This window comes from Xenopus tropicalis, chromosome 8, assembly GCF_000004195.4.
Source record: "Xenopus tropicalis strain Nigerian chromosome 8, UCB_Xtro_10.0, whole genome shotgun sequence".
Classification (NCBI taxonomy): Eukaryota; Metazoa; Chordata; class Amphibia; order Anura; family Pipidae; genus Xenopus; species Xenopus tropicalis.
The window spans coordinates 146073070-146144991 of record NC_030684.2 but is presented as its reverse complement, the minus strand read 5'-3'; the positions used below and the strand labels follow the sequence as shown (position 1 = coordinate 146144991).

Below are 71922 nucleotides of genomic sequence, written 5' to 3'. Positions count from 1 at the left end.
ACGGGCAGGGGTTAGATACCCGCAGGGATATATAGTTACTTGCAGAGGGTTATACCCAAGGGATTATATAGTTACTGGCAGGGGGTTATAGCGCCCAGGGGTATATAGTTACTGGGCAGGGGCTGTACCCAGGGAATATAATAGTTACTGGCAGGGGTTAATACCCCAGGGGTATATAGGTTACTGGGCAGGGGGTTTATAACCCCAGGGTATAAGTTACTGGGCAGGGGTTCATACCCCAGGGGTATATAGTTACTGGCAGGTGGTTTATACCCCAGGGATATATTTAGTTACTTGGGCAGGGGTTATACCCCAGGGGATAATATAGTTACTGGGCAGGGTTAAATACCCAGGGATATATAGTTTACTGGGCAGAAGGGGTTATACCCCTTAGGGGTATATAGTTTACTGGGCAGGGGGTTATATATCCCCAAGGGATATATAGGTTACTGGGCAGGGGGTTATACCCCAGGGATAGTATAGTTTACTGCAGGGGTTATACCCCAGGGCTATAATAGTTACTGGGCAGGGGGCTGGTACCCCAAGGGATAGTATAGTTACTGGGCAATTGGGGTAATACCCAGGGGGTAATATAGTTATTGGGCAGGGAACTGTACCCCCAAGGGATATTATAGTTACTGGGCAGGGGGCCTGTCCCCCAGGGTATATATAGTTACTGGGCAGGGGGTCTGTACCCCAGGGGTATCATAGTTACTGGGCAGCAGGGGTTATACCCCAGGGGTATATGTTACTGGGCAGAGGGGTTATACCCCAGGGGTATATAGTTTACTGGGCAGGGGGCTGTACCCAGGGTATATAGTTACTGGGCAGGTGGGGTTATAACCCCGGGGTATATAGTTTTACTGGGCAGGGGGTTATACCCCAGGGGTATATAGTTACTGGGCAGGGGGCTGTACTCCAGGGAATATATAGTATAAATGGGCAGGGGGTTATACCCCAGGGGATTATAATAGTTCTGGGCAGGGGGTTATAACCCCAGGGTATATAGTTACTGGGCAGGGGGTTATACCCCACGGAATATATAGTTACTGGGCAGGGGGGTTATACCCAGGAATAATATAGTTAACTGGGCAGGGGGTTATACCCCAGGGATAATATAGTTACTGGCAGGGGGTTATAAACCCCAGGGATTATATAGTTACTGGGCAGGGGGTTATAAACCCCAGGGATATATAGTTACTGGGCAGGGGGTTATACCCCAGGGATAGTATAGTTACTGGGCAGGGGGTTAACCCCAGGATATAATAGTTACTGCTGGCAGGGGTTTATACGCCAGGGATATAAGTTACTGGTGTCAGGGGGTTATACCCAGGTGATTATATAGTTACTGGGCAGGGGTTATACCCCAGGGGTATATAGTTACTGGTCCAGGGGGTTATACCCCAGGAATATATAGTTTATACTGGGCCAGGGGGTTATATACCCCAGGAATAATATATGTTACTTTGACTGGCAGGGGGTTATACCCAGGGATATATAGTTTACTGGGGATCAGGGGGCTGTACCCCAGGGATATATAGTTACTGGGCCAGGGGGTTATACCCCAGGGATATATGTTACTGGGCAGGGGGTTATACCCGCAGGGTATATAGTTACTGGGCGGCGGGTTAATACGCCCAGGGGTTATATAGTTCGGGAGGGGGCTGTACCCCAGGGATATATAGTTACTGGGCAGGGGGTTATAACCCAGGGGTATATAGTTACTGCAGGGGGTTTATACCCCAGGGATATATAGTTACTGGGCAGGGGGTTTATAACCCAGGGGTATATAGTTACTGGCAGGGGGGTTATATCCCCAGGGGTATATACGTTACTGGGCAGGGGGTTATCCCCAGGATATTATAGTTACTGGGGCAGGGGGTTTTTATACCCCAGGGGTAATATAGTTAAACTGGCAGGGGGTTTTATCCCACAGGGGTATATCAGTTTAACTACTGGGCAGGGTTATACCCGCAAGGTGGGTATATAGTTACTGGCAGGGGGCTTGTACCCCAAGGGATATATAGTTAATACTGGGCAGGGTTTATACCCCAGGGATATATAGTTACTGGGCAGGGCACATACCGGGGGTACCTTATGTTGATCGCTCAGTTTCCCCCTGCCATACATTTTTATGATTCTTACGTACACATAGCAGCTTGCAGGGGGGGGGGGGGCGGTAACAGTGGGTGGGGGCCAGGACACTGATTGCAGCTTACAGGGGCGGGGCTATAAATGCTATCATAAAGAGGTGTGGTTTTAGTGTATGAATTCCTGATTGATGACTTTTTCCCGGTACCTTAAGTTTAATTGGTTTGATCAGGGCACATGGTTATACATTGGGGGGTAACTGTAAACTGGGGGTTGGGGTAAATTGTTCTGTTGGGGGGGCTGTTACTCTTTATTGATTTGTAAGTGTCAGGGGGGGGGAGTTTGCTGCAGATAAAGTGGCGGCTCTGCCCAGGGCTCCACCCCCCTCCTGTTACTCACAAGCCCAGGTCTCTCTGATCTCACCTGGCAGGTATGTAGCTCCTTTTAGGGGGGGCATTCCCACCCATCTGCACCCATAGTTGTAACCACTCCCACTGGGGCATGTGCTGCATTAGTGACTCCGCCCCTTGCATCATTCCAATAACTGGAGGAGGGTTTATGGTCTCTCATTTTGTGCAGGTTGTATGTGTATTTATATAGTGTACTTGTGCCTGCAGAACTATTACTGATACTGTACTAAAGTACGTACATAGTAGGGCAAGATGGAGACAGTAGGGCAAGATGGAGACAGTAGGGCCAGATGGAGACAGTAGGGCAAGGATGGGGACCAGTAAGGGCACAGATGGAGCAGTAGGGCGCAAGATGGGGACAGTAAGGGCAAGATGGGACAGTAGGGGCAAGATTGGGGACAGTAGGCGCAAGATGGGACAGTAGGTGCAAGATGGGGACAGTAAGGGCAAGATGGGGACAGTAGGGCAAGAGGGGACAGTAAGGACAAGATGGAGACAGTAGGGCAAGATGGGGGACAGTAGGGCTAAGATGGGGACAGTAGGGCAAGATGGGGACAGTAGGACAAGATGGAGACAGTAGGGCAAGATGGAAACAGTAGGGCTAGATGGGGGACAGTAGGAGCACAATGGGGACGTAAGGGCAAAGATGGAGACAGTAGGGCAAAGATGGGGACGTAGACAAGATGAGACAGTAGGGCAAGATGGGGACAGTAGGGCAAGATGGAAGACAGTGAGGGCAAGATGGGACAGTAGGGAAGATGGGTGTCACAGTAGGGCAAGAATGGGGACAGTAGGGCTAAAGATTGGAAGACAGTAGGGGCAAGATGGGGACACGTGACAAGATGGAGACGTAAGGGCAAGTGGGGACAGTAGGGCAAGATGGGGACAGTAGGGCAGCAGATGGGACAAGTAGGGCAAAGATGGAGACAGTAAGGGCAAAGTATGGAGACAGTAGGGCATAGATGGAGACAGTAGGGCAAGAAATGGACAGTAGGACAAGATGAGACAGTAGGGCAAGATGGCAGACAGTAGGGCAAGATGGGGACAGTAGGGCAAGATGGGGAACAGTAGGACAAGATGGGAGACAGTAGGGGCAAGAATGGGGACAGTAGGGCAAAGATGGGGACAGTAGGTGCAAGATGGGGACAAGTAGGGCAAGAATGGAGACAGTAGGGCAAGATGGGGACAGTAGGTACAAGATGGAGACAGTAGGGCAAGATGGGGACAGTAGGGCAAGATGGGGACGAGTAGGGCAGAAATGGGGACAGTAGGGCAAGAAATGGAGACAGTAGGGCAAGATGAAAGACAGTAAGGCAAGATTGGGGACAGTAGGGCAAGAATGGGGAACAGTAGGGGCAAGATGGGGAAAGTTAGGAACAAGATGGGGACAAGTAGGGGCAAAGATGGAGACAGTAGGGCAAGATGAAGACAGTAAGGCAAGATGGGGACAGGTAGGGCAAGATTGGGAGAAGTAAGGGGCAAGATGGGGACAGTAGGGCAAGAATGGAGACAGTAGGGGCAAGATGGGGAACAGTACAGGGCAAGATGGAGACAGTAGGACAAGATGGGGACAGTAGGACAAGATGGGGACAGGTAGGGCGGATGGGGACAGTAGGGCGAGATGGAGACGTAGGGCGAGATGGGGACAGTAGGGCGAGATGGGGACAGTAAGGTGCGAGGATGGGACAGTAAGGACAAGATGGGGACAGTGGACAAGATGGAGACAGTAGGGCAGAATGGAGAAAGTAGGACAAGATGGGGACGACAGTAGGGCAAGATGGGGACGACAGTAGGGCACAGAATGGAGACAGTAGGACAAGATGGGGACGACAGTAGGGCAAGATGGGGACGACAGTAGGGCAAGATGGGGACAGTAGGGCAAGATGGGGACGACAGTAGGGCAAGATGGGGACGACAGTAGGGCAAGAATAGGGACAGTAGGACAAGATGGGGAGAACAGTAGGGAAAGATGGGGACGACAGTAGGGCAGGATGGAGACAGTAGGACAAGATGGGGACAGTACGAGCAAGATTGGGGTTGACAGTAAGGGCAAGATGGGGACGACAGTAGGGCAAGATGGGGACAGTACGGCAAGATGGGGACAGTAGAGCAAGATGGGGACGACAGTAGGGCAAGATGGGGAACGACAGTAGGGCAAGATAGGGACGACAGTAGGCAAGATGGGACGGACATAGGGCAAGATGGGGACGACAGTAGGGACAAGATGGGGACGACAGTAAGGGCAAGTATGGACGACAGTAGGGCAAGATGGGGACAGTAGGACAAGATGGGGAGCGACAGTAAGGGAAAGATGGGACGACAAGTAGGGCGGAAAGGGGACAGTAGGACAAGATGGGGAACGACAGTAGGGCAAGATGGGGACGACAGTAGGGCAAGATGGGGACGACAGTAGGGCAAGATGAGGACAGTAGGGCAAGATGGGGACGAAAGTAGGGCAAGATGGGGACAGTACGGCAAGATGGGGACAGTAGGGCAAGATGGAGACGTAGGCAAGATGGGGACGACAGTAAGGGCAAGATGGGGACGACAAGTAGGGCAAGATGGGGACAGTAAGGGCAAGATGGGGACGACAGTAGGGCCAAGATGGGGACAGTAGGGCCAAGATGGGGACAGTAAGGAGCCAAGAAGGGACAGTAGGGCAAGAATGGAGACAGTAGGGCAAGATGGAGACAGTAGGACAAGATGGGGACAGTAGGGCAAGATGGGGATGACAGTAGGGCAAGATGGGGACAGTAGGGCAAGATGGGGACAGTAGGGCAGATGGGGACAGTAGGGAGAAGATGGAGACAGTAAGGGCAAAGAATTGGGGACAGTAGGAACAAGATGGGGACAGTAGGGCAAGATGGGGATGACAGTAGGGCAAAGATGGGGACAGTAGGGGCAGAATGGGGACGACAGTAGGGCAAGATGGGGACAAAGTAGGGCAAGATGGGGACAGTAGGGCAAGATGGGGACAAGTGGGCAAGATGGGGAGACAGTAGGGCAAGATGGAGATCGTGGGGAAGATGGCGGACGACAATAGGGCAAAGATGGGGACGACAGTAAGGGCAGACGGGGACAGTAGGGCAAGATGGGGACGACAGTAGGGCAAGATGGGGACGACAATAGGGCAAGATGGGGACGACAGTAGGGCAAGATGGGGACAGTAGGGCAAGATGGGGACGACAGAGGGCAAGATGGGGACAGTTAGGGCAAGCTAGAATTGGGGACAGTAGGGCCAAGATGGGGAACAGTAGGGCAAGATGGAGACAGTAGGGGGCAAAAGATGGGGACAGTAGGGCAAGATGGAGACAGTAAGGGCAGATGGGGACAGAGGACAAGAATGGGGACAGTAGGGCAAGATGGGGATGACAGTAGGGCAAAGAATGGAGACAGTAGGGCAATGGGGACAGTAGGGCAAGATGGAGACAGTAGGCCAAGATGGGACAGTAGGGCAAGATGGGACAGTAGGCAAGATGGGGACAGTGAGGGCAAGATGGGCGACAGTAGGACAAGATGGGGACAGTAGGATCAAGATTGGAGACAGTAGGGCAAGAATGGAGAAGTAGACAAGTGGGGAGACAGTAGGGCAAGATCGGGGACGACAGTAGGCAAAGATGGAGAACAGTAGGGACAAGATGGGGACGACAGTAAGGGGCAAAGATGGGGCACGACAGTAGGCAAGATGGGGACAGTAGGGCAAGATGGGGATCCGACAGTAGGGCAAGAATGGGACGACAGTAGGGCAGATAGGGACAGTAGGACAAGATGGGGAACGACAGTAGGGAAAAGAATGGGGACGTACGGCAAGATGGGGGACAGTAGAGCAGTGGGGAAGACAGTAGGGCAAGATGGGACAGTACGGGCAAAGATGGGAACAGTAGAGCAGATGGGGACGGACAGTAGGGCAAGATGGGGACAGTAAACGGCAGATGGGTGACCAGTAGAGCAAGATGGGGAACGAACAGTAGGGCAAGTGGGGACAGTAACGGCAAGAGGGGACAGTAGAGCAAGATGGGGGACGACAGTAGGGCAAGATGGGGACGACAGTAGGGCAAGATGGGGACGACAGTAGGGCAAGATGGGGCGACAGTAGGGCAAGATGGGGAACGACAGTAGGGCAAAGATGGGGACGACAGTAGGCGACAAGATGGGGACGACAGTAGGCAAGAATGGGGACAGTAGGACAAGATGGGGACGACAGTAGGGAAAGATGGGGACTCATAGGGCAGGAATGGGGACAGTAGGACAAGATGGGGACGACAGTAGGCAGATGGGGACGACAGAAAGGGCAAGATGGGGCACGACAGTAGGGCAAGATGAGGGACAGTAGGGCAAGATGGGGACAGAAATAGGGCAAGATGGGGACAGAGGCATAGATGGGGACAGTAGGGCAAGAATGGAGACAGTAAGGGCAAGATGACGACAGTAGGGCAAGATGGGGACGACAAGTAGGGCAAGAATGGGGACAGTAGGGCAAGATGGGGACGGATCAGTAGGCAAGATGGGGACACGTAGGGCAAGATGGGGCAGTAGGGCAAGATGGGGACAGTAGGGCAAAGATGGAGACAGTAGGGCAGATGGAGACAGTAGGACAAGATGGGGACAGTAGGGCAAGATGGGGATGAATGACAGTAGGGCAAGATGGGGACAGTAGGGCAAGAATGGGGACAGTAGGGCAAAGATGGGGACAGCTAGGGCAAAGATGGAGAACAGGTAGGGCAAGATGGGGACAAGTAGGACAAGATGGGGAAACAGTAAGGGCAAGAATGGGGATGAACAAAGTAGGGCAAGATGGGGACAGTAGGGCCAAGATGGGGACGACAGTAGGGGCAAGATGGGGACAGTAGGGCAAAGATGGGGACAGTAGGGCAAGATGGGGACAGTAGGGCAAGATGGGATGACAGTAGGGCAGGATGGAGATAGTGGGCAAGAATGGGGACGACAATAGGCAAGCAATGGGGACGACAGATAGGGCAAGATGGGACAGTAGGGCAAGGGGGAGACAGTAGGGCAAGATGGGGACGACAATAGGGCAAAGATGGGGACGACAGTAAGGGCAAGATGGGGACAGTAAGGGCAAGATGGGGACGACAGTAGGGCAAAGAATGGGGACAGTAGGGCAAGATGGGGACAGTAGGGCAAAGATGGGGACAGTAGGGCAAGATGGGACAGTAGGGCAAGATGGGGACAGTAAGGGCAAGATGGCGAGACATAGGGCAAGCATGGTAGGGGGGACAGTAGAACAAGATGGGGACAGTAGGGCAAGATGGGATGACAGTAGGGCAAGATGGAGACAGTAAGGGCAAGATGGGACCAGTAAGGGCAAGATGGAGACAGTAGGGCAGAATGGGGACAGTAGGGCTAAGATGGGGACAAGTAGGGCAAGATGGGGACAGTAGGGCAAGATGGGGAGACAGTAGGGCAAGATGGAGACAGTAGGGCAAGATGGGGATGACAGTCAGGGCAAGATGGAGACAGTAGGGTCAAGATGGGGACAGTGGTAGGCAAGAATGGGGACAGTAGGGCAAGTGGAGAAGTAGGGCAAGTGGGAACAGTAGGGCAAACGATGGGGCAGTAGGACAAGATGGGGACAGTAGGGGCCCAAAAAAGGAAAAATGGGGGGGATTGAACAGTAGGGTACCAAGATGGAGACAGTAGGGCAAGATGGGACAGTAGGGGGCAAGAATGGAGACAAGGTAGGGCCAAGGATGGGGAACGGTGGCAAGGATGGGGACAGTAGGCAAGATGGGCGACAAGTAGGGCAAAAAGGGGATGACAGTAGGGCAAGAATGGGGACAGTTAAGGGCAGATGGGGACAGTAGGGCAAGAATGGGGACAGTAGGGCAAGATGGGGATGACAGTAGGCAAGATGGGGATGAACAGTAGGGCAAGATGGGGATGACAGTGGGCAAGATGGAGAGCAGTAGGGCAAATGGGACGTAGGGCAAGATGGGGAACAGTAGGGCAAGATGGGGACAGTAGGGCAAGATGGAGCAGTAGGGCAAGATGGAGACAGTAGGGCAAGAGGGGACGACAGTAGGGCAAGATGGGACAGTAAGGGCAAGATGGGGCAGTAGGGCAAGATGGGGACAGTAGGGCCAAAGATTGAGACAGTAGGGCAGAGAATGGGGACCCAGTAAGGGCAAGATGGAGACAGTAAGGGCAAGATGGGGACAGTGACAAGATGGGGATGACAGTAGGGCAAGATGGAGACAGTAGGGCAAGATGGGGACAGTAGGGCAAGATGGGACATAGGCAAGATGGGGAACGACAGTAGGGCAAGATGGGGACAGTAGGGCAAGATGGGGACAGTAGGGGCAAGATGGGGACAGTAGGGCAAGAATGGAGACAGTAGGGCAAGATGGGGACAGTAAGGGCAAGATGGAGACAGTATGGCAAAGATGGGGACAGTAGGGCAAGATGGGGACAGTAGGGCAAGATGGGGATGAACACAGTGGGCATAGATGGAGACAGTAGGGCAAGAATGGGGACAATAGGGCAAGAATGGGGACACGTGGGAAGATGGGGACAGTAGGGAAGATGGGGACGACAGTAGGGCAAGATGGGGACAGTAGGGCAAAGATGTGGACAGTAGGGCAGGATGGGGACGACAGTAGGGCAAGTGGGACAGTAGGGCAAGATGGGGACAGTAGGACAAGATGGGGAGCAGTAGGGCAAGATGGGGACAGTAAGGACCAAGATGGGGACGAACAGTAGGACAAGATGGGGATGACTAGTAGGGCACGATGGAGACAGTTGGCAAAGATGGGGCAGTAGGCAAGATGGGGACAGTAGGACAAGATGGGGAACGACAGTAGACAGATGGGGATGACAAGTAGGGCAGATGAGAAGTAGGGCAAAATTGGAGAACAAGTAGGGCAAGATGGGGACAGTAGGGCAGATGGGGATGACAGTAGGCAAGATGGGGACAGTAGGGCAAGATGGGGACAGTGGACAAGAGGGGACGACAGTAGGACAAGAATGGGGATGACAGTAGGCAGATGGGAGCAGTAGGGCAAAGAATGGAGACAGTAGGGCAAGATGGGACAGTGGGCAAGATGGGGATGACGTAGGCAAGATGGGGACAGTAGGGCAATGGGGAACCGACAGTAGGGCAAGGATGGGGACGACAGTAGGGCAAAAGATGGGGACGACAGTAGGGCAAAGATTGGGGATGACAGTAGGGCAAGATGGGGACAGTAAGGGCAAGATGGGGAACAGTAGGGCAAGATGGGGATGACAGTAGGGCAAAGAATGAAGACAGTAGGGCAAGATGGGGACAGTAGGGCCAGAATGGGGACAGTAGGGCAAGATGGGGAGCAGTAGGGCCAAGATGGGAGACAGTAGGGCAAGAATGGGGACAGTAGGGCAAGAATGGGGACAGTAAGGACAAGATGGGGACAGTAGGGCAAGAATGGGGAACGACAGTAGGGCAAGAATGGGGACAGTAGGGCAAGATGGGGACAGTAGGGCAAGATGGGGACAGTAGGGCAAGAATGGAGACAGTAGGGCAAAGATGGGGACAGTAGGGCAAGAGGAGACAGTAGGGCAAGATGGGGACGACAGTAGGGCAAGATGGGACAGTAAGGGGCAAATGGAGACAGTAGGGCACAGATGGGGCAGTAGGGCAAGATGGGGACGTAGGGCAAAGATGGGGACAGTAAGGGCAGATGGGGATGACAGTAAGGGCAAGAATGGAGACAGTTACAGGCAAAGATGGGGAACAGTAGGGCAAGATGGGGACAGTAGGGCAAGATGGGGATACAGTAGGGCAAGAATGGAGACCAGTAGGGCAAGATTGGGGTGACAGTAGGGGGCAAGTGGAGAACAGTAGGGCTAAGAATGGGGACAGTAGGGCAAGATGGGGACAGTAGGGCAAGATGGAGACAGTAGGGCAAGATGGGAAACAGTAAGGAGGCAAGATGGGGACACGAGTAGGACCAGATGGGGAAGTAGGGGCAAGAATTGGGACTGACAGTAGGGCAAGATGGAGACAGTAGGGCAAGATGGAGACAGTAGGGCAAGATGGGGACAGTAGGCGCAAAGATGGGGACAGGTAGGGGCAAGAATTGGGGACAGTAGGGCAAGATGGGATGACAGTAGCGGCAAGATGGGGACAGTAGGGCCAAGATGGGGACAATAGGGCAAGATGGGGAACAGTAGGGCAAGATGGGGATGACCAGTAGGGCAAGAATGGAGACAGTAGGGCAAGATGGGGATGACAAGTAGGGCAAGATGGAGAACAGTAGGGCAAGATGGGGACAGTAGGGCAAGATGGGACAGTAGGGCAAGATGGGTACAGTGGCAAGATGGAGACAGTAGGGCAAGAGGGGACAGTAGGGCAAAGATGGGACAGTAAGGACAAGATGGGGAATGCAGTAGGGCAAGATGGAGACAGTAAGGGCAAAGATGGGGACAGTAGGGCAAGATGGGACAGTAGGGCAGATGGGGAACGACAGTGGGCAAGATGGGGACAGTAGGGCAAGAGGCGACAGTAGGGCAAGATGGGGAACAGTAGGGGCAAGATGGAGACAGTAGGGCTTTAAGAATGGGGGACAGTAAGGGCAAGATGGAGACAGTAGGGCAAGATGGGACAGTAGGGCAAGATGGGGACAGTAGGGCAAGATTGGGGATGACAGTAGGGCAAGATGGAGACAGTAGGGCCAAAGATGGGACAGTTAGGGCAAGATGGGGACAGTAGGGCAAGATGGGGAACAGTAGGGCAAGATGGGGAACGACAGTAGGGCAAGATGGGGACAGTAGGGCAAAGATGTGGACAGTAGGGCGGATGGGACGACAGTAGGGCAGATGGGACAGTAGGGCAAGTGGGACAGTAGGGGCAAGATGGGGACAGTAGGGCAAGATGGGGACAGTAAGGAAACAAGATGGGGAACACAGTAGGACAAGATGGGGAATGAACAGTAGGGCAAGAATGGGACAGTTGGGCAAGATGGGGACAGTAGGGCCAGATGAGGGACCAGTAGGACAAAGATGGGGACGACCGTGGAGCAAGAGGGATGACAGTAGGGCAAGATTGGAGACAGTAAGGGCAAGAATGGAGAGCAGTAGGGCAAGAAATGGGGACAAGTAGGGCAAGATGGGGATGACAGTAGGGCAAGATGGGGACAGTAGGGCAAGATGGGGACAAGTAAGGACAAGATAGGGGACCGACAGTAGGACAAGAATGGGGATGACAGTAGGGCAAGATGAGAACAGTAGGGCAAGAATGGAGACAGTAGGGCAAGATGAGTGACAGTAAGGCAAGATGGGGATGAAGTAGGGCAGATGGGGACAGTAGGGCAAGATGGGACGACAGTAGGGCAATGATGGGATGACAGTAGGGCAAGAGGGGAGACAGTAGGCAAGATGGGGACAGTAGGGCAAGATGTGGACAGTAGGGCAAGATGGGGACATGTAAGGGCAAGATGGGGACAGAGGGCAAAGAAGGAGGAACAGTAGGGCAAGATGGGACAGTAGGGCAAGATGGGGGACAGTAGGGCAAGATGGAGAACAGTAGGGCAAAGATGGGAAACAGTAGTGGCAAGATGGAGACAGTAGGGCAAGATGGGGACAGTAGGCAGAATTGGGGATACAGTAGGGAAGATGGGGATACAGTATGGGGGCCAAGATGGAGACAGTAGGGCAAGATGGGGGACAGTAGGGCAAGATGGAGACCAGTAAGGGCAAGAATGGGGACAGTAGGCAAGATGGGGACAGTAGGGCAAGATGGAGACAGTAGGGCAAGATGGAGAACAGTAGGACAAGATGGAGACAGTAGGACAAGATGGAGTCAGTAAGGCAAGATGGAGAGAGTAGGGCAAGATGGGGACAGTAGGGCAAGATGGAGTCAGTAAGGCAAGATGGAGAGAGTAGGGCAAGATGGAGACAGTAGGACAAGATTGGAGTCAGTAAGGCAAGATGGAGAGAGTAGGGCAGAATGGAGTCAGTTAAGGCAAGATGGAGAGAGTAGGGCAAGATGGAGACAGTAGGACAAGATGGAGTCAGTAAGGCAAGATGGAAGAGAGTAGGGCAAGATGGGGACAGTAGGGCAAGATGGGGGACAGTAGGAGAAGAATGGAGACAGTAGGGCAAGATGGAGAACAGTAGGGCAAGATGGGGACAGTAGATCAAGATCGAGACAGTAGGACAAGATGGAGACAGTAGGAAAAGATGGAGACAGTAGGACAAGATGGGACAAGTAGAACAAGATGGAGACAGTAGGGCAAGATGGGGATAGATAGGCAAGATGGGGACAGTAGGGAAAGATGGAGACAGTAGGGCAAGATGGAGACAGTAGGGCAAGATGGGGACAGTAGGGGAAGATCGAGACAGTAGGACAAGATGGAGACAGTAGGAAAAGATGGAGACAGTAGGACAAGATGGGGACAGTAGAACAAGATGGAGACAGTAGGGCAAGATGGAGTGATAGTAGGTCAAGATGGAGACATGGGCAAGATGTTGACAGTAGGGTAAGATGGAGACAGTAGGACAAGATGGAGACAGTAGGACAAGATGGGGACATTAGGGCAAGATGGAGACAGTAGGGTAAGATGGAGACAGTAGGACAAGTGGACAGTAGGACAAGATGGAGACAGTAGGACAAGATGGAGACAGTAGGGCAAGATGGAGACATTAGGGCAAGATGTTGACAGTAGGGTAAGATGGAGACAGTAGGACAAGATGGGGATAGTAGGACAAGATGGAGACAGTAGGACAAGATGGAGACAGTAGGGCAAGATGGGGGATGTAGGGCAAGATGGAAGACAGTAGGACAAGATGGGGACAGTAGAGGCAAGATGGGGAAGTAGGGCAAGATGGGGACAGTTAAAGGGTCAGATGGGGATAGTAGGGCAAGATGGGGACAGTAGGGCAAGATGGGGACAGTAGGGCAAGATGGGACAGTAGGGTCAGATGGGGATAGTAAGGGCAAGATGGGGATAGTAGGGCAAGATGGGGATAGTAGGGCAAGATGGGAACAGTAGGGTCAGATGGGGATAGTAGGGCAAGATGGGAACAGTAGGGTAAGACGGAGACAGTAGGACAAGATGGAGACAGTAGGGCAAGATGGAGACAGTAGGGCAAGATGGAGACAGTAGGGCAAGATGGAGACAGTAGGACAAGATGGAGACAGTAGGGCAAGATGGAGACAGTAGGGCAAGATGGGGCAGTAGGGCAAGATGGAGACAGTAGGACAAGATGGGGACAGTAGGGCAAGATGGAGACAGTAGGGCAAGATGGAGACACGTAGGATAAGATGGAGACAGTAGGGCAAGATGGAGACAGTAGGGTAAGATGGGGACAGTAGGGCAAGATGGGACAGTAGGATAAGATGGAAACAGTAGGGCAAGATGGAGACAGTAGGATAAGATGGAGACAGTAGGGCAAGATGGAGACAGTAGGGTAAGATGGGACAAGTAGGTCAAGATGGGGACAGAAGGGAGAAGATGGAGACAGTAGGGCAAGATGGAGACAGTAGGGCAAGATGGGGACAGAAGGGAGAAGATGGAGGCAATAGGGCAAGATGAGGACAGTAGGGCAAGATGGGGACAGTAGGAGAAGATGATGACAGTAGGGCAAGATGGAGACAGTAGGGCAAGATGGGGACGTAGGGCAAGATGGAGACAGTAGGACAAGATGGAGACAGTAGGGAAAGATGGAGACAGTAGGACAAGATGGGGACACTAGAACAAGATGGAGACAGTAGGGCAAGATGGGGATAGTAGGGCAAGATGGAGACATTAGGGCAAGATGTTGACAGTAGGGTAAGATGGAGACAGTAGGACAAGATGGAGACAGTAGGCCAAGATGGGGACAGTAGGGCAAGATGGAGACAGTAGGGCAAGATGGGGACAGTAGGGCAAGATGGAGACAGTAGGACAAGATGGGGACAGTAGAGCAAGATGGAGACAGTAGGGCAAGATGGGGACAGTAGGGCGAGAATGGAGACAGTAGGACAAGATGGGGGACAGTAGGACAAGATGGAGACAGTAGGGCAAGATGGGGACAGTAGGGCAAGATGGAGACAGTAGGACAAGATGGGGACAGTAGAGCAAGATGGGGACAGTAGGGCAAGATGGGGATAGTAGGGCAAGATGGGGATAGAAGGGCAAGATGGGGACAGTAGGGCAAGATGGGGACAGTAGGGTCAGATGGGGATAGTAGGGCAAGATGGGAACAGTAGGGTAAGACGGGAGACAGTAGGACAAGATGGAGACAGTAGGGCAAGATGGAGACAGTAGGGCAAGATGGAGACAGTAGGGAGAGATGGAGACAGTAGGACAAGATGGAGACAGTAGGGCAAGATGGGGACAGTAGGAGCAAGATGGAGACAGTAGGGCAAGATGGAGACAGTAGGACAAGATGGGGACAGATAGGGCAAGATGGAGACAGTAGGGCAAGATGGAGGACAGTAGGATAAGATGGAGACAGTAGGGCAAGATGGAGACAGTAGGGCAAGATGGAGACAGTAGGGTAAGATGGGGACAGTAGGGCAAGATGGGGGACAGTAGGGCAAGATGGGGACAGTAGGACAAGATGGAGACAGTAGGACAAGATGGGGACAGTAGGGCAAGATGGAGACAGTAGGGCAAGATGGAGACAGTAGGGCAAGATGGAGACAGTAGGGCAAGATGGAGACAGTAGGCAAGATGGGGACAGTAGGGCAAGATGGAGACAGTAGGACAAGATGGGGACAGTAGGACAAGATGGAGACAGTAGGGCAAGATGGGGACAGTAGGACAAGATGGGGACAGTAGGACAAGATGGAGACAGTAGGGCAAGATGGGGACAGTAGGACAAGATGGGGACAGTAGAGCAAGATGGAGACAGTAGGACAAGATGGGGACAGTAGAGCAAGATGGGGACAGTAGGGCAAGATGGGGATAGTAGGGCAAGATGGGATAGAAGGGCAAGATGGGGACAGTAGGGCAAGATGGGACAGTAGGGTCAGATGGGGATAGTAGGGCAAGATGGGAACAAGTATGGGTAAGACGGAGACAGTAGGACAAGATGGAGACAGTAGGGCAAGATGGAGACAGTAGGGCAAGATGGAGACAGTAGGGCAAGATGGAGACAGTAGGACAAGATGGAGACAGTAGGGCAAGATGGGGACAGTAGGGCAAGATGGAGACAGTAGGGCAAGATGGAGACAGTAGGGCAAGATGGGGACAGTAGGGCAAGATGGAGACAGTAGGGCAAGATGGAGACAGTAGGATAAGATGGAGACAGTAGGGCAAGATGGAGACAGTAGGGCAAGATGGAGACAGTAGGGTTAAGATGGGGACAGTAGGGCAAGATGGGACAGTAGGGCAAGATGGGGACAGTAGGGCAAGATGGGGACAGTAGGGTAAGATGGGGACAGTAGGGCAAGATGGGGACAGTAGGGCCAAGATGGAGACAGTGGGCAAGATGGAGACAGTAGGGCAAGATGGAGACAGTAGGGCAAGATGGAGACAGTAAGGGTAAGATGGGGACAGTAGGGCAAGATGGGGAACGTAGGGCAAGATGGAGACAGTAGGGCAAGATGGAGACAGTAGGGCAAGATGGAGACAGTAGGGCAAGATGGAGACAGTAGGGCAAGGTGGAGACAGTAGAGTAAGATGGGGACAGTAGGGCAAGATGGGGACAGTAGGGCAAGATGGGGACAGTAGGACAAGATGGAGACAGTAGGGCAAGATGGAGACAGTAGGGCAAGATGGAGACAGTAGGGCAAGATGGAGACAGTAGGGCAAGATGGAGTCAGTAGGGCAAGATGGAGTCAGTAGGGCAAGAATGAGACAGTAGGGAAAAATGGGCTGCATTGTGGTCATTTTCATTGGGTCCTTAGTGAGGTGCAGAGCACATGCTAAATGCCCCCTATGGAGGCAGTGGGGTAAGTTGCTCACAGTAGGGAAGGCTGCTATTATTACTGTGTATCAGTGTTGGCTAAACCCGCAGTTGGTGCCGTATTGATATGAGGGGAGTTGAAGTTCAGCAATTCCTGGTGGCAGATTTAGTTGCTAAAGGGGGAAACTCCCTCCTGGGGCTCAGGGAGCAGAGAAACCGCTGCAGCCGCTTGTTTATTTGTGATGCTCCGTGTCGCCATGGCAACCAAACAGAAGTTTGCAGACGGGCGTGTGCGGATTTGCTCCCCAGTCACATGACCTGACCCGGGGCTCCTGTTTATCCCACCCAGTCGCTTATTTATGGGGGCGATAAACAACCCTGAGATTTACCCACCCTTAAAGGGCCAGTTACCCTTTTACCCTATACAGTTTATGTACCATCTGCTGGGGCATTTGTGCCCTATTGCCCTGATTACTGTGTTACTGTATGTAATTGCCCTGCTCCTTATAATGGGGGGGGACTAGGGGCCCCAGTAACAAGGGTCTGTGTGGTATAGACCCCCACACCTTTCTTTGCCCCCCCCGGCCCCCCTCCCTGCCAGACTCTCCAGGTGGAAGGTTTAATGAAGCCTTTGAAGTCCGTTCCTGACCCGAGTGAACCCATCAGACTCCTGTCACTCAAGTGAAACTTGATGCCCCGCCATTAGGGAACACAGCGTTCTAACGCCCCCGGGGCAAGTCTTGCATTCTTGCCCTGATTAATTAGCCCCTTTTGTCAGGAACCAAGTAATAACTTTTCCCCAAAGAACCTTGAACGTTGCAGAGAGAGAATAATGGCCCCCTACCTACAGCAGTCAGGTTCTGCCCAACCCTCAGGCACGTAGAGCCAACCCACTACTCCATCTCTCATTGGCACGTGCCCAGCCGAGCTCCCCAGTGGCCCCGATGTGCCCCTCTGAGCAGCAGCATCCACCCAAAGCCAAGAAGGATCAACTCCTCTCAGTATTATCTTGCCCTACTGTCTCCATCTTGCCCTACTGTCTCCATCTTGCCCTACTGTCTCCATCTTGCCCTACTGTCTCCATCTTGCCCTACCGTCCCCATCTTGCCCTACTGACTCCATCTTGCCCTACTGTCTCCATCTTGCCCTACTGTCTCCATCTTGCCCTACTGTCTCCATCTTGCCCTACTGTCTCCATTTAGGCTGTAGAGTCCCCACCTTGCCCTACTGTCCCCATCTTGTTCTACTGACTCCATCTTGCCCTACTGTCTCCATCTTGCCCTACTGTCTCCATCTTGCCTACTGCATCTTGCCCTACTGTCTCCATCTTTGCCCTACTGTCTCACATCTTGCCCTACTGTCCCATCTTGCCTAGCTGTCTCCATCTTGCCCTACTGTCCCATCTTGCCTACTGTCTCCATCTTGCCCTACTGTCTCCATCTTGCCCTTACTGTCCCATCTTGCCTACTGTTCCATCTTGCCCTACTGTCCCCATCTTGCCCTACGTTCCATCTTGCCCTACTGTCCCCATCTTGCCCTACTGTCCCATCTTGCCTATGCCCATTGCCTACTGTCCTCCATCTTGCCCTACTGTCCCCAATCTTGCCCTACTGTCTCCATTCTTGCCCTACTGTCCCCATCTTGCCCTACTGTCCCATCTTGCCCTACTGTCCCCATCTTGCCCTACTGTCTCCATCTTGTCCTACTGTCCCCATCTTGCCCTACTGTCTCCATCTTGCCCTACTGTCTCCATCTTGTCCTACTGTCCCCATCTTGCCCTACTGTCTCCATCTTGCCCTACTGTCTCCATCTTGTCCTACTGTCTCCATCTTGCCCTACTGTCTCCATCTTGCCCTACTGTCTCCATCTTGTCCTACTGTCTCCATCTTCTCCTTCTGTCTCCATCTTGCCCTACTGTCTCCATCTTGCCCTACTGTCCCCATCTTGCCCTACTGTCTCCAATCTTGCCCTACTGTCTCCATCTTACCCTACTGTCTCCATCTTGTCCTACTGTCCCCATCTTGCCCTACTGTCTCCATCTTGCCCTACTGTCCTCCATCTTGCCCTACTGTCTCCATCTTGTCCTACTGTCTCCATCTTGCCCTACTGTCTCCATCTTGCCCTACTGTCTCCATCTTGCCCTACTGTCCCCATCTTGTCCTACTGTCTCCATATTGCCCTACTGTCTCCATGTAGGCTTTAGATTCCCCACCTTGCCCTACTGTCCCCATATTGTCCTACTGACTCCATCTTGCCCTACTGTCTCCATCTTGTCCTACTGACTCCATCTTGCCCTACTGTCTCCATCTTGCCCTACTGTCTCCATCTTGCCCTACTGTCCCCATATTGTCCTACTGACTCCATCTTGCCCTACTGTCTCCATCTTGCCCTACTGTCTCCATCTTGTCCTACTGACTCCATCTTGCCCTACTGTCTCCATCTTGCCCTACTGTCTCCATCTTGCCCTACTGTCTCCATCTTGTCCTACTGTCCCCATCTTGCCCTACTGTCTCCACCTTGCCCTACTGTCTCCATCTTGCCCTACTGTCTCCATTTAGGCTGTAGAGTCCCCACCTTGCCCTACTGTCCCCATCTTGTTCTACTGACTCCATCTTGCCCTACTGTCTCCATCTTGCCCTACTGTCTCCATCTTGCCCTACTGTCTCCATCTTGCCCTACTGTCCCCATCTTGCCCTACTGTCCCCATCTTGCCCTACTGTCCCCATCTTGCCCTACTGTCTCCATCTTGTCCTACTGTCCCCATCTTGCCCTACTGTCCCCATCTTGCCCTACTGTCTCCATCTTGCCCTACTGTCTCCATCTTGTCCTACTGTCCCCATCTTGCCCTACTGTCTCCATCTTGCCCTACTGTCCCCATCTTGCCCTACTGTCCCCATCTTGCCCTACTGTCTCCATCTTGTCCTACTGTCCCCATCTTGCCCTACTGTCTCCATCTTGCCCTACTGTCTCCATCTTGTCCTACTGTCCCCATCTTGCCTACTGTCTCCATCTTGCCCTACTGTCTCCATCTTGTCCTACTGTCTCCATCTTGCCCTACTGTCTCCATCTTGCCCTACTGTCTCCATCTTGTCCTACTGTCTCCATCTTCTCCTTCTGTCTCCATCTTGCCCTACTGTCTCCATCTTGCCCTACTGTCCCCATCTTGCCCTACTGTCTCCATCTTGCCCTACTGTCTCCATCTTGTCCTACTGTCCCCATCTTGCCCTACTGTCTCCATCTTGCCCTACTGTCCCCATCTTGCCCTACTGTCCCCATCTTGCCCTACTGTCCCCATCTTGCCCTACTGTCTCCATCTTGTCCTACTGTCCCCATCTTGCCCTACTGTCTCCATCTTGCCCTACTGTCTCCATCTTGTCCTACTGTCTCCATCTTGTCCTACTGTCTCCATTTTGCCCTACTGTCTCCATCTTGCCCTCTTGTCTCCATCTTGCCCTACTGTCTCCATCTTGCCCTACTGTCTCCATTTAGGCTCTAGAATCCTCACCTTGCCCTACTATCCCACAATTGGTTCTCTGTTGGTGCTTTACAATATTGGGGAGCCAGGGTCCCCCCTCTTGTTTCTCCTTGCAGGGGCTTGGGGTTGGGGTTACATTGCCATGATGTGAAGTTGTTTAGGAATCGATGTTCTTTGTATCTTCCTCGTTGCCCCCGTCTCATGGCACTTGGGGCTCAGGGGTTCTGAGTGTTTTATGGGATGTTTCTTATATTGGACCTTCCTGTTGGATCAGCGCATCCTGTAATTGTCACTGGGTGAATAAATGGGGCTGAAAGAGGGGAAGGGTACGTGGGAGTTGGCACCATGGGTATGTGGGAGTTGGCACAGTGGGCATGTGGGAGTTGGCATCATGGGCACGTGGGAGTTTGCAACACGGGTACATGGGAGTTGGCACAGTTGGCACGTGGGAGTTGGCAACACGGGTACATGGGAGTTGGCACTGTGGGTATGTGGGAGTTGCCAACACGGGTACATGGGAGTTGGCACTGTGGGCACGTGGGAGTTGGCAACACGGGTACATGGGAGTTGGCACTGTGGGTATGTGGGAGTTGGCAACACGGTACATGGGAGTTGGCACCATGGGCAAATGGTAGTTGGCACTGTGGGCACATGGGAGTTGGCACAGTGGGCACGTGGGAGTTGGCACAGTGGGCACGTGGGAGTTGGCACAGTGGGCATGTGGGAGTTGGCATCGTGGGCACGTGGGAGTTTGCAACACGGGTACATGGGAGTTGGCACAGTTGGCACGTGGGAGTTGGCAACACGGGTACATGGGAGTTGGCACTGTGGGTATGTGGGAGTTGCCAACACGGGTACATGGGAGTTGGCACTGTGGGCACGTGGGAGTTGGCAACACGGGTACATGGGAGTTGGCACTGTGGGTATGTGGGAGTTGGCAACACGGTACATGGGAGTTGGCACCATGGGCAAATGGTAGTTGGCACTGTGGGCACATGGGAGTTGGCACAGTGGGCACGTGGGAGTTGGCACAGTGGGCACGTGGGAGTTGGCACCGTGGGTACGTGGGAGTTGGCAACACGGGTACATGGGAGTTGGCACCGTGGGTACATGGGAGTTGGCAACACGGGTACATGGGAGTTGGCACCGTGGGCACATGGGAGTTGGCAACATGAGTACATGGGAGTTAGCACTGTGGGTATGTGGGAGTTGGCAACATGGGTACATGGGAGTTGGCAACACGGGTACATGGGAGTTGGCACCGTGGGAACATTGGAGTTGGCACTGTGGGCACGTGGGAGTTGGCACAGTGGGCACGTGGGAGTTGGCACAGTGGGTATGTGGGAGTTGGCACCGTGGGTACATGGGAGTAGGCACTGTGGGTATGTGGGAGTTGGCACCGTGGGTACATGGGAGTTGGCACAGTGGGTACATGGGAGTGTCCTGATTGGCTGCAGTATCTGCATATTGGCTGGGTACAAGCTGTGCAGATTGGAGGGATGGGGGGGGGCAGAGAGTTGCTGATTGGCCAATTCTGACTGCACCTCAGTGTGACATCTTGTAGCACCTTGGGGGGAAATCTGCCCTTACCCCTGAGATCAGTGCCCAGTGGGGCAAGTAAACGGCTCCCTATAGTAGTACTGAGCGTCGGGGGGGGAGAGTTCTGGTTCCAGACACACTGACCTCTGCATGAACTACCCCCCCCCCCCGGCCGATGTGTCTCGCTGGGATCCCCTGGCTGCACATACCCCTGCAACTCATCCCCTGGGGAAACTTAATTGCCCCAAAGCACAGACACAGCTCTCAGGGGCAGAACTTTCTCCCAAGATGCTATTTGCCCACTGAGGTGCAATCAGAGCCTTGGGATTTGGCCAGTGCTGTTACCCCTCATACACTGGTGGGGGCAATAGGGGCTGTAATATTCTGTATTATTACCCGGTCCCCTGGCAATGAGGGGGTTAATAATCGCTCATCTGTGGGTGGAAAATGGAGACCCGCTGCCTGGGTAGAAGCAGGGGGGGCACTTCCCACACTAAATACCCCTGTGTAGGGGCTGGGGGCAACTGGCACAGGGGGCTTCCTACAGGGCACCTGCAGAGAGAGAGTGCTGAGCTGCTGCCCGGGGGTCTCTGCTCGCTGGCTGAGTGCTTGCAGCTGGGGGGGCAGTCTCTGGGTGGGAGAGGGGAGTGTCTCGGGCTGCTGTCTCTTCCCAGCCAGAGAGCTCTGTCATTCATTCCCTGAGCAGAGAAGGATGTCTGGGAGTCACTGACACCTCTGTGAGAGAGTGCGAGAGAGTGCGAGAGAGTGAGCTGCCGGGACTGAGTGCAACGGGGGAGCCCAGGATGGCGAGACAGAGCCGAGACCTCCTCCTACTGCTGCTTCTCTCCTGCCTTGTGTGCTGGGCACGGGCAGCCAGGCAAGAGGTGCACGGTAAGTGCCTGCTACCCCCCCCGGGGCACCCCCTTGTGCCACTTACTACCCCCCCCCACTGGGGCACCCCCTCCTGCCCACTAACTACCCCCCCGGGACACCCCCTCCTGCCCACTAACCACCCCCCCCACTGGGGCACCCCCTCCTGCTCACTAACTACCCCCCCCGGGGCACCCCCTTGTGCCACTAACTACCCCCCCCACTGGGGCACCCCCTCCTGCCCACTAACTACCCCCCCACTGGGGCACCCCCTCCTGCCCACTAACTACCCCCCCCCCACTGGGGCACCCCCTCCTGCCCACTAACTACCCCCCCACTGGGGCACCCCCTCCTGCCCACTAACTACCCCCCCCACTGGGGCACCCCCTCCTGCCCACTAACTACCCCCCCACTGGGGCACCCCCTCCTGCCCACTAACTACCCCCCCCACTGGGGCACCCCCTCCTGCCCACTAACTACCCCCCCACTGGGGCACCCCCTCCTGCCCACTAACTACCCCCCCCCCACTGGGGCACCCCCTCCTGCCCACTAACTACCCCCCACTGGGGCACCCCCTCCTGCCCACTATCTACCCCCCACTGGGGCACCCCCTCCTGCCCACTAACTACCCCCCACTGGGGCACCCCCTCCTGTCCACTAACTACCCCCCCAAAGTATTGGAGCTGCACCCCCTGACACAGCACCCAACCCCTCTTTTTCCCTGAGCTTTTCTACTGCCACAAGTTTCATGTATTTCCAGCAAATCTCAGTAGTTTTGTTTGTTCTTTTCCTCTCTCCTACCCTAGTCCTTCAGCTCCCAGTCAGCAGTGCAGCAAATGGGCCCTCAGTTACAGTGCATACCTACTGTCCCTTGCCATAAAGCAAGATTGGGCTGCTGTTCTATTGCCACAGGGAGAGCAGAGACAGTCACATGGGTACCAGGAAATAATCTCCCCCATGTACAGGAAGTAGAGACAGTCACATGGGTACCAGAAAATACACTCCCCCATGTACAGGGAGTAGAGAAAGTCACATGGGTACCAGGAAATACACTCCCCCATGTACAGGAAGTAGAGACAGTCACATGGGTACCAGGAAATAATCTCCCCCATGTACAGGAAGTAGAGACAGTCACATGGGTACCAGAAAATACACTCCCCCATGTACAGGAAGTAGAGACAGTCACATGGGTACCAGGAAATACACTCCCCCATGTACAGGAAGTAGAGACAGTCACATGGGTACCAGAAAATACACTCCCCCATGTACAGGAAGTAGAGACAGTCACATGGGTACCAGGAAATACACTCCCCCATGTACAGGAAATAGAGACAGTCACATGGGTACCAGGAAATACACTCCCCCCCCATATACAGGAAGTAGAGACTATCACATGGGTACCAGGAAATACAATCCCCCGTGCACAGGAAGTAGAGACAGTCACATGGGTACCAGGAAATACACTCCCCCATGTACAGGAAGTAGAGACAGTCACATGGGTACCAGGAAATACACTCCCCCATGTACCGGAAGTAGAGACAGTCACATGGGTACCAGGAAATAATCTCCCCCATGTACAGGAAGTAGAGACAGTCACATGGGTACCAGAAAATACACTCCCCCATGTACAGGAAGTAGAGAAAGTCACATGGGTACCAGAAAATACACTCCCCCATGTACAGGAAGTAGAGAAAGTCACATGGGTACCAGGAAATACACTCCCCCATGTACAGGAAGTAGAGACAGTCACATGGGTACCAGGAAATACACTCCCCCATGTACAGGAAGTAGAGACAGTCACATGGGTACCAGAAAATACACTCTCCCCATATACAGGAAGTAGAGACAATCACATGGGTACCAGGAAATACAATCCCCCTTGCACAGGAAGTAGAGACAGTCACATGGGTACCAGGAAATACACTCCCCCGTGCACAGGAAGTAGAGACAGTCACATGGGTACCAGGAAATACAATCCCCCAAGCAAAGGAAATAGAGACAGTCACATGGGTACTGGGAAATACACTCCCCCGTGCACAGGAAGTAGAGTCACATGGGTACCAGGAAATACACTCCCCCATGCACAGGAAGTAGAGTCATATGGGTACCAGGAAATACACTCCCCGATGTACAGGAAGTAGAGACAGTCACATGGGTACCAGGAAATACACTCCCCCGTGCACAGGAAGTAGAGACAGTCACATGGGTACCAGGAAATACAATCCCCCAAGCAAAGGAAATAGAGACAGTCACATGGGTACTGGGAAATACACTCCCCCGTGCACAGGAAGTAGAGTCACATGGGTACCAGGAAATACACTCCCCCATGCACAGGAAGTAGAGTCATATGGGTACCAGGAAATACACTCCCCGATGTACAGGAAGTAGAGACAGTCACATGGGTACCAGGAAATACACTCCCCCGTGCAAAGGAAGCAGAGACAGTCACATGGGTACCAGGAAATACACTCCCCCGTGTACAAGAAGTACATGGCCATATAAAGGGACAGGGCTGGAGGCTGAATTATACAGAATAGCAGAAATCTCATTAAACCATTTTATCATATTTAGCTACATTTTCCCTGATTATTTGCCACCTATGTGTGTCCCCCCGATGCCCCCGTAGATCAGTAGGGCAGTTCCCCAGGAATGAATGCCAGGCTCAGTTACAGTGATGCCAGTCTGTACCTTGGGCGCTCCCATTGGCCAGGGGGGGGGGGCTGACCCTGCATTCCTGGCTGTGGGGGGGGCGGGGGGATTTCTGGCGGAGCTGCCAATTCTGCCCCAGTCCGTGTTCCTGGAGTTTCCACTCGGCTGATGATGTAACAGATTCCCAAGCAAAGGGGAAGGAATGCCCCCCCATTACCGACACTGAGCCTGGGGGGGGGGGTAAATAATAGGTGTTAAAATTCCGTTTCTTCTTGCCCCCCCCCCCCCGCAGCCTGTGTTAGATTTGCCCCAGACATGTGGGCTCCAGGGGGGCACGAGAGGGGCCTGTGTGCTCAGCTGTGTGTGGGGGGGGCAAACAGATTATTTGTGTTCTTGCCGCCCCCCCCCTTACAGCAAACACCTATAAAGCCCTTTGCTGTTTGTCTCAGGTAAACGTTACAGGGCTTCATGGGAACCGGCCCAGTCTGCAGCAGCCGTAAATCTGCCCCACTGCCCGGGCATTATATAGAGATGTGGCATTGAGCGCTTATTAAAGGCCAAGTAAAGCCAAAGTCACTGAGGGGTGCCGCTATATCAGGTTGCCCCAGTAGCCCCCCGGCCGCTGCTCCCGTTCTACCACCCTGGGGTAGGTTTCCTCGGGGCAGAAGGGTGGCTGCTGTCTTCCATGTTCTTCACCAGTGGTACCTCTGGGACGTGAAGCTGGGGGTGCCAGGAGAGGGAAGATGGTACCTACCCCAGGGAAATCTACCCCGGGGCTGGGGGGAAAGGCGAGAACTGCGCCAAGGTATCAGGAAAGTGATTTGGCACGGGGGGGGGGGGGGTGCATAATAAAGTGGCTCCCAGTGTGGGCGGGGAAGGGTAGTCTGTACACGAGTGCAAGCTTATATGCCTAGTGATGGGAATGGTGGGGCCAGACGTACCTACTGTACTGGGGGCTCCCTGCCTTTGTTGGGATTGGTACCATTGCTGCTAAACTGCCCAGTAGGGGGAGCTCCAGCTGAGGGGCTGATATTGGGGATACCACCTCAAGGTAAGCACCCCCCCCGCTACTCTCCCTTGTTTGCCCCTTGCCCAGGGTGCCCAGTGGCCCTTGGGTGCCAGGGGGGGGTGGCGCTGCCAGCAGGGGATGTGGGCACTGGCGCGGGAGGGAGTGAGTCAGTGTCTCCAGTCTGCGCCACAGAGGATAAAGAGGCAGATTCAGAGCCGGGAAGGACACGAGTCCTGGGGGATTAATAATCCGCTGTGGTTGAATGGGGGGCTGCTGGGGGGGCTGACTTTCCCACCTGCGGAAAATCTCTGAGGTGTGTGGCACCTCCATAAACCCCCCCGCCTGGCACCTCCCTCCCTAATGGCTTCTGGGAAACCCAGTAGGAACAGTGTGTGCCCCTGAGTGCCACCTTGTACCCAACGGGAGCCGCCTCGGTGTGTGGGGTTGTGCCCAGCGGGTGCCATCTCTTTGCCTTCCTCAGGTTCTGCTCTGGGAGGGGAACGGGATCTGGAACTGGGGGGTTCTTTGTGTAACGATGGGGGCAAATATATCATTAAAAACAGTAAAAATGAACATAAAAATAAAGGGGAAATAGCAGACTGGACCTTTAGTTTGTGTTGGTCATGGTGCAGTTAGTTGTTGGGGTACAGAGGGGTCAGTGGTCGTTCTCTCGTTGGACTGAGGTTCTTAATGGGGTTCTGTTTTGGGGCCACTGTTCATTAATGACTTGGGGGAGGACAAATTGGCACTCTGGGCGGGTAAGTGGGATTTAATCCATTTATATCCTTAATGGGGCTACATGGGGCAAATCCTTGATGAGAAGGAACCGGGGGTCACTGTTTGAAGTAAAAGTAGGTCCGACATGCAGCTAAATAGCCACTAGGGGGTCATTAGAGGTGATCATTTGGGGTAAACCCATCAGGAAATCAAGCACTAAGCACCAGGGCAGTAACCAATCAGCAATAAGTGCACCAATAGGAGTCCTGATATCCAACTGAGTAACAAGTCTTCTCCAATGGGTTCACAGTGATCGACCTCCTGACGGTCAGCGAGTCCCGGCACATGTCCGGCGTGGTGGAAAAGATCCGCTCGGAGCTGCTGGCGGTCAATGACCTTTACTTCCTGTCCACCTTCCGGCTGCCCCCCAAGGCAGGAGGGGTCCTGTTTGGCCTCTACTCCAAAAAGGATAACACCAAATGGTTGGAGGCCTCCATAGTGGGCAAGATCAACAAAGGTGAGAGGGAAGGGAGTGAGACACTGGGAATGGGGTTGGGTTGAATGTTGGGTTACACCAATGGTTGCCGAACTCTTGCCCAACTTGAAGGTCACCCTTTGGTCACTGGGAATGGGGTTGGGTTGAATGTTGGGTTACACCAATGGTTGCCGAACTCTTGCCCAACTTGAAGGTCACCCTTTGGTCACTGGGAATGGGGTTGGGTTGAATGTTGGGTTACACCAATGGTTGCCAAACTCTTGCCCAACTTGAAGGTCACCCTTTGGTCACTGGGAATGGGGTTGGGTTGAATGTTGGGTTACACCAATGGTTGCCGAACTCTTGCCCAACTTGAAGGTCACCCTTTGGTCACTGGGAATGGGGTTGGGTTGAATGTTGGGTTACACCAATGGTTGCCGAACTCTTGCCCAACTTGAAGGTCACCCTTTGGTCACTGGGAATGGGGTTGGGTTGAATGTTGGGTTACACCAATGGTTGCCGAACTCTTGCCCAACTTGAAGGTCACCCTTTGGTCAGGGGCCCCCTTAGCTTATAAAAATGGGTACATATATAGGCAATATCGATCATGTAGTCATAGCGTCAAGTATATCTGGGGGAGCAAAGTCATGAGTCTACTGAAGGTTCAAATGTCAACCTAAATGACCTTCAAGTTGAGTATCTAGGGGTGCCAATGGCCATTCACCCCATTTCTCCACAATTGAATTATGGGTGGGCGACCGTAGGATGGGTTTAGGAAGTAATGGCGGTACCTAGAGAAGAATGGAAGGAAGTTTGATGACTTGCATGATTTCTGAAGACCACCCCAGCCTGGGATCCATGAATGGTTTTCTCTATGACCCCCCCCTGCAGTGCTAGTGCGTTACATGAGGGAAGACTCCAAGCTTCATGCCGTCAGTCTACAGAATGCCAACCTGTCAGATGGGAATATGCACACAATGATCCTCCGCGTGAGCGGCTTCCGGGGGGACACTCTCTCTCTGGAATTGTACGTAGACTGCAAGCAGGTGGACACCAGCCTGGGGCTTCCAGAAATGATGATCATTCCCCAGTTTGAGGTGGAGTCTGGGGATATCCGCTCTGGACACAAAGCCTACCTAAGGATGCAGGTACCATGGGAGGGGTTTCTGGTGTGACCTTGGACCAGGTCACACCAGAAGGGGCCTGGGTATCTGGAAGGGCAGGAGAATCAATGACCAGAGGATGAGAGCCGACAAGCACTTTATCTGCTGCCCATTGATTCCATTAGTTTAGAAAGTTCGGACTTTACTTCCTCTGAAACTAACTGAGCCATTTTGCACAGGGATCTGTAGAGTCCATGAAACTGATCCTCGGTGGGTCCCTGAGTCGCGTGGGGGCTCTAAGTGAGTGCCCTTTCCAGGAAGATGAGTCCATTCACAACACAGGTATGAGGAACGTTCTCTGCTCTTCTCATGAACGCACAAATACAGTGGCTTGGGGTATATCTGGGAGAAATGAAGAATCATTTTTACAGGGCAAGTGTCGAGCCATAGATGGATGATGGATATGTGGCTCTCAGAGTACAAACGAGAGGGGAAATACTAGTGGGATGTTTGGTCAGAGAGATGGAGCAATGGAGAGTGGTTATGGCTGGTGGTGGTGGGATATCCCTGAGGAAGGACCTTAGAAATTACTTCAGCAGACAGTTGGTTGGTGGGACAGATGATAGATGGAGAATTTACTAATCTTGGTGACAGGAGATAACGAAGGAGAACTTGGGCAGGAAAGACAATCAGAAAATAAGAGAAGAATCCAGAGTAGCCTCTTGTGTTTGGGGAGGAGCATAGGATTGTCAACTTGGCCAGAAAAAGCTTATTATCCCTAATGGTGAGAAGATGAACAGCGACCAGTGACAACAAGGGATGGACAACCCAACCTGGCACAAGAATGAGTGAAATGACCAGGGAGATGCTTGTTGGCAGCAAATACAATGGGGAACTTGTCCCGACAGGGAGGTTATTTGGAGGGAAACGAGAGTCACTGTGTGACTTGATAACGAAGAGGTAATTAATAGCAAACGAGAGGAAGTGTTGTAGGAAAGAAGCGACAGACAGTGGCGTTGGGTTGGCTGAGGAACATTAGGAAGACGTTATGGAAGATCTCATTGATGGGACGCTGGGATTGTATGAGTTGGGGGAGGTAAGAGCGTATGATTGGAACCTTGAGTTGTTCTGGGTAATGTTCTGGATAGGGATACAGCTGATTGGCTGATAAATAATATTATTAATTGTTCTGTGTTTGGAAGGAAATTCACATCTTTTCTCGTTATTTTCTCTCCCATCAGTCAACGGAGTGGTCAATTCTATCCTTGGTAAGTCCACTTGTTTATCCCTAGAACATCTACGTGGCGCTCCACTTCTATCATGAGCTTTTAGGGGGAATTTTCTAGAGATTTCTGTTTAGTTTAATGAATGTACCAACCAGTTGGCTCGCTAGTGAGTCCACTCATCCAAGTGCTTCTTCAGGTTCCAAGAAGCCCATTTTCCACCGAGTTATCACTAGTGGCTCATCATGGCCTGGATGTGACATAAACACGATACTTCCCCTTGAAACGAATAGCTTTCATACACAGTGCAAAGGCTTTGGCCAATGTTTGGGCAATGAATGAAACTGACCAATGGGTTTCTCTGGTTTAACTTTTTTTTTTCGGCAGGTGAGCACACCAAAGCTTTGATCGCCCAAATGACTCTCTTCAATAAAGTGTTAGCGGAGCTGAGAGAGGACATACGAGACCAGGTAACCCCACAGACAGACTGACCCGGGGGGGTGGGGCTTAAGCTGAGATGGGCCCCATGGGATGCAGACATCATGGCGGACGTACTGTCCATCTAACGTAATATGGTGGTTTTTCCTTCAGGTCAAAGAGATGTCGCTGATCAGGAACACCATCATGGAATGCCAAGTGTGCGGTAAGGGGGCATTGGGCACATTTCTGACCCAGTTATTCCCTACCCAGGGAAAGATTGAGAGGGGCCACTGTCGCTCCCCCAGGGGCGGGGCATACATGTTCATTTGGGGCACACAGGACCCATTCAGCCGCCATCTTTATCTGACAATGTAACTCCTCTCATTGTGTGTAGGGTTTCATGAGCACCGCTCCCGCTGTAACCCCAACCCCTGCTTTCAAGGAGTCGACTGTATGGAAACGTATGAGTATCCGGGGTTCCGCTGTGGCCCCTGCCCGCCGGGATCCCAAGGCAATGGCACCCACTGTGCCGATATAGATGAGGTAACATTGATGGGGCAACCTTGGGTCACGTGGGAGGCAATACCATGGGGGTCTCTAATCAATACCTTCTCCCAATCTAGTGCTCCCACGCCAACCCTTGTTTCTCTGGCTCCAAATGCATCAACACGTCACCGGGCTTCCGCTGCGAGCATTGCCCACGGGGGTACAAGGGCAACACCGTGTCTGGGGTGGGAGTGGACTACGCCAAAGCCAGTAAACAGGTACGGGGAGAGGGCCGAGTGCCACGAACATGGAAAGGGCATCACTGGTTAAAGTGTTGGGTTGAGATGAGCCCAATGTGTAAATGGTGGGTCTGGGGTTCAGCATGGTGGTTAATAGTGGGTCTGGGGTTCAGCGTGGTGGTTAATGGTGGGTCTGGGGTTCAGCGTGGTGGTTAATGGTGGGTCTGGGGTTCAGCGTGGTGATTAATGGTGGGTCTGGGGTTCAGCGTGGTGGTTAATGGTGGGTCTGGGGTTCAGCATGGTGGTTAATGGTGGGTCTGGGATTCAGCAAGGTGATTAATGGTGGGTCTGGGGTTCAGCATGGTGGGTCTGGGGTTCAGCGTGGTGGTTAATGGTGGGTCTGGGGTTCCGCGTGGTGCTTAATGGTGGGTCTGGGGTTCAGCGTGGTGGTTAATGGTGGGTCTGGGGTTCAGGGTGGTGGTTAATGGTGGGTCTGGGGTTCAGCGTGGTGGTTAATGGTGGGTCTGGGGTTCAGCGTGGTGGTTAATGGTGGGTCTGGGGTTCAGGGTGGTGGTTAATGGTGGGTCTGGGGTTCAGCGTGGTGGTTAATGGTGGGTCTGGGGTTCAGCGTGGTGGTTAATGGTGGGTCTGGGGTTCAGCGTGGTGGTTAATGGTGGGTCTGGGGTTCAGCGTGGTGGCTAATGGTGGGTCTGGGTTTAGCGTGGTGGTTAATGGTGGGTCTGGGGTTCAGCGTGGTGGTTAATGGTGGGTCTGGGGTTCAGCTTGGTGGTTAATGGTGGGTCTGGGGTTCAGCGTGGTGGTTAATGGTGGGTCTGGGGTTCAGCGTGGTGGTTAATGGTGGGTCTGGGGTTCAGCGTGGTGGTTAATGGTGGGTCTGGGGTTCAGCGTGGTGGTTAATGGTGGGTCTGGGATTCAGCATGGTGGTTAATGGTGGGTCTGGGGTTCAGCGTGGTGGTTAATGGTGGGTCTGGGGTTCAGCGTGGTGGTTAATGGTGGGTCTGGGGTTCAGCGTGGTGGTTAATGGTGGGTCTGGGGTTCAGCGTGGTGGTTAATGGTGGTCTCGCTATTAACCATCTGCTTTAGGTTTGCAAAGACATTGACGAATGTAACGATGGAAACAACGGAGGGTGCGACGCCAACTCCATCTGCACCAACACTGTGGTAAGTTCCCCCTCCTGCCCCCTCCCGCCCCCTCCCTTCTGACTTCCCAACGTTTACCCCTCATGTTCCTGTCCATTTCTACCTTCTCCTACAGGGATCATTCAGATGTGGCCCCTGCAAGCCCGGCTTTGTGGGTAACCAGACGGTAGGGTGTGCCCCCAAGAAATCCTGCGCCAGCCCAGCCTTCAACCCGTGCCACCTGAATGGGCATTGTGTGTTTGAGAGGAGCGGAGACATCACGTGCGCAGTAAGAGCTCACCATTAAATCATCGGTACCCCCCCCCAGGGTCTGCGCTATGGCAACCGGCGTGATGGGACTCACTATTGGCCACTGGATGAACATCTATCTGTGTTTATTCATCTTCACCAGTAGACATAATGGGTCTCGGTAATGGAACCCATGTCCAAAGGTTCTCCTAGCCCTTCCCTAAAGTTCCGCTAGGAACCAGTGAATCCACCCCCCATCCTATAGTAAATCAGGCACAAGGGCGCCCATTGCTGAAGGGACCCCTGAAGCTACTGCCACCTTCACGCTGGGGGTAATTCCAGGGTAACCTTTCCTCCAGTCCCAGTGGACTCCTCTTGTCTTCTGCACCACACAAAGCAGGAAAAGCACATGAGATACCTACATCTATGTAGGGCGCTAGGGTTGGGCTCTAGGGATGGGCGCTAGGGATGGGCGCTAGGGATGGGCGCTAGGGTTGGGCGCTAGGGTTGGGCGCTAGGGTTGGGCGCTAGGGATGGGCGCTAGGGATGGGCGTTAGGGTTGGGCGCTAGGGATGGGCATTAGGGTTGGGCGCTAGGGTTGGGCGCTAGGGTTGGGCGCTAGGGTTGGGCGATAGGGATGGGCGCTAGGGTTGGGCGCTAGGGATGGGCATTAGGGATGGGCGTTAGGGTTGGGCGCTAGGGGTGGGCGCTAGGGATGGGCGCTAGGGATGGGCGCTAGGGATGGGAGCTAGGGATGGGCGCTAGGGATGGGTGCTAGGGATGGGAGCTAGGGATGGGCGCTAGGGATGGGCGCTAGGGTTGGGCGCTAGGGATGGGAGCTAGGGATGGGCGCTAGGGATGGGCGCTAGGGTTGGGCGGTAGGGATGGGCGTTAGGGTTGGGCGCTAGGGATGGGCGCTAGGGAAAGGCGCTAGGGATGGGTGCTAGGGTTGGGCGTTAGGGATGGGCGTTAGGGATGGGCGTTAGGGTTGGGCGCTAGGGATGGGCGCTAGGGATGGGCGCTAGGGATGGGCGCTAGGGATGGGTGCTAGGGATGGGTGCTAGGGATGGGTGCTAGGGATGGGTGCTAGGGATGGGCGCTAGGGATGGGCGCTAGGGATGGGTGCTAGGGATGGGCGCTAGGGATGGGCGCTAGGGATGGGTGCTAGGGATGGGTACTAGGGATGGGTGCTAGGGATGGGTGCTAGGGATGGGTGCTAGGGATGGGTGCTCTATGCTGCATCAATGGATAAGTAAAATGATGTCTGTTTCTGTTGGCAGTGTAATGTCGGCTGGGCAGGGAATGGCTACACGTGTGGCCGAGACACTGACCTGGATGGCTACCCAGATGAGCCAATGCCTTGTATAGACAACAATAAGCATTGCAGGCAGGTAAGGCACAGTCCCGACCAATGAGAGGCCGGGGGTATGGGGGTTCCCTTTATTGGGTGCCATAAAGGAAACATTGAGTGGATATAATAGGAAATCACAGTGTCCGTGCCAGTAGAATGTATGGGGATTGGGTGCAATGACGTGGTCCTATGGTCAAGGGCACCCTAGTCTCTGGGCACCCCAATCTCTGGGCACCCCAATCCCTGGGCACCCCAACACAAAGGGTGTTTTGGCCGCTCTCTCGCCCCCCCCCCCACAAGATGATTTTGCCCCGTATGTAACACCCCCCCCTGCTCTGTAGGATAACTGCCGCCTGACGCCCAACTCTGGGCAGGAAGATGCCGACAACGATGGAATTGGGGACCAGTGCGATGAAGATGCCGATGGGGACGGGATCAAGAATGTTGAGGTGGTTACTGTGATATAAACCAGTCAGTCCCCATAGCAACCCTTGTATTGTAAGTGTATAGCTGTGTGTGAGTAACTGTAGGGGTAAGTGTATAGCTGTGTGTGAGTAACTGTAGGGGTAAGTGTATAGCCGTGTGTGAGTAACTGTAGGGGTAAGTGTATAGCTGTGTGTGTGTAACTGTAGGGGTAAGTGTATAGCTGTGTGTGAGTAACTGTAGGGGTAAGTGTATAGCTGTGTGTGAGTAACTGTAGGGGTAAGTGTATAGCTGTGTGTGAGTAACTGTAGGGGTAAGTGTATAGCTGTGTGTGAGTAACTGTAGGGGTAAGTGTATAGCTGTGTGTGAGTAACTGTAGGGGTAAGTGTATAGCTGTGTGTGAGTAACTGTAGGGGTAAGTGTATAGCCGTGTGTGAGTAACTGTAGGGGTAAGTGTATAGCTGTGTGTGAGTAACTGTAGGGGTAAGTGTATAGCTTGTGTGTGTAACTGTAGGGGTAAGTGTATAGCTGTGTGTGAGTAACTGTAGGGGTAAGTGTATAGCCGTGTGTGAGTAACTGTAGGGGTAAGTGTATAGCTGTGTGTGAGTAACTGTAGGGGTAAGTGTATAGCTGTGTGTGAGTAACTGTAGGGGTAAGTGTATAGCCGTGTGTGAGTAACTGTAGGGGTAAGTGTATAGCTGTGTGTGAGTAACTGTAGGGGTAAGTGTATAGCTGTGTGTGAGTAACTGTAGGGTAAGTGTATAGCTGTGTGTGAGTAACTGTAGGGGTAAGTGTATAGCCGTGTGTGAGTAACTGTAGGGGTAAGTGTATAGCTGTGTGTGAGTAACTGTAGGGGTAAGTGTATAGCTGTGTGTGAGTAACTGTAGGGGTAAGTGTATAGCTGTGTGTGAGTAACTGTAGGGGTAAGTGTATAGCCGTGTGTGAGTAACTGTAGGGGTAAGTGTATAGCTGTGTGTGAGTAACTGTAGGGGTAAGTGTATAGCTGTGTGTGAGTAACTGTAGGGGTAAGTGTATAGCTGTGTGTGAGTAACTGTAGGGGTAAGTGTATAGCTGTGTGTGAGTAACTGTAGGGTAAGTGTATAGCTGTGTGGTAATGTAGGGTAGTTATAGCTGTTGTGATAACTGTAGGGTAAGTATAGCGTGTGTGAGTAACTGTAGGGGTAAGTGTATAGCCGTGTGGTGAGTAACTGTAGGGGTAAGTGTATAGCTGTGTGTGAGTAACTGTAGGGGTAAGTGTATAGCTGTGTGTGAGTAACTGTAGGGGTAAGTGTATAGCTGTGTGTGAGTAACTGTAGGGGTAAGTGTATAGCTGTGTGTGAGTAACTGTAGGGGTAAGTGTATAGCTGTGTGGGTAACTGTAGGGGTAAGTGTATAGCTGTGTGTGGAGTAACTGGTAGGGGTAAGTGTATAGCTGTGGTGTGAGTAACTGTAGGGGTAAGTGTATAGCTGTGTAGGGGTAACTGTAGGGGGTAAAGTGTATAGCCGTGTGTGAGTAATGTAGGGGTAGTGTATAGCTGTGTGTGAGTAACTGTAGGGGTAAGTGTATAGCTGTGTAGGGTAACTGTAGGGGTAAGTGGTATAGCTGTGTAGGGGTAACTGTAGGGGTAAGTGTAATAGCTGTGTAAAGGGTAACTGTAGGGGTTAAGTGTAATAGCTGTGTAGGGGTAACTGTAGGGGTAAAGTGTAAGGTTAGTGTATAGCTGTGTAGGGGTAACTGAGGGGTTAACTATAGGGTAACTGTAGGGGTAAGTGTATAGGCTGTGTAGGGTAACTGTAGGGGTAACTGTAGGGGTAACTATAGGGGTAACTGTAGGGGTAAGTGTATAGCTGTGTAGGGGTAACTGTAGGGGTAACTATAGGGGTAACTGTAGGGGTAAGTGTATAGCTGTGTAGGGGTAACTGTAGGGGTAACTATAGGGCTAACTGTAGGGGTAAGTGTATAGCCGTGTGTGAGTAACTGTAGGGGTAAGTGTAGGGGTAACTGTAGGGGTAAGTGTATAGCTGTGTAGGGGTAACTGTAGGGGTAACTATAGGGGTAACTGTAGGGGTAACTATAGGGCTAACTGTAGGGGTAAGTGTATAGCTGTGTGTGAGTAACTGTAGGGGTAAGTGTAGGGGTAACTGTAGGGGTAACAGTACATGAGGGTGTAACTGTAGGTGAGTAAGGGGCACTGACTGTCGGTCTCCCCGTTGCCAGGACAACTGCCGCCTGGTGCCCAACAAGGACCAGCAGAACTCGGACACCGACTCGTTTGGAGACGCCTGTGACAATTGCCCCAATGTGCCCAATAACGACCAGAGGGACACGGACGCCAACGGGGAGGGAGACGCCTGTGACAATGACATTGATGGCGACGGTGAGATTATTATTATCATTCTGCCCCCTACAGGCAGCTCCGTGCCCCACACTAATGCCCCCCTGTCTCTCTGTACCCCCAGGGATCCCCAACATGCTCGACAACTGCCCCAAAGTGCCCAACCCCCTGCAGACTGACCGAGACCTTGATGGGGTGGGGGATGCCTGTGACAGCTGCCCCGAGGCCAGTAACCCCACCCAGGTAAGGGGCACACAGGGGGTAACTGGCAGGAGAATCTGCCCTCTCTCGGGGTGTAACTGGCAGGGGAATCTGCCCTCGGGGTGTAACTGGCAGGGGAATCTGCCCTCAGGGTGTAACTGGCATGGGAATCTGCCCGCTCTCGGGGTGTAACTGGCATGGGAATCTGCCCCCTCTCGGGGTGTAACTGGCAGGGGAATCTGCCCCCTCTCGGGGTGTAACTGGCATGGGAATCTGCCCTCTCTCGGGGTGTAACTGGCAGGGGAATCTGACCTCTCTCGGGGTGTAACTGGCAGGCGAATCTGCCCTCTCTCAGGGTGTAACTGGCATGGGAATCTGCCCCCCCTCGGGGTGTAACTGGCAGGGGAATCTGCCCCCCCTCGGGGTGTAACTGGCATGGGAATCTGCCCCCCCTCGGGGTGTAACTGGCAGGGGAATCTGCCCCCTCTCGGGGTGTAACTGGCAGGGGAATCTGCCCCCTCTCGGGGTGTAACTGGCAGGGGAATCTGCCCTCGGGGTGTAACTGGCAGGGGAATCTGCCCCCTCTCGGGGTGTAACTGGCAGGGGAATCTGCCCTCTCTCGGGGTGTAACTGGCATGGGAATCTGCCCTCTCTCGGGGTGTAACTGGCATGGGAATCTGCCCTCTCTCGGGGTGTAACTGGCATGGGAATCTGCCCCCTCTCGGGGTGTAACTGGCATGGGAATCTGCCCTCTCTCGGGGTGTAACTGGCATGGGAATCTGCCCTCTCTCGGGGTGTAACTGGCAGGGGAATCTGCCCTCTCTCGGGGTGTAACTGGCATGGGAATCTGCCCTCTCTCGGGGGGTAACTGGCAGGGGAATCTGCCCTCTCTCGGGGGGTAACTGGCAGGGGAATCTGCCCTCTCTCGGGGGGTAACTGGCAGGCGAATCTGCCCTCTCTCGAGGTGTAACTGGCAGGGGAATCTGCCCTCTCTCGGGGTGTAACTGGCATGGGAATCTGCCCTCTCTCGGGGTGTAACTGGCAGGGGAATCTGCCCTCTCTCGAGGTGTAACTGGCAGGGGAATCTGCCCTCTCTCGGGGTGTAACTGGCATGGGAATCTGCCCTCTCTCGGGGGGTAACTGGCAGGGGAATCTGCCCTCTCTCGGGGGGTAACTGGCAGGGGAATCTGCCCTCTCTCGAGGTGTAACTGGCAGGGGAATCTGCCCTCTCTCGGGGGGTAACTGGCAGGGGAATCTGCCCTCTCTCGAGGTGTAACTGGCAGGGGAATCTGCCCTCTCTCGAGGTGTAACTGGCAGGGGAATCTGCCCTCTCTCGGGTGTAACTGGCAGGGGAATCTGCCCTCTCGGGGTGTAACTGGCAGGGGAATCTGCCCTCTCTTGGGGTGTAACTGGCAGGGGAATCTGCCCTCTCTCGGGGGGTAACTGGCAGGGGAATCTGCCCTCTCTCGGGGGGTAACTGGCAGGGGAATCTGCCCTCTCTCGAGGTGTAACTGGCATGGGAATCTGCCCTCTCTCGAGGTGTAACTGGCATGGGAATCTGCCCTCTCTCGAGGTGTAACTGGCAGGGGAATCTGCCCTCTCGGGGTGTAACTGGCAGGGGAATCTGCCCTCTCTTGGGGTGTAACTGGCAGGGGAATCTGCCCTCTCTTGGGGTGTAACTGGCAGGGGAATCTGCCCTCTCTCGGGGTATAACTGGCAGGGGAATCTGCCCTCTCTTGGGGTGTAACTGGCAGGGGAATCTGCCCTCTCTCGGGGGGTAACTGGCAGGGGAATCTGCCCTCTCTTGGGGTGTAACTGGCAGGGGAATCTGCCCTCTCTCGGGGTATAACTGGCAGGGGAATCTGCCCTCTCTCGGGGTGTAACTGGCAGGGGAATCTGCCCTCTCTCGGGGTGTAACTGGCAGGGGAATCTGCCCTCTCTCGGGGGGTAACTGGCAGGGGAATCTGCCCTCTCTCGGGGTATAACTGTTAACACAATGGCTTCATTTCAGGCAGATGCTGACAGCGACTTGGTTGGGGACATGTGTGATACCAATCAGGACAGGTGAGTTTCCCTTTAATTTCTGGTTGCTAAGATTGCTAAGGTCACTGAGCCTAGCAACCAGAGAGGGGATGAAATGAAAACCATCTTTATCATTGTAAAAGTCCATTTCATTGTAACCCCAGTGCTCACTGATACTTAACTTCCTATCTCAGCTCCAGGCCCCGCCCTCTCTTCTGGTAGGGGGTGGAGCTTAGTCATTCTTACCTACCTACCTCTATGGACCTAAATGGTGAATAATAGACATTTCCAGACTCCCAGCCGGTACAAATCAAACTTTCCAGCCCAATCCCAGACAGTGGAGGATTATATTCTGCCCCATTCCCTGGGGGTTCTGTACCGGCGGAACCGCAGTGCACTATATAAATAGTATTATTGACCTACCCCCCCCCCCCCATAATTCCTGGACACGGATTGGTTTGCCACCGTCTGAATTCGACCGTGTATTAAACCTTGGAAAGGAGAGGGTTTAGCGTTTACTTGCCCTTTACACATCTGCACATTCCATTCCCATGAAGGAGCCTGGGAGACACATTCCTGCTCTATACGTTGTTACTGGTTATTGCCCCGGCTACAGAATGCCTTTATTATATCTGCCTACTGGCAATGAGCGCAGCCGCTTGGCTCTGTGACCAAAATCAACTCAAAGCCCGTCAGCGCCATCTAATGGGCCCAACTTATTAACCCTAAACTCGGATGTACCCCTCTGTCCCACAGAAGTCCCTAGAACTGTCGGATCTTTTCTGGGGGTGACGATGAGTCCTGTATAAGTCCCTCTAACTGTCTAATCTTTCCTGGGGGCCACTATGAGTCCCCTACAAGTCCCTATAACAGTCTAATCTTTTCTGGGGGTGACAATGAGTTCCCTAGAAGTCCCTATAACTGTTGGGGGTGACTATGAGTCCTGTATAATCCCTATAACTGTTGGATCTTTTCTGGGGGCGACTATGAGTCCTGTATAAGTCCCTATAACTGTCAGATCTTTTCTGGGGGCCACTACAAGTCCTGTATAAGTCCCTATAACTGTCAGATCTTTTCTGGGGGTGACTACGAGTCCTGTATAAGTCCTTATAACTGTTGGATCTTTTCTGGGGGCCACTAGGACTCCTCTAGAACTCCTTATAACTGTTGGATCTTTTCTGGGGGCCACTAGGAGTCCCACAGAAGTCCCTATAACGGTCTAATCTTTTCTGGGGGTGACTATGAATCCTGTATAATCCCTATAACTGTCTGATCTTTTCTGGGGGCGACTATGAGTCCTGTATAATCCCTATAACTGTTGGATCTTTTCTGGGGGCCACTACAAGTCCTGTATAAGTCCCTATAACTGTCAGATCTTTTCTGGGGGCGACTATGAGTCCTGTATAATCCCTATAACTGTTGGATCTTTTCTGGGGGCCACTACAAGTCCTGTATAAGTCCCTATAACTGTCAGATCTTTTCTGGGGGTGACTATGAGTCCTGTATAAGTCCTTATAACTGTTGGATCTTTTCTGGGGGCCACTAGGAGTTCCTTAGAAGTCCCTATAACTGTTAGATCTTTTCTAGGGGCCACTAGGAGTCCCCTAAAAGTCCCTATAACGGTCTAATCTTTTCTGGGGGTGACAATGAGTTCCCTTGAAGTCCCTATAACTGTCTGATCTTTTCTGGGGTGACTATGAGTCCTGTATAATCCCTATAACTGTCTGATCTTTTCTGGGGGCGACTATGAGTCCTGTATAATCCCTATAACTGTTGGATCTTTTCTGGGGGCCACTACAAGTCCTGTATAAGTCCCTATAACTGTCAGATCTTTTCTGGGGGTGACTACGAGTCCTGTATAAGTCCTTATAACTGTTGGATCTTTTCTGGGGGCCACTAGGACTCCTCTAGAACTCCTTATAACTGTTGGATCTTTTCTGGGGGCCACTAGGAGTCCCACAGAAGTCCCTATAACGGTCTAATCTTTTCTGGGGGTGACTATGAATCCTGTATAATCCCTATAACTGTCTGATCTTTTCTGGGGGCGACTATGAGTCCTGTATAATCCCTATAACTGTTGGTTCTTTTCTGGGGGCCACTACAAGTCCTGTATAAGTCCCTATAACTGTCAGATCTTTTCTGGGGGTGACTACGAGTCCTGTATAAGTCCTTATAACTGTTGGATCTTTTCTGGGGGCCACTAGGAGTTCCTTAGAAGTCCCTATAACTGTTAGATCTTTTCTAGGGGCCACTAGGAGTCCCCTAAAAGTCCCTATAACTGTCTAATCTTTTCTGGGGGTGACAATGAGTTCCCTTGAAGTCCCTATAACTGTCTGATCTTTTCTGGGGTGACTATGAGTCCTGTATAATCCCTATAACTGTCTGATCTTTTCTGGGGGCGACTATGAGTCCTGTATAATCCCTATAACTGTTGGATCTTTTCTGGGGGCCACTACAAGTCCTGTATAAGTCCCTATAACTGTCAGATCTTTTCTGGGGGTGACTACGAGTCCTGTATAAGTCCATATAACTGTTGGATCTTTTCTGGGGGCCACTAGGACTCCTCTAGAACTCCCTATAACTGTTGGATCTTTTCTGGGGGCCACTAGGAGTCCCACAGAAGTCCCTATAACAGTCTAATCTTTTCTGGGGGTGACTAGGAGTCCCCTAGAAGTCCCTATAACTGTCTAATCTTTTCTGGGGTGACTATGAGTCCCACAGAAGTCCCTATAACTGTCTAATCTTTTTTGAGGGCCACTATGAGTCCTCTAGAAGTCCCTATAACTGTCTAATCTTTTCTGGGGGCTACTAGGAGTCCTGTATAATCCCTATAACTGTCTAATCTTTTCTGGGGGTGACTATGAGTCCTGTATAATCCCTATAACTGTCTGATCTTTTCTGGGGGTGACGATGAGTCCCATAGAAGTCCCTATAACTGTTGGATCTTTTCTGGGGGCCACTACAAGTCCTGTATAATCCCTATAACTGTATGACCTTTTCTGGGGACCACTATGAGTCCCTTAAAACTCCCTAGAACTGTCGGATCTTTTGAGGGGGCAACTATAAGTCCCATAGGAGTTCCTATAACTGTCAGATATTTCCTGGGGGCCACTATGAGTCCTGTAGAAGTCCTTATAAATATCTGATCATTTCTGGGGGCCACTATTAGTTCCACAGAAGTCCCTATAACTGTTGGATCTTTTCTGGGGGCCACTATGAGTCCCATCGAAGTCCCAATAACTGTCTAATCTTTTCTGGGGGTGACTAGGAGTCCTCTAGAAGTCCCTATAACTGTCTAATCTTTTCTGGGGTGACTATGAGTCCCACAGAAGTCCCTATAACTGTCTAATCTTTTCTGGGGTGACTATGAGTCCCACAGAAGTCCCTATAACTGTCTAATCTTTTTTGAGGGCCACTATGAGTCCTCTATAAGTCCCTTTAACTGTCTAATCTTTTCTGGGGGCTACTAGGAGTCCTCTAGAAGTCCATATAACTGTCTAATCTTTTCTGGGGTCTACTAGGAGTCCCACAGAAGTCCCTATAACTGTTGGATCTTTTCTGGGGGCCACTAGGAGTCCCTTTAAAGTCCCTATAACTGTCTAATCTTTTCTGGGGTGACTATGAGTCCCACAGAAGTCCCTATAACTGTCTGATCTTTTCTGGGGGCGACTATGAGTCCTGTATAATCCCTATAACTGTCTAATCTTTTCTGGGGGTGACGATGAGTCCCACAGAAGTCCCTATAACTGTTGGATCTTTTCTGGGGGCCACTAGGAGTCCCACAAAAGTCCCTATAACTGTCTAATCTTTTTTGGGGGCCACTATGAGTCCTCTAGAAATCCTTATAACTGTTGGATCTTTTCTGAGGGCTACTAGGAGTCCCACAGAAGTCACTATAACTGTCTATTTGTTTCTTGGGGCCTTTACAAGTCCCTTAAAAGTCCCTATAACTATCAGATCTTTTCTGGGAGCAATTACGTGTCCTGTAGAAGTCCCAATAACTGTCTAATCTTTTCTGGGGGCCTTTATGAGTCCTGTGGAATTCCCAATAACTGTCTAATATTTTCTAGGGGCCACTATGAGTCCCGTAGAAGTCCCAATAACTGTTGAATCCTTTCTGCTCTGTAGGGATGGAGATGGCCACCAGGACACCAAAGACAACTGCCCCGATATCCCCAACAGCTCCCAGTTAGACTCGGACAACGATGGGAAAGGAGACGAGTGCGACCAAGACGATGATAATGATGGAATCCCTGATTACATGCCACCAGGGCCAGACAATTGCCGGCTGATGCATAACCCCAACCAGAAGGACTCGGATGGTGAGTGAGGGCTGTAGAGATGAAACCACCGCTTGTACCCTACACTGAGTGGGGTGTTCCTACCTTAGCACGTTGGACTGGGGCAATATTGTGCCCATCCCCTTTCCTGCTACGCCCAGCGATGTACATACAGAACCACTCTAGGGTACTAAACACGTTCTCCAATGGGGACACCAGGAGAGGGACATGGTCCATATCTTCTCCCACCGTGATTCTAATTGTTGTGATTTCTCTGCCAGGGGACGGGGTTGGAGATGTGTGTGAGGAAGACTTTGATAACGACACCGTCATCGACCCCCTGGACGTCTGTCCTGAAAGTGCAGAAGTCACTCTCACCGACTTCAGAGCCTATCAGACCGTTATCTTGGACCCTGAGGGCGACGCCCAGATAGACCCTAATTGGGTTGTGTTGAATCAGGTAGGTTCACATCATACGGAATAATAAGGATCTAATGGAACCCAGGAGAAGGGTGGCCACCACCATTACTGCTTGTGTACCAGGCCTTCATCTTAGGAGTCTGGATGAGTGGACTTGGGCAGTTGATAGTAAAGTCTTCTCCAAGTACTTCTACAGGTGTAGGTCATTCCTGCTCCAAAGCTGCTCTCTTTCCCATGGTCACACCTTGATCCCATGGAGAAAGCCTCCAATGTTCTATGTTGCAACCACCTGACTTGACCAAGACCCAGCAAGTACTGGGCAGAAAGAATGGGGTTCATTTACCCAGGGGGAGGTTTCTATCTGACCATGGGAAAGAAAATAGGAGCAGGAAGTACAGAGAATCAGAGTTCTCCACTAGGGTAGGTACCAGGGGGTAAGTGGGTTGACCAGCTCCCATACTAAACAGAATAGCTGAAGGAAGTAGGAGACATGAGGAATGTGGATACTAAGATGTTCTCTCTCTTTCTCTCTAGGGAATGGAGATTGTGCAGACAATGAACAGTGACCCTGGCTTGGCAGTTGGTGAGAATTGTTCCCTTCTGCCCCTTGTCCTCCAAAAAACCCATTTGGGCCCTGTTGGTTCCTCCTTTGCCTCCTCTTTTCCGCCAGCCTCTACCTCCCGTATCTGCCACGGCTTATGGAGTATCTCTCTGTGCCCTCCATGCAGGTTATACGGCTTTCAACGGGGTGGACTTTGAGGGCACATTCCACGTAAATACGGTGACCGACGATGACTATGCCGGCTTTATCTTCAGCTACCAGGACAGTTCCAGCTTCTACGTGGTCATGTGGAAACAGACAGAGCAGACCTACTGGCAGGCAACCCCCTTCCGAGCTGTGGCAGAGCCGGGACTGCAGCTAAAGGTGAGACAAAGCTGGTGCTACCATATACTTCAACCTGAACCCTGAAGCTACAACATTCTCTATTACCAGCATTGACCTCAACCAGCAGCAGGTTGAGAGGTCAGAATTGCCAAAGTGGCCAAAACTGATGGGTACAACAACCCTGAGGCTTTGGTAGGAGGAGATATGGAACCATCTAACTAGTGGGCAACTGTGCCCAGAGGTCCTGGAATGATGGTTAGGAGAGAACATGTGCCTATCACATTATCGTTATGTTCCTCCAGACCATGAGAGGATCAGAAGGATCTCATGGTGCCCAGAAGACAGGTCCTGTAACTTATGAGTAACAAAATGGTGGCACAGCATTCGGGTTATTCCTCAGTATAATACCCCAACCCAACCTTCCCCTACCGATTCAGCCTCCCCTTCCTCCCATATTTCAGGCTGTGAAATCCACAACGGGCCCCGGTGAGCAGCTTCGCAATGCCCTGTGGAACACCGGTCACACCCAAGACCAGGTCCGTTTGCTGTGGAAGGACCCTCGTAACGTTGGCTGGAAGGACAAGACTTCTTATCGTTGGCAGCTCATGCATCGCCCCCAAGTGGGCTACATCAGGTGAGAGGGGTCAAAAGCCTGATAGACTGGTGGGTAGATAGGCAATGAGATATCACCAGGCCCAGACTGGCAATCTGTGGGTTCAATGGGGCTGCTGTAAGATGGGGGGCTGCTTGGACCCACTTAATGTCCTCTATTGGTTCCTTCTACAGGTTCCTATTCTTACAGAAGGTTCTAGTTTCAGCTTTGGTCAGGAAGGAGATACAGTTCCTTCCCAGAAACCCTCAGAAGGTGCGTGAGGGGGGTCAGAAGCCTGGTAGACTGGTGGGTAGACAGGCAATGGGATATCACCAGGCCCAGACTGGCAATCTGTGGATTCTGGGGGGCTGCTGTAAGATGGGGGGCTGCTTGGACCTCCTCGTAGTCCTCTATTAGTTCATTCTACAGGTTCCTATTCTTACAGAAGGTTCTAGTTTCAGCTTTGGTCAGGAAGGAGTTACAGTTCCTTCCCAGAAACCCTCAGGAGGTGGGTTCGTTGGGAGGGGGGGTGGGGGTCCCACACAAAAGGGGCCGTGCCACACACACACTCTGTCACTTTATTGTACTTTAAAGCGATGAGGTCAGTGGGGAGCCGGGTCCTGGCGTCCTTTTGGGCATCGCCACAGCAACCCAATCCGTGTCAGGAATGCCTTTCATATGGAAAGGAGGAGAACAATGGGCCGGGGTTGGGCAGCGGGGTCCTGGCTCTGGGAACTGGATTGGGCCGCGTTCCTGGCAGTGACCCCGTGCTGAGCTTCCCCCATTAGCGCTCTCATCCTTCCATTCCCCCTCCCCGTTGGGGCTTCTGTGAGAGGTGAAGTCATGGAAAGGGGGTGATGCTCGCACTCTCTATTCTGGGGATGTAGCTCCTTCTGTCTGTTTTGTTCAACTGGAGCTCCGATCCAGGGCTCTCTCATCTGCAGAAACATCTAAACTAGAGAGACAGTTAAACTAGAGAGACAGTTAAACTAAAGAGACAACGGGAGAACCATCTAAACCTAGAGATACGTCTAAACTAGAGAACCATGTAAACAAACAGAGACATCTAAACTAGAGCTACAGCTTAACTATCTAAAGAGACATCTGAGCTAGAGTGCCATCTAAACCAAACAATACATCTAAACTAGAGAGACATTTAAACTATCGAGACACCAGGAGAGCATTCTAAACCTAGAGATACATCTAAACTAGGGAACAATGTAAATAAACAGAGACATCTAAACTAGAGCTACATCTGAACTATCTAAAGAGACATCTGAACTAGAGAGCCATCTAAACCTAGAGATACAACTAAACTAGAGAACCATGGAAAAGAAAAAATTGAGACATCTAAACTAGAGCTACATCTGAACAATCTAGAGACATCTGAACTAGAGAACCAGGTAATAGAAAAAACAGAGACATCTGAACTATCTAAAGGGACATCTGAACTAGAGAGCCATCTAAACCTAAAGATACAACTAAACTAGAGAACCATGCAAACAGAGACATATAAACTAGAGCTACATCTGAACTATTTAAAGAGACATCTGAACCAGAGAGCTATCTTAACTAGAGAACCATGTGAAAAAACAGAGACATCTAAATCTAGAGCTACATCTGAACTAGAGTACCAGGTAAGAGAAAAAACAGAGACATCTGAACTATCTAAACCTATAGAGAAATTCAAATCAAGAGAGATCTAGTAAGACATCTAAACCTATAGAGACGTCTTCAACCCTGAACCCTAGACAGATCTATAAGCTACAGAGATGCCTGAAGTGAAGTGATATCTAAAGAGGTATCTCAAATGGAGACATCTAAACTAGACATCTAAAGTCATGTGTTTCCCCTGTAACCGTCTCGGTTTGCTCCAACATGTACAGCTGACTTGCCATAGAAAGGTCTCCAGTAGGTCTTGGGTCAGATTGCAATGAAGGAGATCCCTGAAGCACCAAAGAGGTCCACTTCTAAGGCAACAGTAACTGTAGGCTGATATGTGCCTTCTTGCCCCCCTCAGGGTAAAGCTTTATGAAGGAGTTGACCTGGTGGCTGATTCCGGAGTAATTATAGACACAAATATGCGAGGGGGACGATTGGGGGTCTTCTGCTTCTCCCAGGAGAACATCATTTGGTCCAACTTACAGTACCGGTGTAATGGTGAGTAGGCTCCTACTGAGACCTGAGGGTCTGTGTCAGCACCACTGTGTAGGAGTTACCTTGCTATAAAGGGCTATAGATTGGTGAACTCTCTCATTCACCCTGTGTCTCTTTGTCCCACACAGACACAATTCCAGAAGACTTTGAACCGTACCGACGGGGTCTACAGGAAGGGAAGGATTAAGGAACGTACAGGATGACCCCTTGCCCCAAATTTAGACCAATATTCTCATCAACAAACTGCTCGTATCTGACCCTGCCCACCCCAAAGAGATCAGCGGACACCCAACAGACGCCATCTTAGGAGCTGCTGGGCCGGTACCAAGCCCAGTGAAGCCCATCCCAGTGGCGGTTCTAGTAGCCAATGTAAGAGGCTGTATGGTTGGCTGGGGTGGGTTATTGGTCCATGTCCTGATAAGCTGGAAAGTTCTTACACAAGGAGAACATCACTTGCCCATCGGGCTGGAATTATTTAAATGGTGCCAAGAATTGTACTTACCTGTGGCTTGTGGCGCGGGGGGTCTCGACTGGAGTTGCACAAGGTCTTCTGGTGTCAGCCTGTAAGTAGCCCCCAAAGTATCTACCAACCTGAAGATCTACTCGCCGTCGCGCCACCCTTCCCCTCGATGGGGCTTCTTGTGGATTGTTCCGTCCTTTATAAAAATCCAAAGGTTTTTGTACTGCCTGATGTATTTTTGTTTATTGCTGTGGGGGGCAAAGAGGTTGGGGGTACCCGGGATCAGAGGGGGCAAGAGAGAAGGCTATAGGGGACATTGAGGGGCGCAGTGTTTCTGGGGAGAATCAGAGCTCTGAACCTGGGTAATTACTGGGGGGAGATTGGATTCACTTACCCAGGGGGAGATTCCTGCCTGACCATGGGAAAGAGAGCAGCCCAGGAGCAGGAAGTACAGAGAATCAGAGCTCTGAACCTGGGTAAGTACTGGGGGGAGATTGGATTCACTTACCCAGGGGGAGATTCCTGCCTGACCATGGGAAAGAGAGCAGCCCAGGAGCAGGAAGTACAGAGAATCAGAGCTCTGAACCTGGGTAAGTACTGGGGGGAGATTGGATTCACTTACCCAGGGGGAGGTTCCTGCCTGACCATGGGAAAGAGAGCAGCCCAGGAGCAGGAAGTACAGAGAATCAGAGCTCTGTACCTGGGTAAGTACTGGGGGGAGATTGGATTCACTTACCCAGGGGGAGGTTCCTGTCTGACCATGGGAAAGAGAGCAGCCCAGGAGCAGGAAGTACAGAGAATCAGAGCTCTGTACCTGGGTAAGTACTGGGGGGAGATTGGATTCACTTACCCAGGGGAGGGGGTTCCTGTCTGACCATGGGAAAGAGAGCAGCCCAGGAGCAGGAAGTACAGAGAATCAGAGCTCTGTACCTGGGTAAGTACTGGGGGGAGATTGGATTCACTTACCCGGGGGGGGGTTCCTGCCTGACCATGGGAAAGAGAGCAGCCCAGGAGCAGGAAGTACAGAGAATCAGAGCTCTGTACCTGGGTAAGTACTGGGGGGAGATTGGATTCACTTACCCAGGGGGAGGTTCCTGCCTGACCATGGGAAAGAGAGCAGCCCAGGAGCAGGAAGTACAGAGAATCAGAGCTCTGTACCTGGGTAAGTACTGGGGGGAGATTGGATTCACTTACCCAGGGGGAGGTTCCTGCCTGACCATGGGAAAGAGAGCAGCCCAGGAGCAGGAAGTACAGAGAATCAGAGCTCTGTACCTGGGTAAGTACTGGGGGGAGATTGGATTCACTTACCCAGGGGGAGGTTCCTGCCTGACCATGGGAAAGAGAGCAGCCCAGGAGCAGGAAGTACAGAGAATCATAGCTCTGTACCTGGTAAGTACTGGGGGGAGATTGGATTCACTTACCCAGGGGAGGTTCCTGCCTGACCATGGGAAAGAGAGCAGCCCAGGAGCAGGAAGTACAGAGAATCATAGCTCTGTACCTGGTAAGTACTGGGGGAGATTGGATTCACTTACCCAGGGGGAGGTTCCTGCCTGACCATGGGAAAGAGAGCAGCCCAGGAGCAGGAAGTACAGAGAATCAGAGCTCTGTACCTGGGTAAGTACTGGGGGGAGATTGGATTCACTTACCCAGGGGGAGGTTCCTGCCTGACCATGGGAAAGAGAGCAGCCCAGGAGCAGCAAGTACAGAGAATCAGAGCTCTGTACCTGGGTAAGTACTGGGGGAGATTGGATTCACTTACCCGGGGGGGGGGGGTTCCTGCCTGACCATGGGAAAGAGAGCAGCCCAGGAGCAGGAAGTACAGAGAATCATAGCTCTGTACCTGGTAAGTACTGGGGGGAGATTGGATTCACTTACCCAGGGGGAGGTTCCTGCCTGACCATGGGAAAGAGAGCAGCCCAGGAGCAGGAAGTACAGAGAATCAGAGCTCTGTACCTGGGTAAGTACTGGGGGGAGATTGGATTCACTTACCCAGGGGGAGGTTCCTGCCTGACCATGGGAAAGAGAGCAGCCCAGGAGCAGGAAGTACAGAGAATCAGAGCTCTGTACCTGGGTAAGTACTGGGGGAGATTGGATTCACTTACCCGGGGGGGGGGGTTCCTGCCTGACCATGGGAAAGAGAGCAGCCCAGGAGCAGGAAGTACAGAGAATCCGAGCTCTGTACCTGGGTAAGTACTGGGGGGAGATTGGATTCACTTACACGGGGGGGGGGGTTCCTGCCTGACCATGGGAAAGAGAGCAGCCCAGGAGCAGGAAGTACAGAGAATCAAAGCTCTGTACCTGGGTAAGTACTGGGGGAGATTGGATTCACTTACCCAGGGGGGGGGGTTCCTGTCTGACCATGGGAAAGAGAGCAGCCCAGGAGCAGGAAGTACAGAGAATCAGAGCTCTGTACCTGGGTAAGTACTGGGGGAGATTGGATTCACTTACCCAGGGGGAGGTTCCTGTCTGACCATGGGAAGAGAGCAGCCCAGGAACAGGAAGTACAGAGAATCAGAGCTCTGTACCTGGGTAAGTACTGGGGGGAGATTGGATTCACTTACCCAGGGGGGGGTTCCTGTCTGACCATGGGAAAGAGAGCAGCCCAGGAGCAGGAAGTACAGAGAATCAGAGCTCTGTACCTGGGTAAGTACTGGGGGGAGATTGGATTCACTTACCCAGGGGGGGGGGGGGTCCTGCCTGACCATGGGAAAGAGAGCAGCCCAGGAGCAGGAAGTACAGAGAATCAGAGCTCTGTACCTGGGTAAGTACTGGGGGGAGATTGGATTCACTTACCCAGGGGGGGGTTCCTGCCTGACCATGGGAAAGAGAGCAGCCCAGGAGCAGGAAGTACAGAGAATCAGAGCTCTGTACCTGGGTAAGTACTGGGGGGAGATTGGATTCACTTACCCGGGGGGGGGGTCCTGCCTGACCATGGGAAAGAGAGCAGCCCAGGAGCAGGAAGTACAGAGAATCAGAGCTCTGTACCTGGGTAAGTACTGGGGGGGAGATTGGATTCACTTACCCAGGGGGAGGTTCCTGTCTGACCATGGGAAAGAGAGCAGCCCAGGAGCAGGAAGTACAGAGAATCAGAGCTCTGTACCTGGGTAAGTACTGGGGGGAGATTGGATTCACTTACCCAGGGGAGGTTCCTGTCTGACCATGGGAAAGAGAGCAGCCCAGGAGCAGGAAGTACAGAGAATCAGAGCTCTGTACCTGGGTAAGTACTGGGGGGAGATTGGATTCACTTACCCAGGGGGAGGTTCCTGCCTGACCATGGGAAAGAGAGCAGCCCAGGAGCAGGAAGTACAGAGAATCAGAGCTCTGTACCTGGGTAAGTACTGGGGGAGATTGGATTCACTTACCCAGGGGGAGGTTCCTGCCTGACCATGGGAAAGAGAGCAGCCCAGGAGCAGGAAGTACAGAGAATCAGAGCTCTGTACCTGGGTAAGTACTGGGGGGAGATTGGATTCACTTACCCAGGGGAAAGAGAGCAGCCCAGGAGGGGACCCAGCATAGAGGGAAACTAGATAATGTTCCTGGTTGCAAGGACATAAGTACCCCCTGGGGGGGCAGGTAGCCCAGAGACGCAGGAGGCCGGGACGAGTGCAATATTGGCAGGAGAAAGGACAACAGTGCACAACATCCCGATCCTTCTGTATCTCCAGAAATTTCCACTGGTCGGGGAGGAGCATAGAGTGAAGGGAACCAGGGGAGCCCGGGGAGAAACCCCCCTAAAACATTGCCCACATATTCCATAAGGCTGTACATGGGGAGCACATATGGTACTAAGGCCAAACAATCAGTTTACAGGGGTACAGAGGGTTACAGGGGAGTACAGGGGGGTAAAGGGGTTACAGGTGGTTACAGGGGTACAGTTGGTTACAGGGGTACAGGGGGTTACAGTAGTACAGGGGGGTACAGGGGTTACAGGGGTACAGGGGGGGTAAATACAGGGGTACTGGGGGGTAAAGGGGGTTACAGGGGTACAGTTGTTACAGGGGTACAGGGGGGTAAAGGGGGTTACAGGTGGTTACAGGGGTACAGTTGGTTACAGGGGTACAGGGGGGTAAAGGGGGGTACAGTTGATTACAGGGGTACAGGGGTTACAGGGGGATACAGGGGTACAGTTGGTTACAGGGTTACAGGTGGTTATAGGGGTACAGGGGTTACTGAGTAGTACAGGGGTTACAGGGGTACAGGTACAGCGGGGTTACAGTGGTACAGGGGGTTACAGGGGTACAGGGGGTTACAGTGGTACAGGGGGTTACAGGGGGTACAGTTCTACAGGGGGGTACAGGGGGTTACAGGGGGTACAGGAGGTTACAGGGGCTACACTCTTACCCGGCAAGTTTCTCGGGGATAGGGGCTACAGGGGGATACAAGGGTACAGGGGGTTACAGGGGTACAGGGGGTTACAGGGGGTTATAGGGTTACAATGGGTTATAGGGTTACAGAGTTACAGAGGTACAGTTGTTACAGGGGGACAGGTACAGGGGGTTAGTGGGGTACAGGGGGTATAGGAGGTTACAGGGGAATACAGGGGTACAGGGGGTTACAGGGGGTTACAGGGGGTTATAGGGTTACAGGGGGTTACAGAGGTACAGTTGGTTACGGGGGAGTACAGGGGGTTACAGGGGGTTACAGGGGGTTAGTGGGGTACAGGGGGGTATAGGAGGTTACAGGGGAATACAGGGGTACAGGGGGTTACAGGGGTACAGGGGGTTACAGGGGGATACAGGGGTACAGGGGTAGTGGGGTACAGGGGGGTATAGGAGGTTACAGGGGTACAGGATACAGGGGTACAGGGGGTTAGTGGGGTACAGGGGGGGCCTATAGGAGGTTACAGGGGAATACAGGGGTACAGGGGGTTACAGGGGATACAGGGGGTTACAGGGTGATACAGGGGTACAGGGGTTACAGGTACAGGGGGATACAGGGGTACAGGGTTAGTGGGGTAACAGGGGGGTATAGGAGGTTACAGGGGAATACAGGGGTACAGGGGGTTACAGGGGGATACAGGGGTACAGGGGCTTAGTGGGGTACAGGGGGGTATAGGAGGTTACAGGGGAATACAGGGATACAGGGGTACAGGGGTCAGGGGTTAGTGGGGTACAGGGGGTATTAGGAGGTTACAGGGATACAGGGGTACAGGGGGTTACAGGGGTACAGGGGCTACAGATTAAGTTACTCACACGCCAGGCCCCCCCAGACAAGTAAGGGGCTCACACTCACGCCATGAGCGAGGCTGATGCTCTCTGTGCTCCTTCTGCCGCTGCACAAAGGGAAAACCTTTCAGGGGCCCCAGTTCTGCCCTAATCATCTGGGGTCAAAAGCTGGACAATTATCATGGTGCCCTGAGCAGCACCCCCCCCTCCCCCCGCTCCCCCCATACTGACTGGGCAGCCCCTCGTGTCCCATTGTTATTGCCTGGGAGTCACAATGTGGCTGTAGAACAGTATATTTATTAGGGGAGTTATTATAGGATCTAGTAACTGTAATAACAAAGGAACAGGGAACAACTATACAACAATGTAACAATAAAAATTAGAGTATCAGGGATCCGCTCTACAAAGTGATTACATTGGTTATACTGGGATCTAGACCAGTGCTGTCCAACTGGCGGCCCACGGCCCCCCTCTGTGTGGCCCCCCACCTGTCTGGCTGCTGGGACTGCTTCCCTTTGTATAAGATTTAAATGGTATCAGTACTGAGATTAACTGCCCCCCCTGCATAGTTCCACCTCAGATTCAGGCTGTAACCCCCTGTATTGTTTATACATGTAATTCCCTGTGTTGTTCCACCTTTTAATCTCTGCATTGTTCAAAACTCAGACTGTAATCAGCTACATTGTTCACCTGTTCACAACTCAGACAGTGCCTGCATTGTGTCCCTTTATGTACTGCCTGTGTGCCATACTCTGCCTGCCCTATGCTGCCTGTGTGTACCATACTCTGCCTGCCCTATGCTGCCAGTGTGTGCCATACTCTGCCTGCCTTATGCTGCCTGTGTGTGCCATACTCTGCCTGCCCTACCCTGCCTGTGTGTGCCATACTCTGCCTGCCCTATGCTGCGTGTGTGTGCCATACTCTGCCTGCCCTATGCTGCCTGTGTGTGCCATACTCTGCCTGCCCTACCCTGCCTGTGTGTGCCATACTCTGCCTCTGGCCCTATGCCTGCGGTGTGTGTGCCATACTCTGCCTGCCCTATGCTGCCTGTGTGTGACATACTCTGCCTGCCCTATGCTGCCTGTGTGTGACATACTCTGCCTGCCCTATGCTGCCTGTGTGTGCCATACTCTGCCTGCCCTATGCTGCGTGTGTGGGCCATACTCTGCCTGCCCTACCCTGCCTGTGTGTGCCATACTCTGCCTGCCCTATGCTGCCTGTGTGTGCCATACTCTGCCTGCCCTACCCTGCCTGTGTGTGCCATACTCTGCCTGCCCTACTTGTGTGTGCCATACTCTGCCTTCCCTATGCTGCCTGTGTGTGCCATACTCTGCCTGCCCTATGCTGCCTGGTGTGTGCCATACTCTGCCTGCCCTACCCTGCCTGTGTGTGCCATACTCTGCCTGCCCTATGCTGCGTGTGTGTGCCATACTCTGCCTGCCCTATGCTGCCTGTGTGCCATACTCTGCCTGCCCTACCCTGCCTGTGTGTGCCATACTCTGCCTGCCCTATGCTGCGTGTGTGGGCCATACTCTGCCTGCCCTATGCTGCCTGTGTGTGCCATACTCTGCCTGCCCTATGCTGCCTGTGTGCCATACTCTGCCTGCCCTACCCTGCCTGTGTGTGCCATACTCTGCCTGCCCTATGCTGCGTGTGTGGGCCATACTCTGCCTGCCCTATGCTGCGTGTGTGGGCCATACTCTGCCTGCCCTATGCTGCCTGTGTGTGCTATACTGTGTGTGTAAACTAGTGTATACGGGATCCGCTGTACAACAGAATAGTGATGGATGGGACTGGGATCCAGTAACCATAATAACTAGTGTATACGGGATCCGCTGTACAACAGAATAGTGATGGCTGGGACTGGGATCCAGTAACCATAATAACTAGTGTATACGGGATCCGCTGTACAACAGAATAGTGATGGCTGGGACTGGGATCCAGTAACCATAAAAACTAGTGTATACGGGATCCGCTGTACAACAGAATAGTGATGGCTGGGACTGGGATCCAGTAACCATAATAACTAGTGTATACGGGATCCACTGTACAACAGAAGAGTGATGGCTGGGACTGGGATCCTGTAACCATAATAACTAGTGTATACGGGATCCGCTGTAAAACAGAATAGTGATGGCTGGGACTGGGATCCAGTAACCATAAAAACTAGTGTATACGGGATCCGCTGTAACAACAGAATAGTGATGGCTGGGACTGGGATCCAGTAACCATAATAACTAGTGTATACGGATCCGCTTATCAACACGAATAGTGATGGCGGACTGGACTCCAATTAACCATACAATTAGTTATAACGGGAAATCCCACTTACACAGAATAATAATGCGCTGGACCGGGACGTCCAGTAACCATAACAACAGTGTAACGATCCGCTGCACACAGAATAATATGCTGGCGACTGTGATCAGTAACCATACAACCTCAGTCTCAATCGATCCGCTGTACAACAGAATAATTGATGGCTCGGACTTGGATCCAGAACCATAATAAAACTAGGTATACGGATCCGCTTTGTAATAATGATGCTGCGGACTGGATCCAGTACCCACACACAACTAGTGCTATACGATCCGCTGTAACACTAATTAATAATGGCTGGTACTGACTCCATAAACCCATAACCAAACTAGTGTTATACGGGATCCGCTGTGTACAACAGGACATAATTGATTGGCTGACGGGACTCCATAAGTAACCACTAACAACTAGTGCTATACCCGGGATTCCGCTGATACACAGGAATAATGATGCTGGACTGCGACAGTTAACCATAATAACCTTAGTCATAAGGGATCCGCCTGCACAAATAAAACAAAAAAAAAAAAAAAAAAAAACTCAGAATATTGCTCGACGACTGCGATCCAGTAACCATAATAAACTAGTGTATAAGGAATCCGCTTGTACAACAGAAATAGTGACTGGCCTGGGACTGGGATCCATAACCATCAATAACTAGTGTATAAGATCCGCTTGACAACAGTAATAATGATGGCTGCGACTGGGAATCCATTAACCATAATAACTAGTTATAAGATCCGCATGATAACAAAACAGCAATAATGATGCTGGACTGATCCATAACCATAATAACTAGGTTATACGCCGATCCGCTGTACAACAGAATAATGATCTGCGACTGAACTCCAGAACCCAAATAACTAGTGATACGGGATCCGCTTCACAACAAAGAATAAATGGCTGCGACGGATCCAAGAACCATAATAACTATGTATGAAGGGCATCCGCGTACAACACAGAATAGTGATGGCTAGGACTGGAATCCAGTAACCAACAATAACAGTGTATACGCATCCGCTGTACAACAGAATACATGATGTCTGAACTGGGACTCCAGTAACCATAAATAACTAGTGCATACGGGATCCGCTGCTAACACACAGAATAATGATTACTGGGTACCTGTCTGCCAGTAACCACTAAATAACTAGGAATACCGGGATCCGCGTACAACAGCATAATGACCGGGCTGACCTGGTATCCAGTCCATCAATTCAACTAGTGTAACGGGATCCCTGTACACAGAATAATGATGCTGGACTGGTCCAGTAACCACTTAATATACAAACAGCCTGCTATACTGTATCCGCTGTACAACAAACTAATGATGGCTGGACCCAGATCCATTAACCTCATAATAACTAGTGTAATTACGGATGCGCGTACACACGACATAAATGGCTCGGTACTGACGAGAGCCGATCTAGTAACCATAATCAATAGGTATACGATCCTCTTGACAACAGAAATAATATGCTCTGGACTGATTCCATACCATAAACTACTAGTATACGGGATCCCAGTACAGACAGAACCAAGACTGGCCCGGACTGGACTTCCAGTAACATAAAAACTAGGTATACGGGAATCCGTCTGTACAACAGAAAATATCTGTACTCGTATCCAGTAAACCATAATTAACTAGTTATACGGATCCGCTGTACAAACAGAATAATGAGGCTCGGGACTCGATCCAGGTAACCCATAATAACTACTGTAAACGGGCCCTCCTACAACACAGAATAATGAGGCTTGGACTGAATCCCAGTTACCATAAACTCTAGTGGACTACGGGATCGCGTGACTACACAGCGAACTAATGCATGGCCTGCTGACCTGGGATCCCTATTAACCATAAAAACCTAGTGTAGACGGATCCCCCTGATACACACAATAACTGATGCGGCTGGACTCCGAATCCAAGACTTAAACCATAAATAACTCAGCATTATCATCGGCATTCCCATCACAACAGAATAAATGATGGCTGCGACTGGATCCAGTAACCACTCAATATACCTAGGTATACGGATCTGTCCTGTACAACAAGAAATAATGATGCGCTGGAACTGGATCCAGACACCATAACAATACTGTCATACCGGATCCGCTGTACAAATCAGAAAAATCTGCTGCTCAGCTCGATCCAGTTCACCATATAAACTCTAGTGCTATAAGGACCGCTGTACAACAGGAATCATAGTGCATGCGGACCTGTGCCATTACCTATAATTAACCTAGTGTATAAGGCATCCGCTGCACAAACAGAACTAGATGATTGCGGCTCGACTGGGATCCATCCTTAACCATACTAACTAGTGATATACGGATCCGCGTGCTACAACAGATAATATACTCTGACTGGGATCCAGTAACCATAATAATCTAGTGCTATAACTGCACCAACCGAGGGAACCCCATTGAAAAATGTACCCCATACCCGAACGTGACATCTCAGCAAATGTCGCAATTCATGGCCGTCGTATGCCGACAAGAAATTTTGCCCCATGCGTTGCCTCAACTCACCAGGGACTGTGCCAATAAACGCCGGTATTGCGCCACACATCACCCCTGAACTGTCCCAACAGCACCCCCCGGGACGGCCAACTCACCGGGACTTAATTGGAGCAATCCCCGCATCTAGTGTTATAGGTGCGTAATCCGGATATGGACTAGCATGGGGGATCCACTTGATAGGTCCTATGGTGTGCAATGCATATACTAGATTGGGGGATCCCTGATAGCGTATCATGGGTGTTAAGGTCGATGACACGACTGGGATCCCTTAATAGGGTATAGCGGTGTAAACGATATGGGACTAGAATGGCGGTACCCTTTAGTAGTCATGGAGTGTTAAGTCGCGGACTTAGGACTACGAGGCAGGATCCTTGATAGGGTATCATGGTGTAAGTGCGATATGGACTAATGAGATCCCCCCAACCCCCCCCTACTTAGGTATAAATGGTGTGTAAGTGCGATATGACTCAATCGGATCCCCTGATAGTATATGGTGTGTAAGTGCGGATATAGGACTAGATGGAGGGATCTCCCTGATAGGGTATATGGGTACATAAGTGCGGATATGGGACTAGATGGGGGGATCCCCTGATAGGGTATAGGTACGATAAAGCGGATATGGACTAGATGGGATCCCTTGATCGTATATGGGTTGTAATGCGATCATGGATCGTAGAAGGGACCCTTATAGGTATCTATGGGTGTAGTACAGTGCATATGGCACTAGATGGGGATCCCACCCCCATTGATAGAGTATAGGTTGTGTAATGTTGCGGAATATGAGAACTAGATGGCGGGATCCCCTTCGATAGAGCTATAATGAGTGTGTAAAGCGCGATATGGACATCATCGATGGGGGATCCCTTGATAGGTATACGCGCTTTTAATGCGGATATGGACTAGATCGCATCCCCTGATAGGTATCATGGTGATAAGTGCGATATGGACTAATAGAGATCCCCTATAGGGATATGCTGGACATAACGTGCGGATTCTGGACTAGCATGGGCATCTCCCCTACTAGGTTATGGTAACATAAGTGCGGATATGGGACTAGATGGGTCCCTTAGATATGTGGGTGTGTAAGTGCGGATATGGACTAATGGTGGATCCTTGATAGGGTATATGGTTGTTAAGTCGGATATGGACTAGAGGAGGATCCACCTGATTAGTATTAGGGTACATAAGGTGCCGGATATGGACCTAGATGGGGATCCCTGATAGAGTGGTTATGGTGTGTAAAGTGCGATATTGGACTAGATGGGGATCCCCTATAGGTAATGGTGTGTCAATCCGACTATGGACTAGATGAGGGATTCCCCTATTCTAGGATATCTGCTACATAATGCGATTATGGACTAATGAGGGATCACCCTGAAGGTACATATCGTACAGAAAGCGGATATGACTAGATGGGAATCCCCTTATAGGGTATATGAGTGTGTAAGTGCGAATATGGGACAGATGGTATCCTTGTAGGGCTATATGGGTGTAGTTGCGATAGGTGACTAGATGGAGATCCCCTGATAGCGTTATATGGACATAAGTGCGATATGGGCTAATGGGGCGATCCCCTGATACGGGTATATGGGTGTGTAAGTCGGCATAATGGTCTAATGGGATCCCCCTGATGGGTATATGGGTCATGCTAATGCGGATATGACTTAATGAGATCCCCTATAGAGTATATGGGTAAATACTCGATTATGACTAGATGGGATCCCCTGATAGGGTATATGGGTACGTAAGTGCGGATATGGGACTAGATGGGGGATCCCCTGATAGGGTATATGGGTGTGTAAGTGCGGATATGGGACTAGGGGATCCCTTGATAGATAGGTGTGTAAGTGCGGATATGGGACTAGATGGAGGGATCCCCTGATAGGGTATATGGGTACATAAGTGCGGATATGACTAGCATGGGATCCCCTATAAGGATATGGACATAATCGATATGGCTAGATGGGGACCCCTGATAAGGTATATGTGTGTAATGCGATAGTGGACTAGATGGGATCCTAGGTATATGGGTGTTAAGCGATATGGGACTAGATCGGGATCCCCTGATAGTATATGGTGTCGTCCTGTAAATGCGAAGGACTAATGCGCGAGTCCCTTGATAAGGTATATGGTGCTCTCGTAAGTGCCGAGATATGGACTAGATCGGGATCCCTGATAGGTATATGGTGTGTAAGGCGGATATGACTAGATGTTATCCCTTGATAGATTATATGGTTGAAGAGCGATATGACTAAGATGAGGATCCCTGATAGGTATATCGGTACATAATGCGACGGTTATGGACATACATGGCGGACTCCCTCTGATAGATTATGGTATAAGTCGGATAGGATAAGATGGGGACCCTTGATAAGTATATGCTGTGTGCTAACTGCGATTATGGACTAGATGGGGGATCCCCTGATATGGTATATGGGAGTCAAGATGCGATATGACTAGCATGGACCATCCCTTATAGGTATATGCGTCGAAGTCGGATAGACTAGATGGGGATCCCCTTGATTAGTATATGTTGGTACATAATAGTGCGGATATCGGACTAGATGGGATCCCTTGAATATGGGTAATGTGTGTAAGCTGTCATATGGACTAGATGGGATCCCTTCAATCGTATATGGGTGTGTAATCGAATATGGGACTAGATGGATATCCCCCTGCAAATAGGGCTATATGCTACATTAGTCCGGATATGGACTAGATCGGTGGGATCCCCTGATAGGCTATATGGGGTTAGCGATATGACTAGATGGGGATTCCCCCTCGATAGGGTACTATGGTGGAATCGGATATGGCACTAGATGAGCCACTCCCATAGGGTCATAGCTACATAAGTGCGATATGGTACTCAGATGGGGGATCCCCCTGATAGGGAATTATGGTACATAAGCTCATAGGGACTAGATGCGGTATCCCCTTATAGGTATATGGTTACAGGCGATTATGGACTCAGAGGGGGTCCCCCTGATAGGCTACTAGGACACAAAGTTGCGGATGATGCGACTCATAGCCACCTGGGGGAATCCCCTTATACATCTGTGTTAACGTGCGGATACGGACTATGGGGCATCTGGAGGACCCTGATAGCTATATGGGTACAATAAGTGCGGCATACGCTTACTAGATGGGATCCCCTGATACGCGGTCATCATGGTTGTGTAATGCGATATGGACTAAGATGGGGATCCCCTGAAGGGTATATGGGTGTGAAGCGACTATCGGACTACGATGAGCGATCCCTGATACGTATATGCGCAACTATGTTGATATGGACTTAGAGGGGGGATCCCCTGATTAGGTATCATGGGTGTCTCAAGTGCGGATCCATGGACTGAGGGTGAGGATCCTGATGGTATATGGTGTGTAAGTGCGTATATGACTCAGACTCCCGTGGGGGGAATCCTTGATAGGTATATGCTGTAATGCGGAATCGCACAATGGAAGATCCTAAGGTACTTTGTGCTACAATAGCTGCGATAATGCGACTAGTGATGTGGAACCACTGATTAGGTATATGGTACATAAGCAGGATATGGAACTACGAATGGGGGATCCCCCTGATAGGTATGGCGTGTAATGCCGCGACTAGCGGACTAGATGGGGATCCCCTTGTAGGTCATATGGTGTGAAGTGCTATGACTAGCATGGGGGATCCCTACTAGCGTATATGTGTTAAATGCGATATGACTAGATGGGCATCCCTTATGGAGATGGTACGTAAGTCGACTATGGGCACTCAGATGGGAAATCCCTTCAAGGTATCATGGGGTCTAAGTGCGGACTATGACTAGATGGGCGCAGATCCCTTGACTATCTATAATGGAGGTCTAAGTGCGCATATTGGACTCAGATGAGGGCATCCCCTGATAGTATATGTGTAAGTGCGATATGACTAGATGGATCCCTTGAGAGAGGTATAGGTGCGTAAACTGACGATAGGGACTTAGATGGGGATCCCCGATAGTGTATATCGACTAGATGGGGGATTCCCCTGATAGGGTAATATGTACGTAAGTTCGCGTATTATGCACTTAGATGGAGGATCCCCTGACTAGAGTATATGACATAAGCGATAGGGACTTACATGGGGGATCCCCTAAGGTTAGTATGGTACGTTAAGGCAGATATGACTAGATGGGGGGATCCCTTGATAGGTATATGTGTTAAATGCGACCATGGACTAATGCGGGAGATCCCTGATAGGTATATGGTACGTAAGTGCGATATGACTACACGGGGATCCCTGATAGCGTATATGGTGGTACAATGCGGATATGGACAGATGGGGATCCCTTGATAGGTATAGCAGTGTGAAGTCGGATATGGACTAGTATGGGATCCCCTGATAGTATATGTGTGTAAATGCATATGGGAACTAAGATGTGATTCCTTGATAGGTATACTGGTGTGAATGCCGATAGCGACCTAGCATCGGCGGATCCCCTGATAGATCATCGGACTCAAGATGGGGATCCCCATACTATTGGGTACGTAAGTCGCGATATCGCGACTATGGGGATCCTATAGGTATATGGCGGTATGCGACTATGACAATTCGGGGATCTATCGCTGGTATATGCGTACGTAGTTGCGGTATGGCGACTAGCATCGGGATCCCCTGATCAGGTATTGGTACCGTCAAGTGCGGATATCGCACATGGGAGGATCCTTGAAGGTATATGTGATGTAAAGTGCGGATATCGGACTAGATGGGGATCCCTGAATAGCGCTATATATGACTAGAATGGGATCCCTATAGCCGTACTATGGCACTACAATTGGGGGATCCCTCTGATAGGTATATGGGACTAGATGGGGATCCTACTAAGGTATATGGTTTGTAATGCGATATGGACCTAGAATGGGGGACTTCCCCTGATAGGTATATGACTATATGGGGATCCCCTGACAGCGGTATCATGGTACGTAAGTCAGACTATCGGACTAGATGCGGACCCCCTGATCAGGTACACTGGTCGGCTATCCATTCCACTACTTCCCTAACTGGCAAGTCCACATCTGCCATAGAAATCCCACACACAGTAAGTGGGGCAAGAGGGTAATTAGGGCACAGCGCCGGGGGTACCTGTAGGGGGTGGGATTAGTGGGCAGATACACAACAATACAACTTGTTACACACTTGGGAGAAGACAAGAGACACAGAGAACTTTCCTACCTGCCCCTAGAAGGTAAGAGAACAGCCCAGTAGGTTTCCTATCTGCCCCGGGGGAAGAGAGCACAAGTGCCAGCGAGGAGCTTTGGTTGGACGACCAGCGCTGCCTCTGCCCTTCTGATTCCCACAGACCCAAGGGAGCGGGGGCTATTTCTCCAATAGGGGCGGAGCCTAATGATCCCCTCTGGGATGAAAAGGCCCCTGAAAAGTTTGCTCTGTGGGATTCGCTTTGAATTTGAGCCTGCAAGAAGGACTAATGAGTCGCTATGGAGATAAGTGCCCAGCAACGGGCCCTGAATGTGCAGAACAATGGACTGACAAACAACACTGAGAACTTATCAGCATTAGCTGACATCGAGGAAATCGACAAGACACGTAGTCACCACAGGGAATGTTTTATTGCGGCAGGGTGGCTACGCGCAAATACTGACTCCCAGCGAAAAGCTACTCCCATACCAATAGTACGTATTAACCTTACTCCATACGAAACAGCAAATATCATTATGTGAGGTGAACCTTAATTATTCTAGCGCAAGGAAAAGCATCTCCGGGCAGCGAGGGCAGGAGGGGGCAAACTGCAGAGGACTGATGGATGTAGAGCAATTATATACATAAAATACCCTACTGATCAATCGGTGTTGCATGGAATGTACCCAACAAAATGCATTCCCCATGGCAGCAGAACACCCCCCCCCATCCTGCGAAATCCAATCTCCCCCAGATACTTACCCCATACATAGCTCTCCATTCTCGTGTACTTCCTGCTCCTGGGCTCGCTCTACCTCCATGGTCAGCAGAACCCCCCCCTTGTAAGCGAATCCAATCTCCCCCATACTTACCCAGGTACAGAAGCCTGGATTCCTCTTGTACTCCTGCTCCTGGCTGCTCTCTTTTCCCCATGGTCAGCAGGAACCCTCCCCTGGTAAGTGATCCATCTCCCCAGTACTACCCAGGTACAAGCTCTGATTTCTCGTATCCTGCTCCTGGCTGCTCTCTTTCCCTATGTCAGCAGAACCCCCCCCCCCGGGTAAGTCTGAATCCAACTCCCCATAACCCAGGTACAAGACTCTGATTCTCTGTACTTCCTGCTCCTGGCTGCTCTCTTTCCCATGGTCAGGCAGGAACCTCCCCCCTGGGATAACCTGGAATCCAATCTCCCCCCAGTACTTACCCCACGGTACAGAGCTCTGATCTCATGTACTTCCTGCTCCTGGGCTGCTCTCCTTCCCGATGGTCAACAGAACCTCCCTATCCCCACATCCTCATCTCACCCACTCCACAACTCCCACTCCTCCTCCCCCTCACCCTTCTGACAGACTTACCACACCCTTTACAATCTTCCCCCATCGCCTCTTTCTTGGCCCCAGTCACTCTTTCATCGGGCCCCCTTCACCCAACTCCCCTCGCGGCACCGACTTTCACTCTCTTCCAACCCACTTGCTCCGACCTCCAACTTGCCCTTCGACTTCTCTCAACTTCCTCCAATCCCCAACCACCTACGACTCCCCCCATTGCCCCTTTGCCCAGGTTCCGCCTACGACGTCGGCCTTCTGAATCGGACAACGGCCTCCACGCACCTCCTATTCCCTACTCGACCTCCCATGAGCATCATGCCTCCCTCCCCCGCCCCTCCACCCCACGTCACCGCCCGTTCCCCTCACCCCCCGACCTTCGTTTGGACCCACGCCGCGCACCCACCTCCTACGGATCCTGCTCTCCACACACGCTACTACCTAAACGCCAACTACAGCCCCCATCCCCTCCACCCTCCTATCCCATTTACCATCCCCCAACGCTTATAATCCCTATACCTAAAACACCTTCTACCCCACACCTACGTCTTTTCCACGCGAATGCAACGTCCCCTCATCCTCTCCAACTAACACCTCACCCCCCCCTAATTTCCAACATTATGCATCCCGCCTGCCACCCCCCACTAACTCCCGCTACAGCTCACACCCGCCCACACGGGTGGGTTGTGGTCACCTCACTCCCCGCTACTCCGCTCCTACGCACTATCTCACTTCCTTCCCACCCCCCTCTGTAATCCCCTTCCACCTCAAGCCCCCCACCGCCTTCCTATCTTCCCCCCACTCTTCCTCTCCGCTCACCCTCCCCCACTACCCCTCTCCCCCCCCTCCACCACACACCCACCACCACCCTCCGACCACCTTCCACCCCTTCTATATCCTCCTACAGCCCCCCAGACAACCCCCCCTCGGTAAGTGAATCCAATGCTCCCCCCCATAACTTATCCCAGTACAGAGCTCCTATTCTCTTACTTCCCTCTCCTGGCTGCTCTCTTCCCATGCAGACATGCGCAACCTCCACCCTGGTAATGAATCCAATCTCCCCCCTTTTAATCTTACCAGCGTAACAGAGCTCATGATTCTCCTGACTCCTGCTCCCTGGGCTCCTCTCTTTCCCATGTCAGGCAGCAACGCCCCCACCCCCCTATGGCTAAGTGAAATCAATCTACCCCCCTAACAAACTTAGCCTTACCAGGTACAAGCTCTGGATTACTCCTGTATTCAATCTGACCCCCTCTGTTTCTCTCTTCTCCCTCATGTCCCAGCAGAATCCCTCCTCCCCCGCGTAACGTGAAATCTCAATCTTACCCCCATACCCTTACCCAGGCTACAGCAGCTCGATTCTCTGACTTCCTGCTCCTGCTCGCCTCATCTTTCCCATGTCAGGCAGGAACCCCCCGGGAATGTGAACTCCAATCTCCCCCAAAGTACTTACCCAGTACAAGAGCTCTTATTCTCTGTACTTCCTGCCCTGGCTGCTCTCTCTCCCATGTCAACAGGAACCTCCCCCTGCGTGTAATAATCAATCTCCCCCCATTACTTACCAGCTCAACAGACTCCTGATTCTCCTTACTTCCTCTCCTGGCTGCTCTCTTTCCCATGTCATGGCTAGAACCTCCACACCTCCCATGCGTAGTGAATCCAATCTCCTCCATACTACCAGTTACAGACTCTGATTCTCCTGTTCACTTGCCTGCTCCTGGCTGCTCTCTTTCCATGCGTCAGCCCAAACCCCCCCCTGGTAAGTGAATCCAAATCTCCCCATACTTACCCACGGTACAAGAGCTCTGATTTCTCTTACTTCGTCCCGGGAACTGCTCTCTTCCATCGTGCAGCGGACAAACCCACCCCCGCGGTAAGTGCAATCCGAATCTCCCCCAGTACCTTACCCAGTTACAGACTCTGTATTACTCTACTTCCTGCTCCTGGCTGCTCTCTTTCCCATGGCAGGCAGAACCCCACCCCAGGAAGTGAATCCAATCTCCCCCCGTACTTACCCAGTACAGACTCTGATTCTCTGTACTTCCTGCCCTTGCGTCTGCTCTCTTCCCATGGTTCAGGCAGGAAAAACCCCACCCCCATGGGTAAGTGAATCCCAATCTCCCCCCATACTACCCAGACAGATCTCTATTCTCTGTACTCTGCTCCTAGGCACTGCTCCCGTTCCCATGGTCACACAGAACCCCCCTCTGTAAGTGAAATCCAATCTCCCCCAGTATTACCCAGTACACGAGCTCTGATTCTCTGTACTTCCTGCTCCCTGGCGCTCCTTTTCCAATGGTCAGCAGAATCCCCCCCTGGAGTAAAGTGAATCCATCTTCCACCGCAGTACTACCAGGTACAGATCTCTCATTCTCTTAACTTCCTCTCCTGGCTGCTCTCTTTCCCATGGTCAGGCAGAACCTCCCCCTGGTAAGTGAATCCAATCTTCCCCCCAGTACATACCCAGTACAGAGCTCTGCACATTCTCATGTACTTCCTGCTCCGGCTGCTCTCTTTCCCCATGGTCAGCCAGACCTCCCCCTGGAAGGCAATCCAATCTGCCCCCCATACTTACCAGTACAGAGCTCCTGATCTCTCTGTACTCTCCGCTCCTGCTCTCTCTTATCCCTAATGTCAGGCAGAACCCCCCTCTGGGGTAGTGAACTCCCCATCTCCTCCCAGTACTTACCCAGTTACAGACTCTGATTCTCGTACTTCCGCTCCTGGGCTGCCTCTACTTTCTCCTCATGGTGTCAGGCAAACCCCCCCCTGGGAAGTGAATCCAACTCCCCCACTTATACTTACCCAGTACAAGATCGGATTCTCTTACTTCCTTGCTTCCCTAGCTGCCTCTCTTTCCCAAATGTCACGGCAGAACCCCCCCCCTGCCCGGTAAGTGAATCCAATCTTCCCCCAATATCTATCCAGTACAACTCTGTATTCTCAGTACCTTCCTTGCCCTGGAGCTCGCCCTTCTGTACTCCATGTCAGCAGGAACCCCCCCCCCCTGGGTAAGTTGAATCCCAATCCTCCTCCAGATACTTTTTACCCAGGTACTAGACTCTGATTCTCGGTACTTCCTTCTCCTGGCTGCTCTCTCCCACTGGTCACACAGGCAACCCCCCTCTGCATCAAGCTGGACATCCAATATCCCCCCAAAATACTACCCAATGGTACCAGAAACCTCTGATTCTCTCTTGTACTTACCTCTCCTGGGGCTGCGCTCTCTTTTCACCTTATGTTCAACACGAACTCCCCTGGGTAATGAACTCCAATCTCCCCCCAGTACTAACCCAGTACAAGCTCTGCTTCTCGTTACTCGCTCCTGGCTGCTCTCCTTTCCATGGTCACGACAGAAACTCTCCCCCTGCGTAAGTGAATCCAATCTCCCCCCAGTACCGTTACCCAGGTACAGACCTTGATCTCTTACTTCCTGCCCTGGTCTGCTCTCTCCCCATGGTCAGCAGAACCCCACCCCACCTGGGTTAAGTGAATCCAAATCTCCCCTAGTATCTACCTCAGTACAGAGCCTTGATTTCATCTGTATTCCTCTCTGGCTGCTCTCTTTCCCAGTCCAGCAGGAACCCCTCCCCTGCGTAAGTGCAATCCAATCTCCCCCCAGACTTTACCACGTACAGAGCTCTGACTTCTCTGTACTTTCCTGTCCTGGGCTGCTACATCTCTTCATGGTCGCAGAACCCCTGGTCAAGTGAATCAACTCCCCCCAGTACTTACCCATACGAGCTCTGATTCTCTGTACTTCCCTCTCTCTCCTGGCTCCTCTTCCCATGGTCAGACGGAACTCCCCCCTCGGGTAAGTTAATCCAATCTCCCCGCCAAAAGTACTTACCCAGACAAGAAGCTGACTCGATTCTCTGTACTTCCTGCTCCTGGGCTCTCTCTTCCCATGGTCACAGGAACCCCACCCCCGTAAGTAACATCCAATCTCCCCCCATACTTACCCATGTTACAGACTCTGATTCCTGCTACTTCTGCTCCTGGAGCAACTCTCCCTCTTTCCCGATGTCAGGCAGAACCCCCCCCTGGTAAGTGCAATCCAATCTCCCCCCAGCATGACTCTACGACGTTACAGAGACTGTATTCTCCCTGCTACTTCCTGCTCCTCTGCTTCTTTCCCATGTCACAGAACCCCCCTGGTAAGTGAATCCAAATCTCCCCCAGTACTACCCAGGTACAGATCTCGTGATCTTCTTACTTTCTCTCTCTCTTCTGCTCTCCGGTCAGCAGAAACCCCACCCCCATGGTAAGTGAATCCAATCTCCCCCCGAGTACCTTACCCAGTACAAGACTTCTGGATTCCTCTTGTTACTTCTCTCTCTGCTCTCGAGAGCGCCAAGGAACCCACCCCGATGGGTAAGTCGAACCAATCTCCCCCCTATAGCCTACCCAGGCACAGACCTCCTGGCTCCTGACTTTCCCATCAGGGGTTCACGCAGGAAACCCCCTCCCTGTAGTGTAAATCCCAATCTCCACCCCATACATCTACCCAAGGTACCAGATCGCTCTGATCTCGACTTTCCTGCTCCCCCTGCGCTCTCTTCTTTTCCCTCATGCAGGCAGACCCCCCCCTGGTAAGGAATCCAATCTCCCCCCATACTTACCCCCAGCTTACAGAGCCTGCCCATTCTTCTCCGTTACTTCCCTGCTCCGGCTCTCTCATTCCATGGTGCAGCAGGAACCTCCCCCTCGGTAAGTGAATCCCAATATCCCCCCTCAATACTTACCAGTCCAGAGCTCTCGATTCTCCTTGTACTTCCTGTCCATAGCTCGCTCCTCTTTCCCCATGTCAGACAGGAACCTGCCCCGGCAAGTGGAATCCAATCTCCCCCCTAGTTATTACCCAGGGACAGAGCTCCTATTCTCTGCTACTTTCCTGCTCCTGGCTCTCTCTTTCCCATGTCACTGCAGAACCGCCCCCCTGAGGTAGTGAATCCAATCTCCCCCGTACTACCCAGGTACAGACGCCTGATTTCCTCTAGTATCTTCCTGCTCCTGCTGCCTCTCCTTCCATGGCCAGCAGGAACCTCCCCCTGGGTAATGAACATCCAATCTCCCCCCATACTTACCCAGTAACAGAGCTCTGATTTCTCCTTACTTTCCTGCTCCTGGGCTGCTCTCTTTCCCAGCGGTCCAGGCAGAACCTCCCCCTGGGAAGTGAATCCAACTCCCCCGAGTACTTACCTCAGGCTAACAGAGCTCTACTTCTCTGTACTCCTCCCCTGGGCTGCTCTCGTTTCCCATGTAAGGCAGAACCCCCCCCTGGTGTCAAGTGAACCAATCTCCCCCCCAGTACACCCACTACAATCTGCTGATTCTCTCGTACTTCCTGCTCCTGGCCTCCTCTTTCCCATGTCACGGCAGGAACCCCCCCCTGGTCAAGTGAATCCAAGCTCCCCCCTAGGAGTACTTACCCAGGTACAGAGCTCTGCATTTCTGCTACTCCTCCTCCTGTGGCATGCTCTCTTTCCCAATGGTACGGCAGGGAACCCCCCCCTGGTAAATGAATCCAATCTCCCCCTATTACTTACCCAGGTACAGAGCTCTGATTCTCTTACTTCCTGCTCTGCGGCCTGCTCTCACTTTCCATGTCAGCAGAAACCCCACCCCCATGTTGGTAGGAAAATTCTCCAAATTCTCCGCCCCAGCATACCTTACCAGTACAGAGCTCTGATTCTCTGTACTTCCCTGCTCCCTGGGAAGCTTGCTCTCTTTTCCCCCATGTCAGGCAGGAAACCCACCCCATGGGTAAGTGAATCCCAATCTCCCCCCCATACTTACCCAGGCTACCAAGCTCTATTCTCTGTTACTTCTGCTCCTGGCTGCCTCTTTTCCCATGGTCAGCAGGAACCCCCTCCCCTGGGTAATGGAATCCATCTCCCCCCATACTTACCAGTGTACAAAGCTCTGAGTACTCTGTACCTCCTGCTCCCTGCTGCTCTCTTCCCCATGTCAGGCAGAACCCCCCCCTGGTAAGAACTCCAATCTCCCCCCCGTACCTTAACCCAACAGAAGCTTGGATTCTCTGTACTTCCCTGCTCCTCCTGCTCTCTTTCCCATCAGCAGAACCTCCCCTGGTAAGTGAATCCAATATCCCCCCCAGTACTTACCCTGTACAAGACTCTGATTCTCTTACCTCCTCTCCTAGGCTCCTCTCTTTCCCATGGTCAGACAGAACCTCCCACCTGGGAATGAATCCAATCTCACCCCCAGTACCTTACCCAGGTACAGAGCTTCTGATCTCTCCGTGTACTTCCTGCTCCTGGCTCCTCTTTCCCATGGTCAGCAGGAACCCCCCCGGTAACTGAATCCAAACCTCCCCCCACGTACTTACCCATATCTATATCTCTGATCTCTACTTCCTGCTCCTGCTGCTCTCTTTCCCATGTCAGCAGAACCTCTCCCTCTCGTAAGAATCCAATTCCTCCCCCAACTTACCCAGTACAAGCTCTGATTCTCTGTCACTTTCCTGCTCCTGGGCCTTGCTCTCTTCCCAGCGTCAGCACAACCTCCCCCTGGTAAGTGAATCCAATCTCCCCCAGTACCTAACCAGGTTACAGAGCTCTGATTCCTCTTGTACTCCTGCTCCTGCTGCTCCTCTTCCATGTCTAGCAGAAACCTCCCCGGTAAAGTCAATCCAATCTCCCCATACTTACCACAGGCTACAGAGCTCTGATTCTCTGTACCTCTGCGCCTGGTGCGGCTCTCATTTTCCAGGTTCAGACACGAACCACCCTCGGGCCCAAAATGGATCCAATCTCCCACCCCGAGTACTTACCCAGACACGAGCTCATGATTCTCGAGTACTTCTGCCTCCATTGCGGCTGCTCTCCTTCCCTATGTCAGGCAGGAACCTCGCCCCTGGCCGTAAAGTAACTCCTAATCTCCCCCCCCAGTACTTACCCACCGTACAGACTCTGATCTCGTTACCTTTCCTCTCCTGGGCACTCGCTCTCTTTCCCTATGTAGGCAAGAACCCCCCCCCTCGTGGTAGTGCAATCCATCTCCCCCAGTACTTACCCACCGGTACAGACTCTGATTCTCCCTGTACTTCCTGCTCCTGGGCTGCTCTCTGTTCCCATGTCAACAGAACCTCCCCCTGTGGTAAGTGAATCCAATATCCCCCCATACTTACCCATCGCGTACCACGAGCTCTGATTCTCTGTACTTCCTGCTCCTGGGCTCCTCTTCTTTCCCATGGTCAGACAGGAACCTCCCGCCTGGTAAGTGAATTCTCCATCCAACTCTTCCCCCAGTACTTTACCCAGTTACAGAGCCTCTGATTCTCTGCTACTTCTCTTCTCCTGCTGCTCTCTTCCCATGGTCAGACAGGCACCCTCCCTGGGTAAGCTGACATCGCAATCTCCCCCAATACTTACCCAGGTACCAACTCTGATGATCTTCTACTTCCATCTCCTGGGCTGTCTCTCCTTTCCCATGTCAGACAGGAACCCCCCCCCTCGCGTAAAGTGAATCCAATCCTCCCCCCCAGTATCTTACCCAGTCGATAGCAGAGCTCTTGATTTCCACTTACTTCCTGCTCTCTGGTCTGCTCTCTTTCCCATGTCAGGCAGCAACCCCACCCCCATGGTAAGAGTAATCCTCAATTCTCCCCCAATTTACGCATTACCCAGGTACAACCTCTTATTCATCTGTCACTCCTTGCTCCCTGGGCTCTCTCTTTCCCGATTGGTTCGGCAGAACCGCCCCCTGGGTAAGTGAAATCCAATCTCCCCCCAGATACTTTAACCACTATACAAGCCTCTTGATCTCTGTTACTCCTGCTCCTGGCTGCTCTCTTTTCTCCATGGTCAGACAGGAACCTCCCCCTGGGTTAAGTGAATTCCAATCTCCCCCCATTACTTAACCCAGTGTAAACAGAGCTCTGATTCTACCCCTGTTACTTCCTCTCCTCGCGGCTGCCTCTTCCCATGCAGCAGGAACCCCACCCCATGGTGCTAATGAAATCCAATTCTCCCACCATACTACCCAGGTACAGAGCTCTGTTTCGTCTGCTACCTCCTGCCTCTGGGCTTCGCTCCTCTCCCAATGGTCTACCGCCAGGAACCCCCCCCGCGTGGTAATTGAATCCAATCTCCCCCCAGTACTACCCAGTACAGACTCTCGATTTCTCTGCTACTTCCTTCTCCTGGCGCTGCTCTCTTCCATGTCAGCAGTGAACCCCCCCCTGGGTAAGTGAATCAATCATTCCCCCCAGTACCTTACCCAGGTAACAGACTTTCTGATTCCTCTTACTTCGCTCCTGGCTCTCTCTTTCCCATGTCGGCAGGAACCCCACCCCATGGGTAAGTGAATCCAATCTTCCCCCCAGTACTCACCCAGGTTACAGAGCTCTCTCGTATTCTCTGT

General features: G+C 52.1%; 1 protein-coding gene and 1 non-coding gene across 2 annotated transcripts; one reads left to right on the top strand and one right to left on the bottom strand.

Annotated features, from left to right (window-relative positions):
• Nucleotides 1-22107: 22107 nt before the first annotated feature.
• Nucleotides 22108-47281, top strand: thbs3 (thrombospondin 3). Its single transcript, NM_001011401.1, has 23 exons — nt 22108-22233; nt 26898-27104; nt 27954-28210; nt 28405-28507; nt 29407-29433; nt 29776-29858; nt 29980-30031; nt 30203-30351; nt 30432-30572; nt 31638-31715; nt 31810-31962; nt 33203-33313; nt 33615-33722; nt 35915-36074; nt 36157-36275; nt 38245-38297; nt 42384-42577; nt 42817-42995; nt 43490-43538; nt 43684-43880; nt 44303-44475; nt 46454-46593; nt 46719-47281. The coding sequence occupies exons 1-23, from the start codon at nt 22146-22148 to the stop codon at nt 46775-46777; spliced, it is 2880 nt and encodes a 959-aa protein (NP_001011401.1). The 5' UTR covers nt 22108-22145; the 3' UTR covers nt 46778-47281.
• A 3354-nt stretch (nt 47282-50635) lies between these two features.
• mir92b (microRNA mir-92b) lies at nt 50636-50705 on the bottom strand. The gene has a single exon (NR_049643.2). It is a non-coding gene; the product is annotated as a microRNA mir-92b (primary transcript).
• Nucleotides 50706-71922: the final 21217 nt, after the last annotated feature.

What these genes read in the sequence shown, in the direction of transcription:
- thbs3 (NM_001011401.1), top strand. Translation starts at nt 22,146, where the DNA reads ATGGCGAGACAGAGCCGAGACCTCCTCCTACTGCTGCTTCTCTCCTGC. An exon ending in AGTGGTCAATTCTATCCTTG is followed by an intron (nt 29,434 to 29,775) that starts GTAAGTCCACTT and finishes TTTTTTCGGCAG; the next exon opens with GTGAGCACACCAAAGCTTTG. An exon ending in ACTGTGCCGATATAGATGAG is followed by an intron (nt 30,352 to 30,431) that starts GTAACATTGATG and finishes CTCCCAATCTAG; the next exon opens with TGCTCCCACGCCAACCCTTG.